Source organism: Papaver somniferum, chromosome 8 (assembly GCF_003573695.1).
Source record: "Papaver somniferum cultivar HN1 chromosome 8, ASM357369v1, whole genome shotgun sequence".
Taxonomy (NCBI): Eukaryota; Viridiplantae; Streptophyta; class Magnoliopsida; order Ranunculales; family Papaveraceae; genus Papaver; species Papaver somniferum.
This window is the reverse complement of record NC_039365.1, coordinates 8,161,561-8,225,029: the sequence shown is the minus strand read 5'-3', so window position 1 is coordinate 8,225,029 and position 63,469 is coordinate 8,161,561. Positions and strand designations below refer to the sequence as shown.

The window sequence follows — 63,469 nt, the reverse complement described above, 5'->3', positions numbered from 1 at the left end:
TTAACAAACCGCGTGACTCCCTCAAATCAGGTATTTTCTTTTAATCGTTAGTGTAAATTATTTTTTTTCTTTTATTCAGGTTCATGTTTATGTTTTTATTTAGGTATTTAATACCAATAGAAAGTGTAATTGCAATCATTTCTTTTTACCCTTAGTTTGGAGATGTAATTAGGGGGATTTTATTAAAAAGACTGTAAATGGACATTGGACATTGATTTTTTTTTTCCCTTATGAATATTTTTTTTAATCATATGATTGATTTAATTTTGATGATTGATTTAATTTTGATGATTGACGATTGATTTAATTTTATGATGAAATCATGATGAACAATTTATTTTATTTTGGTAATGCTTTATTTGCTTATATTTGTTTCTTAGATTAAATAACATTTCACAATTTTAGGAAATTGTGATTGGTCAAATAATATTTTGTGGATCCAAAAGATTTCTCTGAAATTTTATTGGCTCAAATTTAGAATGGTGGGGCCAGAGTTAACCAGAAGCTCCGATTAACCACGTCGCTTAAAAAAATTCTGTTTTTATATAAAAAATAAAGATATTAAAATCTTATCTCAATCGCGAATGAGCATTCGAAGGTAAGTAAACAATGAGATGGTGGTGGTTGAAAATTTAATTCTTTTGGAAACTACTCATCCATGAGATGGTCGTTTTTTCTTTATGGGTCGGCCAATACTATACAACCTCAAAATCTTACTAGATGCTAGTTACTGCTCATATATACCATATCAAACTGAAACCATATGTTAAACAAAATGATGACATACCATCAAAATTGAACGAAACATAAACGTAGAGAAAAATGCACAAACTGAAACCATATCAAACTGAAAACATATGTATCACAAAATAGTGAACCAAGTGCATAAGCTAGCTATAAAAGATAAGTACCTGGCTTCAGCTAACTTCGTCTTCCTTCAAGATCGTCCTCCTAGTGAAACTAGGCTCTCTACATAATTCTCTGCATTAACCACTCATGTAATATTACCCAGATGCACCTTTCTAACCCTTTTGTTTTTCGGGTTAATTAAAACAAAACTACCTGCAGTTTTGATCAGAATCTCACCATCTTTAAGAGACCATATCAGCTTCGGATGACGATACTTGGTAACTGTTGATTCGGTGACAGTGATTTTCTTATTCCAAGATTCTCTCACGCCATATTTCTGCATCACCCATGTAAGGAAACGGTGGGTTTCCTAAATTGGGTCAACTTCCATATATAATATGGGTTGCCTAATGGACCATGGTTTCCTAGTATGAGTTGGTTTCCTAAACAAAGGAGGCTAATACTTAGTGTTTTAGTCATGGAATCCTCAATGTAAATCTCATAGAGATGTGAGGGATTCATCCCACCTATTGAGGTGGTTATGTGAGAGACCTAATGGTGGAAGGAGTACATCATTATGGTGTTTATGGGATACTTATCGATGTTGGAAGATATGTTGTTATGGAGTATTCGTATGGAGATGTTGGTAAGACATATTATTAAGGAGAAGATCATCTTGGTGGTGCTGGATTAGATTATTGGTGTTGAGCTAAAGGCGTCCATGATAATGTATATCAGGGTGTGCAGAGAAGATCGTCTCGTTGTGGTAGATAATGTGGTAAACATTATCTCGTATGGGTGAAGACACTACTTTGGATATTATAGGGTGCTTGTGAGAGTTCTTGTGTTCGGTCACGTTGTGGTGAGTAGAGGGATTGATTTAGTCAATCATCTGTGTAATTCTCAGTGGTGATTCTATAATGAATAAAGAGGTCGTAGCCGTTTGGTGGATGTAGACAATATCACACACATTTTGTATATTGTTGAACCACGTTAAATCCATGAGTACTTTACCTCTTGTTTTTCTTTGTTTATGGATTGCATCTATGTGGTTCTATTTATCTTCTTCTTATCCTAGATCATAGTAAGGTTCATGGAGCAATCCGAGAGATCAAGTGTTTCTTGTTAGCTAATATGTTTCCACAAGATTAGCACGTAGATGGCTCTGAACCCCAACAATTGGTATCAGAGCATTAGGCTAGATACCAATTTCCCCAACAATTGGTATCAGAGCTATAGGTTGCGTAGAAGATTTGAAGAGAGAAGTATTGAGTTTTTTGGATCGGTAGAAAATTTTGAAGACAAAGGATTTGGGTTTCATCAAGTATGTGAGGATTTGATGTTACAGCTTCCGAAGATGCAGAGTTTGATGTTATCAAGTATGTGTATGATTTGATTTCATCAGTTTTGGGAACAAAGCAAAGTAAAGTGTACTTCTGAAGGAATGAGATTTGTGGTCAAGATGTATAGTCTTGATATTTGTGGTTCTCTACATTGGAGATTTGATATGGACACTTATTGGAGCGTAAACCCTATGCATGACTTCAAGTAAGTTTATTCTCTATACTTCATACCATATTCTTGTGAACTGTTTGAGAGACCTACGTATATTGGTTTTCAATTAATCAGTGTTTGCTTGGAAAGACACAAGAAGGCAAGAATATTGTAGTTGGGATAGAAATATTGATTTGTATGTTTGTGGAAGTAAAGACGGAATATAAGCATGTCAAAATCTCATTATTGTTCCAAACCAAGGAAACAATAATTTGGTTATCAATCTTCATCAATTGGATTATGTTGCTGCTTGTATTTAACCTGAAGTTGAAGAATGTGAACATGGATTCATATTCATTCTGCCTTAGTTGTTTGTTGCAATAAGGATTTGGGGAAATCTTGTAGTAGGTTTCGTTTTGGATGTGTTGATCATTGGCAAGACATTGATCATTGGATGAGATGTGATATTGTTTGTGGTGGAGCTATGGATTCTTATTATTGTATAAAAAGCAGTTTGTCGACACAGTTTGTTAGGGTTCGTTTACCTATGTTGAAGTTTGACATTATGTTGGGTTGAACAATGTTTTCTGGAGTTTCTCTCGTACTGTTTCCGATGGAGAAGCTAGATAGTTTGTGATCTTTTGATTCTTGTCGATGCCGTTCAATCGAAGAGTTGTTTTTGTTATACACCATTTGAAGTCGATCGGAGATAGTTGAAGTGCAAGACCGTTGTGAGAAACAGGTTGGTCTATTTGTGTTGCGGATACGTTCTTATTTTGGTAAACACCCATTGTGAGGAATTAAAAATGTATCGCTTGGACACTTCAAGAGTTTAAAGAGTAAAGATACAATACTACAATGTGTATGGTTGTGTGGCTAAGGAAGCTAGCACATACTACTTGGAGAAAACACGGTGCATGAATTTGAGTGGGCTACAATTTCGGCGTGTTTTTCCATCAACCTTTATTATCCATTGGCTATTTGATTTCCTGATGATCTGTGTGCGACTTTCTGTTGGAGAGAGCAATATTATAGCAATGATAACATTTGGGGGGTTTGCTCATCTGCTATAGTTATTGAAATTTATTTCAATAGTGACAGAGCCTGTAGAGATGAAGGTAGAAATTTCTATTGAGAAATTTGGTTCAGGAAATGTATAGTTTCCGTCAGGTTATTTTCTCTACGAAGCATGAGAAGATAAACACAACAACGTCTTGAATTTATTGGAGCTTGAGCAAGTTATCGAAGGTTTCAGATTATGGTTGGGTGTGATTGGGTCTTTGTGTGAGGTCGGATTATCAGATTTCGAACGTTGGTGTACGTTTTTGGAGCAAGATTGGGAAAGGGATATGCACAAGAGAGAATGTGTGACATTATATACTGTTACAAGGGTAACATTAAATTCTTCGAGGATGGTCACAGTTCTATCCGAGTCCGATTGTGTTGTGGTTTGACTGTCATGAAGTCGAAACTACTTGCTTGCTTAAGAAATTGATAAACGACTATCTTGACAAATTATGCATGTAAAGGGGACATTGTTGTCAAAGCCCGTTGAAGTTGCTGAGGTGATGTAGAAAATGATGGTGTGTCAGTTGTTGAAGTCTCTGTGAAGCTGGACACGTGTTTGGTATGTATGCAATGGTTGGAGATATTATGAGCTTTTTTAAAGGAGTAAAACTGAATTGGGGAAATATGATCGTAGAATCATGATCCAATCAGAATAGGCTTGTAAAGCAAGATTCATAGAGATGAGCTCGAGATTGGCACGCAGTGGCAATGATCCGTGGATTGGTTGTATTTGGTGCGCAGTTAGGTCATGCTCAATATGCTTTGGTACATACAAGATGGTTAGTTTCTTGGAAGATAACATAAAGGTTGGTATGTTACAAACTAACACAAAGTATCTCGTTAACTCTCTTTGGTGGACATGCTCGTGGAAAGGAGCAAGTATGTGATCAGTTGTTTAAATAAGCAATTGACTCGGCTGGATTTTAGAGACGAAGATGAAGACTATGGTTCTGCTAAGGTAATTCTTAGGCAGACGCATGGAGGCTACTGTGGTAGTTTCATTTGCTTATCGAGTAGTTATGGATGCCAGCCCTAACGGATGTGGTGCGCAACTTGGAGTTAGTGGCTCAGAATAGTGGAACATTAACTTAGGTGTAGCAAGACAGGCCGAAATGGAGCTGCGCTCATGGTGGAGCAAGTTTCAAGAGGTAGCGAAGGCTCAAAAGGCGCATAATGACTGTAACTAAGTTCGATTGGTAGCATATGGGCAACGATCGTGTATGGTATGATTGAGTTGTCATGCAATACACTATAATGATGTCAATCAATGTGGAGTCGTGAACATAAAGGAGTAAGGTGTTTCTCAAGATGTTGCATAACGGATGATCATATGATGATTGTTGGTTTGATGGTCAGGATTTTTCACCGTGGTGGAGATTTGTACAATCACCGGTAGGTTTAATTGTTAAGTATGAGTTGGTGACGTTCAAGTTTGGTTTGCTCTCTTCTGGAGGAGGTTCTATGGAACAAGTTTGGGTGAACTACATTTCGGTTTGATTCCTATTGAGGATATGTAGGAAACCAGTGATGGTGCAATCGATGTTCAGAATATAGAGGGATAACAGTTGATCGTCTCATGCATGAATGCATGATCCGAGATGGAGAATTGTAAGGAAACGGTGGGTTTCCTAAATTGGGTCAACTTCCATATATAATATGGGTTTTCTAATGGACCATGGTTTCCTAGTATGAGTTGGTTTTCTAAACCAAGGAGGCTAATACTTGGGAACCAAGTTTGTGACTCCTATATAAGGAGGTCTAAGCTAAGTGTTTTAGTCATGGAATCCTCAATGTAAATCTCATAGAGATGTGAGGGATTCATCCCACCTATTGAGGTGGTTACGTGAGAGACCTAATGGTGGAAGGAGTACATCATTATGGTGTTTATGGGATACTTATCGATGTTGGAAGATATGTCCTTACGGAGTATTCGTATGGAGATATTGGTAATACATCTTGTTGAGGAGAAGATCATCTTGGTGGTACTGGATTAGATTATTGGTGTTCAGCTAAAGGCGTCCATGATAATCTATATCAGGGTGTGCAGAGAAGATCGTCTCGTTGTGGTAGATAATGTGGTAAACATTATCTCCTATGGGTGAAGACGCTATTTTGGATCTTATAGGGTGCTTGTGAGAGTTCTTGTATTCGGTCACTTTGTGGTGAGTCGATGGATTGATTTAGTCAATCATATGTCTAATCCTCAGTGGTGATTCTATAATGAATAAAGAGGTCGTAGCCGTTTGATGGATGTAGACAATATTACACACATTGTGTATATTGTAGAACCACGTTATATCCGTGAGTAATTTACTTCTTCTTGCTTTGTTTATGGATTGCATCTATGTGGTTCTCTTTCTCTTCTTTTTATCCTAGATCATGGTAAGGCTCATGGAGCAATCCGAAAGATCAAGTGTTTCTTGTTAGCTAATATGTTTCCACAAGATTATCCGTTATATCAGCACGGATATAACGGATAACTGAAATTAAGCAAAGGCAGTCTTCCAACAGTCCCAAATTATTATATGCTTCAGAAGCTAACAGAGTAGCCTCTTCAGGAAGTGGCACTTCAACAAGTCTCTCATTGCAAATATTGAAAGCTACCATATGGTAGGTACTTCGGGTGGTGCTATTGGCGGTACCCAACCAATGAAGAACCCCGTTGACAAACATGCCATGAGTATTTTCCAGATGTCGATAACACGGGTACTGAAGATTAGTTTCAATAGTTTTCCACGAATCTAATCCTAGTGTATATACAAGAATTTCAGTAGTACAACGAGATTTGTAATCGTCCATAACCAGCTTGTAGTCATCAATTTCACAATCATAGCCAAACCCATATCTAGTGATGGCAAAGGAAAGATTACGTGGCAGTGTTACTACTTTCTTATATTCTCTAGTTGTTGGATTCCAAATTACACAAAAGTTTTCATGTTTATAATTATTGCTTATACAGTTATACTGATGCCTAAGCAAATCAAACCATTACAAGAGCAGATAAAACTAACGTATTTGTCTCCCTTAATTTCGAATGGGTAATCCATTCCCATAGCTGCTCCAGTATTACATACAGGTTCATCACCCGATGAAGATGCTAGCGAATCATAATTTACCGAGTATATTGAAGAATTGCTATCACAATTAGTAAACATGAGAACACCATGTCTAAAAGGTTTAAGTGATTCTTAACAAATATAGGGTTAGAGATCAGGGAACACCATACCTTGCTTACGCACTTACAAGTTCCTACGGATTTCACTGATAACTTCAGGAAAATATATACCTGAATCGCTTCTGGAAGGCTTGACAATGAAGACATTACAGTTGAAACGGAGAACCACAAAAAAAACTCTTGTGTTTATAACTTGGAATACAAGCATGCAAGATTAATAGATTAAATAAAGGTTTGCCTTGCACAGCAAGGGAATAATATAAACTACGAATAAGTTACCATGATTAGGCTTCCCTATTAATTAAAAGGGAGTCTTGAGCCACATAGGAGTACGTTTTAATCAAAAATCAGCTCCCACCTTTTCATTTGGGGATAACATGTTCTGATTTTGTTCCAACGTTCTGCATGACGAGCAACCAAAAAGCCTCAGCAAGTTTACACGTACAATTTTATTTTTTGAAAAGTACATGTACAGTAACATTTTTTTTGTTTGTTTGAACGAATATTAATTGTTGTGGGTTTCTACCTATATTTACAAGTACGTAAAAAATATCACGCATTTTGTCTTCTAAATGAAACCTTGATTTATTAGCTTCTAATGTGGTCTAACTAAATCACCAAAGATGTCTCTCGATCTTACAACAACTTGCCAAAGGCTTATATGCATCACTTTTTTTTTTTGCATTTCCCTTTTTACGAAGGCCATTGTACATGTACACGCTGTTTAACCATTAATCCAATAAATTTAGAATCATTCACAAGAATGCGAAGAACTGGGCATACAAGAAAAGAATACGCAATATCATATCGCTCTATTTGGTCTGTTTTCTCCTGGTTGTTTTGTTTCCTTAGGGGTGTGCAAAGCAATTACAAGCACACAAGCTAGAAATTACCCAATAAACTGATACTACTGATACTAAAGAGTTCACGAGAATTTTGAGTGACAACATAATAACACCCTGTCCTCCAGCGATTCCATCTTACAGAACCAAAAGAAATTTTGGCAGCTCCCAACTTCACCCAAGTAATCACAAGACGCAGTAGATAAACCGCCGTGCTTCCAGCATTTGATAACACTATGGGCCGTGTAAAAAAAAAAGAAAAACAAAACAAAAAAAAGGATAACGCTATAGAAACAATTTGAAAGAAGCTGTCTTGTTATGTGGCTAAGAGATCGATTAAGTCAGAACCTAACCCAATAGAGCACTAGTCTAACAGATGGTCAGTCAGTCTGGATAGCGCAAAATAAGTGCTATCCTGATTCTTTAGCCAAACTGCACTTGATCAACAATGAGGGGTGCACAGAGGTTAATGCTACTGCATGTTCGACTTCAAATGAATTTCTTCTAGAAGTTGCCTCTGCAAAGCCGTTGGGTGCAAAACAACTGCAAATTCCCGCGAACCGCCAGGAAGTTTCTTTTGCAATATGGTTCTCCTTCTTTAGGTAAAACAAGGCCATATTTCTCTTGATTGTTCACCACTTTCAAGGGCCTTTAATTTTTTCTTTCGAGTCTGATTTCTTTTGCTGGAGATCTTGTCAGCTAAGTTTTGTTCTTACCAACCGAATTGTTGAAAAGCTCATCAATGTTGTTCCGAAATGGAGTGCCTGATAGAATTACCGGCTTATCCGTTTTCACATTCTTCAGACACTTACTGCTTGTGGTCTAACTAAATTACTAAGCTGCCTGTCCCTCGACCGTACAACTATTTCGACTCAAATGTTCTAACGGAAAAGCAACCTGCAAGAGGCTTTTATCCATGTACTCTTTTATTCATCCAATAAATTTTAGAATCATTTAACTGGAATTAAATCCAACAACCCGACAAACTTTATTTGAGTTTGATAGTTTTCATTGCGTACATACTAGATAAGAATGAGAAAAAATGCACAAAGAAAATGTATCAAACCCGTATATATCAGGCATTGATTCTGATAGCTAACTAGGAAACATATGTAAGTTGTAACCTTCATTTTACTTCGTCTTCCTTTGAAAAGTTCCTTTCGGTGAAACTAGGCTCTCCACATAATTCTGTACAACAATAAGAAACTCACTAATATCATGCAGACGCACCATTCTAACTCTTTTATTCTTTGGGTTAAATAAAACAAAACGGTTTGAAATTTGGATCAGAATCTCACTGTCTTTGTGAGACCATATTAGCTCTGGATAATAATATTTCGTAATTACTGTATGGGAAATAGTGATTTTCTTAGTCCAAGATTCTCTCACGCCATAATTCTGCATCACCCATACATCAGTACGGATATCAACGTTATTATCAACTAAGCAAAGGCAGTGTTCCCAGAGTCCCATTGATTTAGTTGCTTCGGGAGCTAATGGAGTAATTCCTTCAGGAAGTGGCACATGAATAAGTTCCTCATTGCTAATACTGAAAGCTATTATAACATCAGAAGAAGTATTTCGGGTGACGGTACTCGTAGTGCCAAACCAATGAAGAACCCCATTCAAAAGCACTCCGCCCTGTCCAGGATTACACGAGTAATAAAGATCAATTTCAATAGTTTTCCATGAATCTGGTCCTAATGTATAGACAAGAATCTCAGTGCAGCCAGATTTCTTATCTATTCTTACCAGCTTGTAGTCATCAATTCTACAATCATAGCCAAACCCATACTTATCGTAGGCCAACATATGATCATGTTGAGGTGTTACTTGCTTATATTCCCTCGTTGCTGGATTCCAAATTATAAACATGTTATCATCCTTAGTTTTATATCATAAGTGATAACTAAGCAAACCAAGCCATTACAAGAGCCACAAAAGAAAACATGTCTGTGTCGTCCCTTACATTCCAATGGCCATGGGTAATCCATTCGCGTAGCTGCTCCAATATTACATATAGGGTCACCTGATGAAGATGCTACCGAATTATAATCGACAGAGTACATCGGAAGATTCCCTTTAAACACGCTCTCGTACTTATGATGAAGAAACACATGATCAATAAACATGAGACGAGGGTTTTTAGATTGAATGCTTAAATTCAAGTGATCCTTAACGAATATAGGGCTAGTTGTTAAGATTTGGGTAATTCTCTTTCTTCCTTTCATTCATGCATTGCCATAGCTTTTATACAAGACCATACTTGGTGTACAAGTTATTAACCCTAGACACCAACTTGAGCCCTTAATTATCGGTCTCAAGATAGCTACCTACTTGGACCAAACTTCTCCCTAAACTTCCCAACACAGTCTCGGAAATACTTGGGACTCAAGACACATTCTTGAGTCCTACACCACTACGACACTTACCATATATATATCGTATTTCCTAATACCCCTCTCAAGACGGAGCATGCAGGTCACAAATGCCCATCTTGGATAAAAGTCTTTGAAACTGTGCTTTTCCCAATGATTTGGTGAAGATATCCGCCAACTGCACCTCCGTAGGTGTGTAGGAAGGTGATAGAATTTTCTGTACTATAGCATCCCTGACAAGATGACAGTCTACCTCAATATGCTTGGTACGTTCATGAAAAACTGGATTCTGAGCAATATATAATGCAGACTGACTATCACAGAGAAGACTCATTCCGTGTGGATGATGAACTCCCAAATCTCTAAGTAATTGTTTCAACCATTTCAATTCACATGTAGCTGCAGCCATTGACCTGTATTATGCTTCTGCTGAGCTACGTGAAACAGTTTGTTGCTTCTTTGTCTTCCATGACACCGGAGAATCTCCAAGAAGTACAAACCATCCTGTCAAAGATCGTCTAGTCAAAGGACAACTAGCCCAATCTGAATCACACCAGCCTTTTAAACTCAGGCTACTATCAGAGCGCAACAGAATTCCTTGCCCAGGGTTCTTCTTTAAATACCTCACCACACGAAGTGCTGCTTCCCAGTAATCTATTCTCGGTTGTTGCATAAACTGTGACAACGTATGAACCGAATAAGTAAGATCAGGTCTGGTTACTGAAAAATAAATCAGCCTACCAATTAGTCTTCTATATTTCTCCACGTCTTTGAACAACTCTCCTGTCGCCAAAGCAAGTCTATGATTAGTCTCCATTGGAAACTCTGCAGGTTTTGCTCCCAATAAACCCGTTTTCATGATAATATCCAATGCATATTTTCGCTGGCATACATAAAAACCTTGTTTACTGCGAGTTATCTCCAAACCCAGAAAATATTTTAACTTTCCCAAGTCTTTCATCATGAAACATTGTCCCAAGTAGGTTTTAAATATATTAATCTCCTCCAGATTATTTCCTGCAACAATTAAATCATCTACATACACCAAAACATTAAGCTGCATCTTTCCCTTGATCATAGTGAAAAGAGAATAATCTGAATATGATTGTGGGAACCCATAATTTTTCAAGGCTGTTGATAGTTTTGCAAACCAACAACGTCGAGCCTGTTTCAAACCATATAATGATTTATTCATTCTACATACCAGATTAGAATTACCTTTGGTAAATCCCGGTGGTATCTTCATATACACTTCTTCCTCCAAGTCTCCATGAAGGAAAGCGTTATGTACATCCATCTGATGTACTTCCCAGTTTTTAACTGCTGCAACAGACAGAAAAGTACGTACCGTTGTCATCTTTGCTACTGGTGCAAATGTCTCTTTGTAATCCAACCCCTCAACTTGATGATTTCCAAAGATCACCAATCTTGCTTTTAGCCGTACCAACTCCCCATTTGCATCATACTTCTCTTTGTAAATCCATTTACTCCCAAGTGCTTTCTTCCCCGGTGGAAATTCTTGCAATTCCCACGTACCTTGTTCTTCCAGTGCTCGTATTTCTTCTTCCATGGATTTCCGCCACCCTGGGTGCTTCATAGCTTCCTTAAAATTCCGAGGCTCAGACCCAGCTGTTAATGCTGCTAGATATTTCTTATGAACTGCAGAAAACCTATCACAACTAACATAATATGTCAAAGGATAAGGCGTACCTGAGGATGGTGATTGTGTTGAGTGAGGATGAGATGGACTATTTTCTCGAATGGTTTGTGTCACAAAGCCTTTTAGCCTACTAGAAGGAATCTTCTGACGCATTCCCTTGCCCAACTCTTCTGCAGCTGTAATATCATTGCTAGGATTGACATCCTCTACAGTTTGTTCCAGTGTGTCGCCTTCATTAACATCAACACTGCCGCAATCATCACTGTTCTCAGTCCCTGTCAAGACACTAGGCATATCGGTCTCAGTGTCTGCAGTGGACTCGGTCTCAGCTGGATCATCAACAGAAGTCTCAGAACCTCCAAAATTCGACTGATCCTTCTCAGTCGATGGATCTGACCCCAACTGTACTGTCTCAGTCAAATCTCCCTTCAAATCAGTCCTATACGGAAACTGATATTCATAAAACTTCACGTCTCTTGACACTAGAAACCTTCTTGTATCTAAATCATACACTTGCCATGCCTTCTTACCAAAAGGATAGCCAAGAAATACACATCTTCTTCCTCTACTCGCAAACTTATCTCCGTTACTACCTTGATCATGTACATAGCACAAGCATCCAAATACCTTCAACTGATTATATGGAGGCTGCTTTCCAAATAATATTTCATATGGAGTTTTATTGTTTAGAATAGGTGTAGGCATACGATTAATTAAATATGCAGCAGTTAAGGCGCATTCTCCCAAAAAATATATTGGAAAATTGGCTTGAAATCTCAAAGCTCTTGCCACATTCATTATATGTTGATGCTTTCTCTCAACTCTCCCATTCTGTTGAGGTGTACCAACACATGATGTCTCAAACACTATCCCATTAGTCCTAAAATATCCACGCAATGCATTAAACTCGGTTCCATTATAACTTCTAACAATTTTGATTTCTTTACTAAATTGACGTTTCACAAGAGCAATAAAGTTAAGAAATGTCTGTGCAACTTCTGTTTTATTTTGAATCAAATATATCCACACACCTCTTGAAAAATCATCTACTATTGTCAAAAAATATTTAGCTCCACAAGATGACTGAGTCTTATAAGGACCCCATAAATCTATATGAACCAACTCAAAAATATAATTGGATTTAGTCAGACTACTAGCAAAACTACTCCTATGATGTTTCGCTCGTGGACAAATATCACAGCATCATTATTCTTCTTTAAAAAATTACTCTCACCTGGTAACCTTTGTAACACTTTTTCTGATGGATGTCCCATTCGTCGATGCCATAACTCATACGTATATCCACTGACAGCCATTACTTCAACTTGAGGCACACCACAGAAAATATATAGTCCACCTTATCGTTCACCCACTCCAATCACCTTCCTCGTCGACCGATCCTATATAAGACATAAGTTGTTAGTACATTGAACACTACATACCAACTCATCAATAAGCTGTGTGACTGAAATTAAGTTACAAGTTATTTGAGGGACATAAAGCACGTTTTCTAGTCTTAAACCACCAGGCAGAATAACGGTTCCTATTTTCTCAGAATGTGCATATTTCCCATCTGGGAGACCAACTGAACATGCCTTAATATCTCTCACATCTATCATGTCATCCCTTTTACACGTGACATGGTTTGTATCCCCTGTGTCTACAATCCAAACCGTTTTCTTACCTTGGAGCTGAGACGTGGATTCTCTTGTATTTAAAAACTCAAGCACCTGTTAAAGCTGTGTTGCTGTTACTCCCGTCAAACCTGAGACATCTGATGAGCACGCACCACCTGCATACTTCAATTCTGATATATTCAGATTGTGTGCTCTAACCTGATTGCCATTTCCTTGTCCTCTACCTCCTCTGCAATTGGCAAAACCAGCTCGGCCTCTACCACCTGCTCTGCCTCCTCTACCATTTCCTCTTCCGCCTCTAGGTTTGTCTCCCCACCATTCTGGGTATCCAATGATCTGAAAACACCCTTCATCTGAGTGTCCTTCTCTGCTACAGTGCTTGCAAAACTTGGCAGGATCATATGTATTGTTGAAATGACGTTGATTAGACTGAACCCTGAAAGCCATCACATTCTCTTGCACTTCCGTTGACATAGCTACATCACCTATCCTCAGACGCTCCGAATTCACCATTGTCTGGTATGCTACGTCTATTGATGGCAATGGATCTCTTGCCAACAAATGCTCACGCAGTGAGCTATACACATAATCTAATCCAATAAAAAAATAATGTAGGAAGTCCTCTTCTCTTAACGTACTAACCTGGCTTGCTATATTACAAGCGCACTTACCACACTTACACTGAGGTACCTTCACATATGTCACCAACTCATCCCATATCTTGTTTAATCTTCCAAAGTAGACAGCTACACCTTCCTTATTATTTTGTTTGCACTCACTCAGAGACGCTTTAAGCTGACAGATCCTTGTTCCGCTTACAACACAGAATCTTCTCTTCAAGTGTGTCCACATCAAGTTTGCATTATCATAGTTACCCAAACTTGATCTGATTGATGGCTCTAACGTGTTCCTGATCCAAGAAACAAGCATTGACTGGACCGCAATCCATTCTTATAGCTGGTCACAATCTTCAGGTTCTGTGATAGTCCCATCAACAAAACCGAACTTCCTCTTGGCAATCAAAGATCTTCTTATGGCTCTAGCCCATTCATCATAGTTAGTTCCTTTTAGAACAATCAGTGTGATGATAATTCCTGGGCCATCACTCGACCCTAGATGATATATTGGGTTCCTCTTTTGCATGTCATACTCTGTACTTTTTCCTTTGGTTGATGATTCCGTCTCACCACCCATCTTGTATAGCTTTACGATTTAGGTTTTCTTTTTTTTTTCTTTTTTTTTTTTTCGGTTTCTCAACTGGCTCTTGATGCCATGTTAAGATTTGGGTAATTCTCTTTCTTCCTTACAATCATGCATTTTCATAGCTTTTATACAAGACCATACTTGGTGTACAAGTTATTAACCCTAGACACCAACTTGAGCCCTTAATTATCGGTCTCAAGATAGCTACCTACTTGGACCAAACTTCTCCCTAAACTTCCCAACACAGTCTCGGAAATATTTGGGACTCAAGACACATTCTTGAGTCCTACACCACTACGACACTTACCATATATATATCGTATTTCCTAATACTAGTGATTAGAGAAAACCATACCTTTCACACGCACTTACAAGTTAAGATGGATGACACTGGTAACCTCAAAAGAATAAGTACCTGAATCTCTTCCGGAAGGCTCGACAATGACAACTTTATGCTTCTTCTTTTTTCTACACGAATTAGGGTTTTCATTATTATTAACCAGTCGCTTAATACTTATATATACGACGTTTGAAATACAGGTTTAGACACCGGGCCGGTGACTGTATAATAGATCTGACAACAGCAACAAATAATACTATTAGTTCTGCAGCAGAAGCTTATATATAGCTTTAATCGAATAAGGAAACACAACTTTACAAAGAAACACAACTAAATAAGGAAACCACTATTGGTAAGAAACAGAAATACCAAGTTATAGAAATTAGAAAGAGTATGGTTTAGACAGTAGTACTGGTGCCCTAAGAACATGCAGCCGGCCAACTTTTTCCGGCTGCAAGTACTAGTTAAAAGTATATAAGACCACTTCCTAAGGCCCTTTTAAATTTGGGACCACTGAACTTCGTATTTAGCTTCTTCTTCATTTTGAGAATTTTGCACATATAAGAATGCACAATAAAACATCTTCCATCTTGTCTTTCACGGCCAAAAAGAACTTGATAACCACTTTCTCCATGATGGTAACATTGCGTGTCTTACAGTGTTCTGTAGTTAGTTCACATTCAACCAGATAAATTTTGCTCTCAAGGTATCCACAGTTCCACACACTCGTATAACTATATACCATGACTTCTTTAGCAAAGTTATAATTCGTAGTTTAGGGCTTTTTATCAACAATGTCATTTTCAAAGTGCTTTCCTCTTTATTATAAACTAAAATTGCTAAAGTAGTATATTTTGCGAAATATCCATTACATTATAAGTTCAGTGTTTCATACTCGACTATTATCGTTGGCTTAAACACCCCACTAGACAGTGACCAAAAAACACTTTTAAAAGGGCATACACTTTTGCACAATTCAAAAAAGATTAATGAAAATTTATATACATGAGATGGGAGGTCGCATTCAGTCTATTTTTCATTGATTCTGCACCAGGGGGGTAATGGAATGTCAGAGTTTTGACTGCTTTTGTTGTTGCTTTTTTCTTCTGCTATTATTTCATATGGGTGTTCAAACTGTATTTAACCTTGCACTTTCAGTTGCATTAATTAAACCCTTTATATATTAACTTCAATCTAGTACTAAACTACATCTATAAACTTAATGGACAATAGGTACATTATTAGTTTGACTGATCTTGATATATAGCTAAGAATCTAGATTGTCGACATACAAGAGAATTCCCAGACCCTCCATGGATGGCTCAAGTTGGTGTTTCATGTGCAACTAGAGGTAAACAGCAGAGACAAGGGACTGATATGATTTGGGACTCCTGAAGATTGGTTAGTAGTCAAACTCACCGCACATATGGGCACTCTTGATTATTCTTAAACTAATCATCAATTTAAATTAGTTAAATATGAATTAGTGGAAAAGCATAATACTCCTAGTGCTCCTTTTTACTAGTGACTATTAGGCGTATGCCGCCTATAAAACGGCAAGCACACGGTATTCTTTAGTAAAAGGCGAAAAAATAGTTCGATTTGTGCTTACCGCACGGCTACGTGTCAAGCTATAGCCAGGTAGCCATTACTTGAAATTTGTTTTCTAATTTGTAATGATTTATAACCATTAATTAATCAATGCTTCACTACTGACGGATTTTAATATAATTAGATACAACCCGGCAAAAGTGGTAATTCTTTGCCAAATTCATGTGTAGGTCCAGGTAATTAGTGTTGGGGTTTTGTTCCATATACAAAATCATATGGCGGAAAACAGACTTTAGGTAACAATTTTGCAGCAGAAAACAGTGATCTAATGCTGTCAAAACCGTGGTTAAAGGGCAGTTTCGGGTTTGGAATGTCTACAAGGTTCACTTGGATTAGGAAACTTGTATGACGGTTTGGTAGAGTGTTTTCCAAGTTATGTGGTTTCCTAGTTTAGGATTTCCTAATTAAAGTGTGAGTCTATTTTTAGGAGTTATAAGAATTGGGGAGCAAGGATTTGTCTAGTATATCAGAGGGATTATATTGTGAGTAGAAATCCATTCTCTTGGAGAATCCTCTCTTTATGAGAGTGTTCGGTTCACAACCGTTGTGTCCTGCAATGATTGGTGATGCGGAAAAATCTATGTGAGAAGAGAGACTTTTAGTGAGAAAGGGTGTGGGAGAAATCTAGGGTTCATGTGGAAGAAGCTAGAAATCATGATGTTCTTCGTGTTCTTGTCTAAAGTCGAGGTAACCATGGTGGTGGAAGTTTATGGAAGAAGAAGAACAAAGGAAGAGGTAAACTCTTCGTAATATGTCTTGTTGTTTCTAACGTTTAGCGCCAGTGGGTTATATAACTAGTTGATTATAACTTGTTATGATAATGAAGATTCTCGGGGTGGTTTTGGCCGCGGATGTAGCCTACAAAGGGAAGGTGAACCACGTAATCTTTGTGTTGTGTTTGATTGTCTATTATCATATTGAGTATATATTCGTGCTAGTATTATCTGATCATGCTAATCTAAAGATGTAAGTAAAGGATTCGAGCTAGTTATCTAAATTAGGATGTCTCATGGAATTAACTTCTATGGAAACATGCCGGTTCGAGATGAACGTAACCTCGGTTTCCCGACAATTAGGTCAAGTTCCTCTATTTTCCCATTATTAACTAGAATTAAAAGTGCTCTTGGGTTAATAGCACGTATGGATACACATCCATAAGTAACTTTTTGATTTCTGTAAATCAAAAAGAAAGAAGTCAGTTTGGGTGTAGAATTTCAGAACGACTTCTAGAAACAGAGAAGTCGACATTTTGTGAAGCAAAATGAAAAAGTGGAGGTCTAACAACCACACCCAATAATTCGTTTGGAAATATGTATGGACTAACTCCAATTTACTCTCAAGAGAATCAACTAGACAGTCAGACTCAATCTTAAGAAAAGTATATCAAAGAGTTATATCTCAATTTCTCAATTCAATCCGCAATCAAAAAAATAGGAATTTGCGAGCCCGATTGAATATAAGAAATATGTTGGACGGTATTAAAACTTATATCCAAGTGCCAATCAATTTAATCAACAACCCAAGGGTCGGATTCACAATTGATTGAACTTACGTACAACCTGTGATATTTCAATTATATAAACAAATATAATGAGGAAAAGAAATAACACAGACACCAGAAATTTTGTTAACGAGGAAACTGCATATGCAGAAAAACCCCGGGACCTAGACCAAAATAAACGCACACTGATTATAAGCTGTTACACCAATTTCCTACTACCTATTCGGACTAAATGTAATACCTCCTTTAGCTGTATTCAAGCACTTATAGAACTCCTAGCAGAACACCAATTCTTATTAGGAATTCTTCTCGTAAATCTTCTAGCAGAACCCAAGGCTCTCTTTAGAAGATACAAAAATATGGTTGATATTTTTGGATCTTTTGTTTTCACAAAATACCGAATCAATTTGCCTTTATATGTAAATCAAGGTTTTGAAAATTTTGTGTTTTTTTTGAGAAAAACAATTATTAGGTAAAAGTAATATCAAAACAAACTTATAGATTAGGTTTTAACTTACAATCAGTATGCATACACACAAGGAGTTCGTGAACCTGATTTTCGTAAGTGAACTTGGGCGATTCCAAAGATCAAATTCCAAGTTAAGAAAACCCTAATAATTCAACAACAAGAACAACTAGAATAAATCTAGAGATATCTTGTTTAAAAATTCTTAAGCATTTTTACGAGATACCTTAATCGAAGTTTTTCTTTCTAGCTTCCGATTTCGACTAACAAGTGTTGGTATACGATCGGAAACTGAAATCTATCAAAACCTAGGGTTTATGATCAACAATCTTAAATGGTTTTATATCAGAAGAGAAAACCGTAGAATTTACAAGAGGTGAAAAACCTAGATTACAAGTTGTATAATCAATCAAGAAGATTAAATCCAACTCGGCTTTGTGATCCCAAATACAAAGACTTGTATCTCACTCTTGTTCACGAAGAACATAAGACATGGAAAACAAACTTATGAATCTTACACAAATTTTCCAAAGGGGATGAAAACGTGTAGCACTCATGAACCCTTTATTTATGGTGAAAGGAAGCTTGAAAGCTAAGCATAGTTATTTTCCTTTTTCAAGACTCTCCTAATTTTGGGAAGCTTTCCTAAGTTACAACTTTTTCCGAAATAATTAAATAAATAATTAATTAGCAAATATTGTATTTATGTGAATAAATCACATTTTAACTTAGGCAGCAGGAATTAAAAGTTATTACAAACACTTTAATATGGTAATCAAATATGTTTGGATTAATAGCCATCTTTCCTAGATAAGGAAACATCACCAACTTGACCAAAAATGCATTTTAGTCACGTAATTGGGCCCAAGTCCGTGAACCGTAACAAACAGTCTATGGATTGTTTCATACTAACGAACTGTAACAATTACAACAACACTTGTAATTGTTATTTTAATAAATCACTCATAACTTCATCGTTATAACTCGGAATTTAATGATTCTTGGCTCGTTTAATTTGTAAGATCATTCACTATAACATGAGATCCTCTATAGGGATAAAGGTTATCGTCACCAAAGTCATGAATCAAATAACCTCAAGTATATATACATAAATGTTACATTTATCGTCATAAGAATTGTTCCATAGAGTGAGCATTTATCTCGATAGATTAGAAAGGTAGAATTGAACAAGAATCTAAATGAAATCAATCACATACCTTTGTTGATGAAGTACTTGTTGATGTCTTCTTATAGTCTTCAATCTTCATCCTTTAAGGATAGCTTCGATTCTTCTTAGACCAAATCTAGTCTGAAACTATCTTTAGTATGCTAAATCAAGAATGCATTTAGACAACTAAAATTGAAAACTAACTTGACATAACAATGCTAGTGGGTTAAACCGAGCAATGCTCTAACAATCTCTCCCTTTGTCAATTTTAGTGACAAAACCATTTTACATATGGATTGTACTTGTTAAAAGCATTACAACTCCAAAAATCCGACATGCTTGATTTCCTTAGTTCTTCAACTCTACGTGTGTTCATCTTGTACTTGTTGAAGATCCATCATAGTATTATTACATAGCATCAAAGTTTCATTGTATCACAACTTTGACAATAATATTACGGTGATATATGTATCACCCCCCTTAGTCAATACTCCATATCAACATGAAAACCACTCCCTCTTACATAATGATCCGTAAACTATATGTATTTGTAGTGTGAACTACACATTAATTCTCTCTCTTTTTGTCAATATAAATTGGCAAAGGTACGAAAACTAGTGGGATCCTCATGAAATTTCCACGGAGACACTTCTTGACCAAAAGGATTGAAACATATCAACTTTTTTTAGACGATATCACAGAGTCGAAACTTATTGACTCCATCAAGGAGTTTATTAAGATACAAGTTGACCCCTACATGTTCCACAACCGCTTCTCCCCTCAAAGATATAGCAATTAAGCACAAGTTCAAAAGAACTCTCCCCCATAAAATGTCATTCCCGAAAGAACAACAAGAGTGACCTTTCTCCAGGGAGAAGGATTTATATATTAGATTTTAGAAATCCTACAAGAAGATACGATTTAAGAACCAATCATTGAAAGTCTCTCATGAGATTGTGTTACTAAAAAGTTTAGAACAATCTCATGGTAACAATACACAATATGTAATCATGAAGATCAAGTATTGTGATCATCTTATCTAAGATACAAACTTGTATAAAAAAGAATTGATATGCTTATAGAAGGAAGAATAACCTTTTCCACAAGGATTTACACCAATAATGGTTATCATAAGTGTATACAAAAGTTTCTTTGACAATAAAAACCAAAATCCAATGATTTTGATTATTTCATCTACCCTGTTATGTTTAAGAATTATAATCACAAATCAAGTTAGGTAATTAAGAACCATAGTGTGGTATTTAGCCATATTCATCTTAACCATAACTAGTTCAAATGACTCAAATGAAACTAGTTAGAGAGTTGTTCAATTGCTTATATCTCATATAAGTATAAAAGATACAATCGAAACAAAAAAGATTTGATTCACTCGAATCAATTCATGAACTTTATAGCCACGGTTTGCAAGTACGCATTCCTTAGTTTATATAAGTTTAAATTCACGAATAATCGGTTTTAGAAACTAACCCACTTAAGTACGCATAATGGTACGCGTACTTAAGTACCCGGAATAAGTTTGTTTTCAGTTTACAAACTCCAGCAGAAATTCACGGGATGTGAACCTCCGGCAGTGCGCGTACTAGTACGCGGACTTTAGTTTCGGTTATCCTGAGCAGTAAAGTACGCATACTTTGGTTCAAACATATTGGAGTTACACACATATGAGTTGTCTTACAATGTTTATATCCAACCATAGTTATGTGTTCTAAACTCTCATTTCAATCATTGAAACATTCTTAGAGAACGTTATATAGTTGTCGTTCACAAACTATTTTTCGTCAAAGCGATTTTCAAGTGATTGAAACTAATATGACTTTCGTCACTAGTAAGATGAATTTGTCCAAAGCGAAAGCTTACCAACATATATTTCGAGAAATATGTAAGTGAGTTAAACTCAGCTCGAAACAATAAATTGTTCCACATATTCAAAAATTACACAACATAATATGTGCGCCCCAATTCTTTTGCAATCCTCGCCGCATTTATAAGGGCTTCTTGGTGAGGATGCACTTCCAACACAATCAGGTTGTGTTGAGGTGAACAAAATCTTGCTCACCACAGGTATTCGAAACAAAATCATGCATGGATTCTAGGAATTTAACAACTTCCTTGAAACTTTCAATAATTGTTCCATACCTTTTAAAGATGTTATCCCTTTTCTAACTCTTGTTTGGGAGATCATTCTTAATAGTAGTCGTTGATTTATTGATCTTCTTTGGTACCCAGTTCTGAGTATCTTTTGGAGCAACGTATTTCTTTTTCTCCCCAATATAATTATGAAACTTCTTTGAGGGAATACTGAAAAACTGGAATTATTAGACTCAGTTTTTTTCCAGTTTGGAACATCAGATCTTGTCATCTTAACAGAATCAGATCTGGTTTTCTTTCGTTTAAGATATCTGCAATTCTATTCAAGTGACCTGGTTTTCCATAATAAAAGAAATGTTTAGTAGAATGGAATAAGTTATGTTTAGTATTACCTGAATGTGTATGTTCTTGCTTTGGAGTTTGACATAATTTCCTCTTTTCGTCATCGGCAGTTGGTAAAGATACTTCACTTTTTTCAACCGTGGAAGGTTTTGGTTTAGAAGAATCTTTAGCTCTAAAAAATTTTACCTATTTGAAAATACCAGGAGCGTTTATTCCTTCATATCCCAATACTCGTGTATCACAATGAATTCTACATGCTCCCAATATCGAGGTTAATTTTTCTGAGATGCTATTTCTAGATAAACTCTCTTTCAAGTTCGAGTTTTCTTCTTACATCCTTTTGACCTTTTCGAGCGAAATAACTAGATCATTCTAGGATGATTCAAATTGAACTTTGAGATCTTCTCATTCTGAATCAAATAACAAGGTCATCTCAATGTTCTCCAAGTTATCTAGCTTTGATTGAAGAATAACTTCCCGATCTCGACTTCCGACAATTTCTTCTTTAAGATTTCGTAATTCGTTGAGATAACTTCTTGCACCGATAGAATAAAGTTGGTCTTGCAAGTCTTTATTCCCACTACGAAGTCTGTCATATTTAACTTTCTCACTGAAAATGGTGCTTTCAGCTTCCGAGAGTTTCTGATGACATTCCTTATGAAGATTATTAGCAACTGGATCTACATGGAACACTTCTTTTTCAGAATCAGAATCAGTATCCGAAAGAATTTTTCCAGAAGCTAATGCAACCTCGCCTGCGTACTCTTGGTGATCATAATATTCGATCCATCATCAAGAGTAGGCAAAGCTGCTACATATGCCGATTGTCTATGACTCCAGCTAGAACATACTGAAGAAAGGTGCCCGAAACCACGACAGTTATATCATTGTACATCATCATTAGGAGATGTTGTAACTTCACAAAAACTCTTTTTCCTGTCTCTCAAGAGTTTTCTAAATTGTCGTGGAATAAAATCCTTAGTATCCGGCGAACCAGATTTATCCTTAGAGGATTCAGAATTATTTGCAGCTTTAAGAGAAATCACCTCTTTTCTAGAAGCGTGTTCATTATCAAAGATCTTTAACTTTCCAACAAGAGTATTTATGGAGAGTGTAGAAAGATCGTTTGCTTCTCCAATGACATGTTTCTTAGACTCGGATCTTGATGGTAGAGACCTGAGAATTTTGAACACAATAACTTTCTCTGGAATAATTCTTCCTGATGAATACGAGGTGTTAATTATTTCAGAAAGTTTTTGGTTAAACTCATCAAAGGTTTCATCATCAGACATGCGAAGGTTTTCACAGTCAGATGCTACGTTTTGAAGCCTCGCTTTTTTCTCTGCGGAATTCCCTTCAAATACGGTTTCTAAGATATCCCAAGCATCTTTAGACTTATTACACGTAGTCACGTGGTGCTGAAGATCTGGGGTAATGGAATGGATGATAGCATTTAATTCGTCAGAATTTTTCTTTGCATCAAGAATCTCAAGATTATCATAATCACCAATATCCTCTGCAACAGTTACACCGTCTACTGTAACTAATGGAGGATTATAGCCATTAACAATACGAACCCATGATTGAAAATCTCGCGCTTGAATAAAAGCACGCATATCAATTTTCCACCGTAAATAGTTCGTGCCATCGAAGGATGGCGGTACGTTTATAGAGATAACACTTATGTCCATTGAATTAGATTGCTACAAGCACATACTTATGAGGTCTTAGCGTGTTTACCTGCTGTGATACCAATTTAAAAAGTGAGGGTCTAACAACTACACCCAATAATTGTTTTGGAAATATGTATGGACTAACTCCAATATACTCTCAAGAGAATCAACTAGACAGTCAGACTCAATCTTAAGAAAAGTATATCAAAGAGTTATATCTCAATTTCTCAATTCAATCCGCAATCAAACAAACAGGAATTTGCGATCCCGGTTGAATATAAGAAATAACTTGGACGGTATCAAAAACCAATATCCAAGTGTCAATAAATTTAATCAACAACCCAAGGGTCGGATTCAACAACTGATTGAACTTACGTACAACCTGTGATATTTCAATTATATAAACAAATATAATGCGGAAAGAAATAACACAGAGGCCAGAAATTTTTTTAATGAGGAAACCGCAAATGCAGAAAAACCACGGGACCTAGTCCAGAATAAACACATGTTACACCAATTTCCTACTACCTATTCGGACTAGATGTAATACCTCTTTCAGCTGTATTCAATCACTTATAGAACTCCTAGCAGAACACCGATTCTCATTAGCAATTCTTCTCGTAATCTCTCTTTAGAAGATACAACAACACGATTGATATTTTCGATCTTTTGTTTTCACAAATTACCGAATCGATTTCACTTTAGATGCACATCAAATTTTTGGAAATCTTGTGTTTGTTTTGAGAAAAACAATTACCAGGTAAAAGTAATATCAAAACAAACTTGTAGATTAGGGTTTTAATTTACAATCAGCATGCGTACACACAAGGAGTCCGTGAACCTGATTTTCGTAAGTGACCTTGGGCGATTCCAAAGATCAATTTCCAAGAACAACTAGAATAAATCTGGAAATATCTTGTTTAAAAATTCTTAAGGATTTTTACGAGATACCTTAATCGAAGTTTTTCTTTCTAGCTTCCGATTTCGACTAACAAGTGTTGGTATACGATCGGAAACTGAAATCTATCAAAACCTAGGGTTTATGATCAACAACTCTTGAATAGTTTTATATCAGAAGAGAAAACCGTAGAATAAACAAGAGGTGAAAAACCTAGATTACAAGTTGTATGATCAATCACGAAGATTAAGTCCAAATCGGCTTTGTGATCCCCAATACAAATACTTTTATCTCACTCTTGTTCACGAAGAAAAAAAGACATGGAAAACAACCTTATGAAGCTTACACAAATTTTCCAAAGGGGATGAAACGTGTAGCACTCATGAACCCTTTATTTATAGTGAAAGGTAGCTTGAAAGTTAAGCATAACTATTTTTCTTTTTCAAGACTCTCTTAATTTTGGGAGTCTTTCCTAAGCTACAACTCTTGCCAAAATAATTAAATAAATAATTATTTATCAAATATTATATTTATGTGAATAAACATTTTAACTTAGGCAGGAATTAAAAGTTATCACAAACACTTTAATATGGTAATCAAATATGTTTGGATTAATAGCCATCTTGCCTAAATAAGGAAACATCACCAACTTGACCAAAAATGCGTTTTAGTCACGTAATTGGGCCCAAGTCCGTGAACCGTAACAAACAATGCATGGATTGTTTCCTACTAACGAACTGTAACAATTATTACAACACTTATAATTGTTACTTTAATAAATCACTCATAACTTCATCGTTATAACTCGGAATTGAGTGATTCTTGGCTCGTTGAATTCGTAATCTCATTCATTATAACATGAGATCCTTTATAGGAATAAAGGTTATTGTCACAAAAATCATGAATCAAATAACCTCAAGTATATATACATAAATGTACATTTACCGTCATAAGAATTGTTCCATAGAGTGAGCATTTATCTCGATAGATTAGAAAGGTAGAATTGAACAAGAATACAAATGAAATCAATCATATACCTTTGTTGATGAAGTACTTATTGATGTCTTCTTGTAGTCTTCAATCTTCATCCTTTAAGGATAGCTTCGATTCTTCTTAGACCTAATCTAGTCCAAACTATCTTTAGTATTCTAAATCAAGAATGCATTTTGGCAACTAAAATTGACAACTAACTTGACATAACAATGCTAGTGGGTTCAACCGAGCAATGCTCTAACACAAAATATTTGAACTTGTGATTTCTGACTTCTGGAGAAGCAGAAGTCAGAAACAGAATTGTATCTGAACGCGCTATAATACTTGTGACCCAGAGCTACTATTCCTGGTTTATAACTTTGCAATTCAATTAGAAGTCTGTCTATTAAACTCTAAAATGTAAAGAAAGAAACTCTTTAAAAAACAGTAGGTCTCACACGAAAACGATGTCAACCAGTAATCACCCAAAGCTACATCAGCTTAGACCACTGGTTTGATTATAGATCCACATAAATGAACTGCAAATAGTATGTGATGCAATCCATTCTCTTAAAATTGTCCGTTCATCTTTATTTGTGCTGACAAAGTTTTTTTCCTTCTTTAAACTCTCTTTAAATTATAATCTTGGCTGCACCACTGTCGAGAGGGCCTTTGAGGTCGGATTCATTTGGATTGACTACAAGGCTAATTCAGGATGTTTTCAAGTTTCACATCAATGAGTCAAAAAGTCTCTTGTACAGGGTTGTACTGCTTTTACGATGGAATATATGTTATCGTCGATTCCTCTATATATCCTCTTCAAGTTTTCATGCTCAAACTCAACTAATATGACCCTAGTTCACAGTGCCGAGTACACTCTATGAAAACTTTTAGATGAGTCTCTCTACGAATGAAAACTTTAAAAGGATATCCCAACTTTGGTGGTAATGGAATGTCAGAGTTTTGACTGCTTTTGTTTATGCTGTTTTCTTCTTTTGATTTGGTTTTGCAACTAGAAATTAAGCCTTAATAAATCTTGCACTTCCTTGGTTAATTTCAAACTAGTGTAGTAAATTACCTCTATAAACTTAATAGACAATTTATTGCCAGAAAACCCCGAGTTAAATGGACACTAGATCTTCTTTATGAGAACCAAAGTGTGAGTAAACATACTTTAGGAACCTGTCTTATTGAGTGACTTCGTCTCTTGCACTTTAGCCCTCCCCCTTTTCTAGAGCATAAAAACAATCATAGCAACAACTGCAAATAGGTATAGCCAAAACGTTAATTACAAGCTTAGTTATTTTATGATGTTTTTTTATGATTACCGTACCTTTTGTCATCGGATTCATCGTTATGGAACTGTATGACCTTATTTTTTAATGAATTTAATCAAAAGCTAATCCCACTTGATAATCGCACAACCATTCGTGCACTAATATAATAGTGTTGTCAACTAACAAAAACAAAAGAATATAGCATCGTTTGCAAAGAATGAATAAACAAACACTTTTTAGAACAACTCTAAGAAATCGAACCGCAATACCAATCGCCGATAATATTGTGCATGAAAATAGTACTAGGAGTGAACATACCAGATCAACACCAACATGGTGGTTGGTTATATAATTATAAGAGAATTTTTTGCGAAGAATAATGCATTTTTTTCGGTGACTTAAGAGAATCTTTTTCAGTACGGATTCTACAGCATAATTTTTTGTATGTCACGTTTATTCCTTTAACACCGGATTAGTGTCTACTTTCGGGACTTCATTGTCTAGTACAATGAAGTTCATTACTCCCGTTTTTTTTTCATGTGTGAGTGGCCAAAAATTCGTTTCTCACTTGTAGGAGTTGGTCATTGTTCATGAAATTTTGACAACCTTTTCCACCGTATGGATAGGGATGGGAGGTGGGACTCCACTAAAAGCATCTCCAACAGTGGGTGCTAAAAATCTTACGTGAAATTTTTATTTAGATCCTTATTTATGAGGTCATATGTATATGGCAAAAATAACAATGATTTTCTCATGGACTATCTCCAACAGTGGGGGTCTTATTTTGAGGATTTGTTTTTTCTGGATAATGATAAAATTGATTCATTTTTTCCTATCGGTTAAGAAAAAATTATTTAAAAGTAATAATTTAAAATATGGTTAAAAGGATGACGTGGAGGTCATTCAGAATATCTAAATAAGACTTTCTCCAAGATCTTCATATTTATTTTGACACCCTTCCTACTTAATAGGACCCACTCTTGGAGATGAATTTAATGTAAATGAGGGTTTGAAATCTTATGTGTCATAAAAAAAGATAAAATCTCCAACCTCTATTGGAGATGGTAATACAATATTGGGTCTAAGTTGGTTGGACCAACTTCGAGAGCGGGTCCGGTGCAAAGAGTCTGTTCAGTAGGGCGGGACCATACCCATCCTTCTCCCATAAAGCAAAAAGAAAGAAAGATAAAAAAGAAAAGCAACGGTCATATGAAAGCTTAACTATAACCAGACAACATTTATTGGGTGAATGTCATTATTAATTAAGTTATACGGAAAATAGGTCATTTGTCCAAATATTTTTAAAGCACGGTTCAAATGGACGAGTAAAAAATAGTTTGGGTGAAATGGCCAAAAAATAAAAAGTAAGGATGAAACTGTTTTAAAAAATAGCAAGGATGAAACTGGATACATCCTGTGTAAATTAAAAATAAGAAAAAATATTTGAAAGTGGGCATGATGAAACTGATTACATCCTTCCTATTTTTACATTTTTGTCCATTTAAACATTATCAAAATCTAACTGTCCATTTCACCCAAGAATTATTGATTTTGGTCTTTTTAACCAATTTTGTGTAAATTATATGGGTGTCTTCGAAGACTTGTTTAGAATCGATTAAACAAGTTTTAGGAATCGGATTTTAGCCTTTATATGTACCTAGGGGTAGGTTTGGGCAATCGAGGAAACATAGGTCATGGTTGGAGCAGTCAAACCCAATATAAATGGGAACTTTTAAATGTTCTTAAGCTAATCATCATTTAATATTAATTAACTACTTAATTAGTGCCGATTCCTTGTGGCTATTTACAGTCAAGCTACACCTAAGCCGCTACTGCAATTATTTCCTTGATCACATGATACTTTTTTTTTATTTGATGGAAGAGAGAATTTTATTAGAGTAAGAAGAATTTACAGTAGTCTACAAAAGGTAGATATGAGAAACAACAACTATAAAAAAAAAAACAAGAAAAAAACTAGCAAAAAACAGTCTCCCAATTGCTAACGGATTAAGAGAAATTGCAATGCACTCTCTTCCCAAAAGCATTAGCCCAACTTAGCACCAGAGTTTTGGCATCTATAGCTAAGTCCATATCGGTCTTGAAACTATAATTAGGTTCAAAGGTGCTGCAATTCCGCTCTCTCCACAAAACCCAAACCAGAGCAGCAGGAATTAGATCCCAAACAACTTTAGCAGCAAAAATTGAATTAACAGGCCATATATGTAATACCCGGTATTTTTAATTACCGTTTCATGTCGGGTTATACCCAAATTAGCTAACCAGGTGGTTTGAGTTGTAGATGATTAGTTTATATATTTTGAAATCCATAGACCATATGGGTTGCATTAGTTTATATATTTTGAAATCCTTCTCCTGTCACTTAGAAAAATGTTGGGTGGAAATAGTCACATAATTATAATTTTGGATTAGTAAATAAAAGGAAAATAAAATTAGGAAAATTGAAGAGGTAACTAAATAAATAATATAATAAACATTTTTGTTAATAGAAAAATGAAAGGACAAATAAAATAATTAAGGGAAAAAAATAGTATAGTAATTAGTATTAAGTTTATTATAAATAGGGAGGAATATAGATTAAAAACAAAGGTTAGAAACCAAAAGTAGAGAGAAAGAGAAGAAGATGAAGCATGGTTTTAGAGGAGAATTTTGTGGACAATCTAGAGGATATTGTAGGTAATAAAAGGTAGAATGTGAAACTCTTTTCTTTTTTGGTGTTTTCTTTGGATGTTTATTTTGTATGATTTTGTATTGTTGGATTTTATTAATTTAAACACACAAATATATATCTCCTATTGATGATCAGGCTTTTTAAATTGTTAGATAACATGATTAGGTACCCATGGTTAAAATTTTGAGAACAATACACCACAAATTCACTGTTGAATCTGTCTTTGAATTTGGATGATAGTTTCTGAAATTTTGGACAGTTTCGCTTTCCTGTGTTTTTGATATTCTTAGAAAGTCTTAATGATGGTAAAACGATTTGAGTCCTTAGAAAAAGTTGTATATTTGTGATTTATCTATCAGTATGATTTGGATTCAGTCAATTTGATATTTATATGAATTTATCATGAATTGTTTGGTAATGACATGTAATCTTCCCAGTTTTTAGGATATCCTTTTAAATTCGATAACTTTTGTTTGAACCGTTGGTTTTCTGTGCAATTTGGATATGTGGTTGTTTATGGATCTATGTATGTTATCTAGAAGTTTCAGGAAGATCGGATGAATAAATCACCCAAATATGTATGATGCAAAATGGATGCAGTTAGCTTGTTTGTAGAAATGCTTGAAAGAAAATTATGTTCATATGCCATGATTGCTTGTGTTGTGCGTAAAAACGATTTTCAAAATTAAATAAGTTCATGTTTTTCCGTTAGATGGAATATCGTTTCATGCTAACGGCGGGTAATGATCCCCGAGAGTTAAATGGGTAATGATCCCCATGGGAACTTGTGTTTCCCGACCATCGATGGCGGCTGTCCATGCCGATAAACGATAGGTGGTGTATAAACCAAGGTTTCGTACTGTGAATGAAATGGGTAATGATCCCCAAGAGCAAATGGGTATGATCCCCATATGAACTTTTGTTCCTGACTGTCTATGGCGGCTGTCTGTGCCGATAAACGATAGGTGGGTGTACGGACCAAGGTTTTCGTACCGTGAACTCAAGGTTTGTTGGTGAGATGTGCGAAATATAATTCAATAAATTGTTGAACTCAAGTGTGAATTTAAATGGATTAATTATTAATTGATGTGTTACATCATAAATGTATGATTAGAGGACTCATGGTATATTGGTGACAATATTAAATTGTGAATGATATGTTGGAATTTATTTGATTAAATTATTGAGAATAATATTGGTATTGTGAACTCTTGGTTGAACAATTGAGTTGTATTATTTTTTGAAACAATATTAATGTAGTAAAGTCTTATTTTGGGATCCTAATTAGATGATCTGTTATAAATACTATTTATGTTGAATCTATGGTTACGGAAATGAATTAAACGATTAATTGAAAATAACATTTGTGTGGTAATCTTGATAGTTGAATATATGTATCATTGATCGCTCGAAATCATGTTCTATACCCATGTTGTATGTTACTTGACTCATTGATATTGTTATGCATATCCGAGATTGGTAATCCATTCTACTGAGCTGAAATCTCACCCCAATTGACATCCTTGCAGGTTTATTAGAGTCGCGCAGCGGAAGGGATTGAGTATCTTAGAGATTTGAATCTTTTCATTGTATTGATTGAAATGTAATTTGAAATAATAAGGTTGCTAGAAATGTTGTTACAAATGATTAGTAAATTCATATGTTTAAATTCATATTAGAAAGGCTAAATTATATTTGTTGTAATAAAAAAGAAAGATTAACTAAGAGAAATATATATGTGTAAGTCTCTTTCCGGACCGTAACGCTTCAAGTTCGGATCTCCATATGGGTTTGAACCTGATCCGTAACTCGGGGTGTTACAATATATGTGCAAAGGACAACATAGTTTCAGGTAAGACCCAAGATTAGTTCTTATCAGGGGTGATTGCGGATCAAATACTGCGAGCTATCTTACAATGAAGCAGGATGTGATCTTGAAATTCAGAGCTGGCTCCACACAGAATACAAGAGCTATATAAATTCATACCTTTGTATTGGAGCATTTCCAAAGAATTGATCTTACCATGCGCAGTACACCAAACTAAAAAACAAATTTTAGGAGGAACTTCAGGCTTCCAAGTAAACTTTTGAGGAAAATCATGCACCCCATCATCTGAGATCAAAAGAGCATACAATGATTTTACTGAGAATAACCCTGTAGAAGTAAGTGTCCATCTTCTGGTGTTTGGCAAAGTGTCTCTTGTAGGTGGGTTTGAGACAACGATGGAGAGCATAATAGCAAGCTGATTTGTTTCTTCATTAGATAGAACTCTCTTGAAATCAAAATGCCAGGAACCTTCAACAGTAACATGATCTGTTACACTACCAAATTGCAGTCTGTCTATCTTGTAAATACAGGAAAAAGAAGAGGCTAAAGCAAGTATTTCCTATCCAGTTATCATGCCAGAATGAAAGCTGATTACCAGAGTGAAGCCAAAGAGTTGAATTTGCAGAAATCAAATAACTAAGATAGTTCTCCAGCATAAGACACCATATGGAGTATGAACTTGCCCTGGAACCCAAAAGGAGAAGTCACAGCCATATTTCTCCACAATAAGCTTGTACCAAAGATGAGACTTTTCAATGCCAAACCTCCAACACCATTTAGCAAGTAAAGCATCATTCATCTTCCTTAAACTGATAAATACGCATAATTTTTAATCAAATATTTGGAAATTTCTTATGTCACTGTGGTACAATGGTTATTTTTGTGGATATTAGCGATCTGAGTTCAAAAATATTAAACTTTGTATCAGTAAGAAGATAAGCAATATTTGTTAACTGAATTGTTAGTATATCATATTCAGGGTGGTAAAAAGATAAATGGTATATATTTCAAAAAAATAAGTAAAAATAATGAATAAGGCATTGCCTGCTCTTATGTGTTCTCATGTAGTAGATCGAAAAAAATATTCACAACAAATATCACCTTATTACATTCTTTTTTCTCTTTGTTATCTAAGATTTGTTTTACTTTAGTTTTAAGTTCCAGGTCTCCTAAGTTCGAAGGTAAGGGTTTAATCTATCTGACCTTAAGTTTAATTGATTTTATTATCTTCTTTTGATTGCAAATCTAATTTTGGATTTTTGCGGGTTAGCAGTGTAGTTTTCTTGGGTTAGGGGTTTGCAATGTTGGAACGTGATTCTCTATGAGAAATAACTACGAAAAGTTGAACTTTAGCCACGAAATCAAGAATACATTAAACAACGTGAATTTCAAGATTATAAACAAGTTTGTCAACTTGAATTGTTACAAAACTCCAGTATCGACCTGTCCGACCATGACCTATTACCATCGATTCAAGAAATCTATGCTATTTTCATTTTAGTTCATGTTACTCAGATTACTTATATTTACCTTACCTTGTTTTGCAATTTGTTAAAAATAAGTCGTGGTTGGAACTTATGATCCTATTTATGCTATTTGATATCGATGAAAATGAGATTTGTTTGGTCTCAAACAAAGCAAATTAGTCAGGTGATGCGGTAATAACGTTTGTATAATCGGTAAGAGGTTCGTTCAAGAATCGGGGTAGATATTTAAGTTTTAATGATTGTCTTTTAATCAACTCTGTAAGGATCCAGATATCGAATTGGCTTATATTTTAATTAATTTATAAGGTTTGCTTCTTTTATGGAAAAAAATTGCGAACAAGAGATAAAATTTCATGGATTTGTGAGGAAAAATATGATTAGCTCAAGGCAATTAGAGGCCATTAGTATGATAAGAAAAAAAAAAACTAGAGATCATTATTTATCTGCCAAAAAAGTATGACATTATACTCTTGCGGCCAACTCCTTGTTTTGATTTCATGTAAGTTGTTTTTTTCTCTCTAATAAGTAAAGCTTTACTCATGTTTTTGAATTTCGATTGTCATTTTCTGTCAAATTCTTCTGTATACCGAAGAAAATACACTGGCTGATTATTTATTTATTTAATTTTAATTTTTTGAAGTATGAGTTGATTTTTGAAGGAATCACATTTTCGGTTGTAAGGAAAATAAAGAGAAAGATAAATGGTAATATTTTAATTTTTTAGTGCTAAGTGATGGTAAGTTTTACTAAATTATAGAAAGACTATTTTACCCATTATTAAAAGAAATAAAAAAAATACGAATAAAATAAACAAATATGACTCAAGGAGGGTTCGCAGAATTCATCGTCTCCAAACAATTTTGTGGCAGAACTCAACGACAAAATTAAATTTAATGGTAGATTTTGTCGTATCTAATTATCCAATGAATTATCCTTTTACCTTTCGTACCAAAATGTGACGGTAGATTTTGTCGTATCTAAATACCTAATCAATTATTTTTCCACTTTTCGTTATAAGCAGTTAAATTCTTGTTTTAATCTTTTGTATCTGTTCTTTAAAAACATTGCGGATAAAATATAGAGAAAAATCTTTCTGATCCCCGGTCAATTACCTTGACACGTTTTATAATATATACAGAGATTTTTATTTTGCTGTTTCCTGTCTGTTCTCCGGAAACAATACATTATATTCATGAAATTTATCATAATGTCAATTTACTAGAATATTTGTACCTTCACATAATATAATAATTTGACTAATGACATTATTACTGGAGGCAAAATAATGAGTAAAGTCCCTTTCCACCAAACAAATAAGAATAAAATGGATATCTATTATTCTTAAATGCCAGAACAAAATCATCTCAAATATATTTATCCTCCACTAAACTATATTTAGGTGCATAATTCCCTTCTTATTCTTGTTTTATTTCCCCGTACATGTGAAGAATAGAACGCGAAAAGAATAAAAAAAACTATTTCCAAGATGAGAAGCTTTTGTATTCATCCTCAGCAAATATTTACATTAAAACAAAAAACATAACCGGAATTGTAATTACTTGCTAAGGTCTTATTGTGCGATTAACTACTACTCCATTGCATAGTCATCCGAAGCTGACCATCCGTGCTCAACCCTACGACACTTGCACAAGAGATTGCATGAACAGTGACACTTATCTAAAATCCTAAATTTATAATCCAACTTGTGATTTACGTTGCAAATAGCAAACATTTTGCATAGATTCTACGGATTCTACCAGTATGACCGAAGCATCTGTGGAGAAAAGCTAGCACTTAAAGTAGGATTCCATGGAACAGTACTATAATTAGTACCAATCCCATTAAAATACTGGTATTGCTGCTCATTGAAGCTTTGAGAATGCTGAATATATTTCTGTTGATCATAACCACTATAACGTACCCCTCCGCGACTTTCTTGAAACGTATTAGTTTCATACATCTGCTCCTGTAAATTCTTCATTAGTTAGATCATGCATTTTAACTATTTGACATTAAAGTTAATGGAACCAAATTAATTTAAAGAAGATTATACCCAGAAATCTTCATCTTCTTTTGGAATCTCAAAAGAAGGTTCATCGTGTCGAGCGAATCTGCCACGTATTCTTGGACGACTGTCGGCTAAAGTTTTTCGACATGCATACTGCAGAGAAAAAATATACACAAAATTTTCTTAAATTTAATCATTAGAAAGTTGTTTTTTGAGTAATTTTGTCGATTTTGTGCATTTACCTTGATTGTTTTGTTGAAGTTTCTTTGAGTACGTTTGTTTCTGTATCTATCAATCTTGTGTTTTTTCTCTTCAGCGGTGTAAGGTTTTGCTTTGAAGTTAGCTTCATCCACTAATGAACAATTCTCAGTAGCAGATAATGGACTTGATGAATACCCATTACTTGAGTGTACTCTCTGAGAATTTAAATGGAAACAAAATACAGAATCAGAATCTTGTCGCATTTGGAGAAACGAACAAAACACAGAGGTAGAAACAGAAGATATAAACAGAGAGTTAGTGACCTGTAAATCACCAGTGCTAGAGACTTTTCTGATCATGGGTTCATAAAATGCAGGAAAATAAGGTGTTTGCATTAAAGGGTTAAACCCTGGTTGGAAGAAATCGTTTGGTGTTTGATCAAGAGAATGACTACTGAAACTCCTCTGCATCATCATTTTCTCATCAGAATTGATGAAACTAGTGGTATCAAGATGAGGAGGACCAGCAGTAGTAAAACGATCTTCTAACTTGATTCCAGTCAGCGAATTATCATTTAATCCTGATATAAACCCATTTTCAGAATAAAAACCAGAGTTGTTATCAGGTAATGATGAAAGGAATTGAGAATGAGTTTCATTTTGAAGTGACAGATTGTTAAGTTCATGACTTGGTGGACACAATTCATCAAATGGGTTCATCGGAATCGAATCATTACTCTGATTCTCATTTGATGAGACTGAATTGGTATTGAGAATATCAAGATCAGGTACTGGTGAACTCTCAAATGGAAAAACTGGTTCATCAATCCAAAACTGCAGATCGAAATCATCACAGTTCAAGAACTCATCGTCAAAAGACATTTTAAAGAAAACACTGTGATTGGAATGAAGCTGAACAATGTTGACAATGAAGAAGAAGAGAATTTTGATTTTGATTTCTACTTCTTAATTTCTTGAACATATGAATTTAATAGAGTTTGTTTTTCTCACACTCACTCCACTTTTCTCACACTACTGTGAGTGTTTGCAATTTGGCTTAGCTGAAATTGTGACGTGGGACTGATTTGTTAGTGTTGAGTTGCCAAACAAGAAAAACTAACTGACAAAATCAAACTAATTTTGAGTAGTAATCCTCTTGGAGGATCAAAGTAAAAAGCAAGAAACATATTTTTTTTTTACAAGGGGTTGAAGGAGGCTTGTATTTATACATGTGAAAAAAAAGATACTTCAATGGCAATATAAAAATTTTGGTCGCCCACTTCCACAAAAATAGGGTGTATAGAATGGGGTCCTTTCTTTACAATGCAAAGTGCAAAGTAAGTGGTCAAGTCAACTATGAATCAAATTAGTGTTGGTAAATTTGATCAATGAATGGTTGTTTATTTTATGAATTTTGATGGGAAAAAGCCAAAAAGGTGAGATTTGTTACTAGTTGCCTAGTTGATTTTGCAGTACTCACAGGTAGTAGGTAGCTAGGTGCTTACAATTCGCTCAGTTGATACTTTCTTTGGCTGTTTGGCGATAATTCTACTGCTACGGCGGGATTAAATCCCTTTGAGAAAATGGAGGGACCCACCGAGCCTATCCCTGCTAGCTCCAATGGGTCCCAGGAGCTGTCAGACGCGGTATTTCTCACGATGCCCTGGGGCGGTAGTTGTAGCATCACTCGCTGTTTGGCTATTTTCATATGACAAATAGTGAATTTGAAAGTATTTCCTCCCGCTGTCCATTATTTTTATTATTATTTTATTTTTTGGGTCAAAGACCAACATTTATATTGAAGTTTGAATCTCAAAGAGGATCTATCTACAAGTCCATATGTTAAGGAAAAGAAATAGAAAAATTGCTCCACTCCGATGCTGACGAGTTTCGATATCAAGTCGTTGATGTCATCACTCAACGATTTTATCATTGTGCACCACAATACTTACATGGTTATTTTTATTTATTAATTGATTTAAACAAATTGAATATATGAATATTGTAGGGGTAAAATATCGCACACATAGGTACTATGCGAAGCGGTCATATTATAAAGGGACGAACTCACTCGCACGTAGCATATCCCAGTGACGGAACTGATGACGTCACAAAGTCACGAGTAAAGTGTGAAGTTGTGCGAAGTTAAAGAACACGTGCGAGAAGATCCAATATAAGCGTGCGAGAACATCGCATGTCAGATCCGAAAATATGGGTTTTATTAGCTGTTCTCCACTATGTAAACTCCTATATATATGACTAACCACCACTGTATTGGAGAGAGATCTTTTTGGAGAGTTGTGATAGAACTTTAGGAGAGAAAAAGTTATTTTCTTCCCAAGTTAGGGTTTTATCTTATTCTTTGTATTGATTTCTAAATTTAATAAAATTCTTCTAAGTGTTCTTCATTATGATTTCATAGTTAGATTCACGTATTATCAAAGGGGTGTAGTTGTGGGATTTCCTGCAACTACATTTTGGCGTCCAGAAACAGGGAGGAGAAGAGATTACACCTGCTTGTGAAATTTTTTAAAATGGTTTAAAAGAATTTCTAAATAATCTTGTCTTTAAGAAAAGCTTGTGATATTTTTCGCTGAGTTTCAATTTTTAGGTTCAATTCATAAATACGAAGTTTTCATCTAGGAAGAAAAATTTTGTTTTCATAAGTTTGTGAAGAAAGTATTGTTTCAGGAAAAAAGATGGTGAGACAAGTATCCACAGGAGAAAACGCAACATCAATCAGGAGAAGTAGGAAGATTGCAGGAAGAATGAGAGGTGAAATCGCAGAATCTTCGCGTATGGGAGCAAGGAACAATCATCCTAGGAAAGTTATATCTCAGATCCAACAAGTACCAGAGGAAAACGACCACAGGAACTATGAGGAAGTGAGTGTTCACACCACAGATACAGATATCACCGAAGAAAACGAAGAAAGGACACACGATGAAGGAACGGTAGGAGTAACGGAGGAGAACATGACCATTGGAGAGATCGGGCAACGGTTAGCAGACGAAAGAAGAAGAGAAGAGGAGATGCGTGCGAACTTGACGCAAAAAAATGATGAGCTGAGAGAAGAAAACCATAGGTTGAGCAAAGGTCACAAACCAGATCCAAAAATACACGTGCGAGTTCAGGATCAAGAACAAGTAGGAGCACATCCAGGCGAAGCATATCTGACGGTAGAGACAATAGACGAGAACAATTTTTAGATAACAACTTGGTGGAAAATTTTCAGGTAGGTGATAATTTACAGAAGGAGCGCGAACTCAATCGCGTAGAAGATAGATATGTACAGGTGGGTGAGAATGAAACAAGGCGATGACGTCGCAGAGAAGGTAGACCGGAGCGAAATGAAGAATATAATTGCATGCAGGATGAATCAGAACAAGAGAATGACGCAGAACAAGCAAGGATGATACTTCATGGGAGAGAAATGCTGAGATGACAGAGAGAGAGGGATAATGCTGCACAGGAGCACGCGAGGAATGAGAGAGAAAGACGCAGAAGAAGAAGGGAAGATGCAGAGCAACAAGAACTAGAGGAATCCATTCGTCAAAACATACACAAAAACATTCCCTAATAATGAAATCATGAGAGAAATAACAGAACTAAGAAAGTTAATGGAAAGAGGAAAAGATGGAGGAAGAAGACAACTGGAGGAGGCAAAAGAAGAAGCAGCAAAGACGCCTTTCGCACGACAGATACAACTAGTGGCAGTACCAACAAAATGCACATTACCTACGTTCCCTAATATTTTTGATGGATCTACATGTGCAATTCAACATATCAAGGCATATAGCTTGGCTCTACTGCAATGGGAGGATAATGATGCGGTGATGTGCAAGTATTTTCCAGCAATCCTGACAGGAGAAGCTTTGAAATGGTTTGATGGATTTCCAGTAGGTTCAATAAGTTCATTCCAGCACTTGCATAGTCTATTCTTGGGACAGTATATCAGCAACAACATGCTAAGGCCTGGGATCGAGAATTTTATTCATCTTGCGAAGGAGAACGAATGAAAGCCTGCGAACTCTAACCACAAGATGGAGGACTATGTGTAGCGAGATGGCATCAAGAGTGGATGAAAGAAACTTCATCAATGCACTATTTCCAACTGATTTACTGTATACGCATATATTCAAGATGAAGGACAGAATATCCATGGCAGAGTTGCGCGAGTTCCAAGAAGAATACATTGCTCTTGAAGAAAAACAAAGAGATATGGAGTCTTACCCAGTGGAAGTTGCAAGTGAAAAAGTAGGAAACGCGAGTCTATTACCAAGAATGACGAACGCTGTTGCGAGCACCTCGCAGGGGAGCAAAGAGAAAGTAATCGCAAAAGATCACCAAAAGCAGGTAGCGATGAGTAGAAGGGATCAAGAAATGTATGAGCGAGAATACAAAGAGAGGTAATACAACAATCATGGGGGAAATAATAAAATCGCACGATTCGACAATCAGGAAGAAGGATAAGGAGGAAACAAAAGATATTACAATCAAGGAACATGTGGGAGCAGTAGAACCTATGAGGAAGTTAGGATGCTGCCTCTTAACACAACAGTGGAAAAGGTTTGGGAAGCTGTTATATTAATGGAGGAAATCACACCACCATCAAATCTATGGCAAGAACCACCATCAGGAAGAAGAAGTAAAGAATTCTGTGTTTATCATCGTTTCCACGTCCACACAACAAATAACTATAATAATATACAAAGAATCATATTAAGAATGATCGGTCAAGGAAATCTTAACCACTTCCTAGCTGCACCACCTCCACCACCACCACCAACAATAGGGGGAGAGTCGTCAGATGCGGACAAAGGAAAAAACACCTTTCTGTTCAAAGTGGGAGCGAATTCCAAGAACCTATATTGTAATTAAATAATACATTCATTCAAAAGTATAGAAGACTTCCACGACAATGTGTTCACGACAATGTGTTGAGTCGCGTGTATGCAAGGGATGCTGAAGGAAAAGAAATACTCAACCTAGCATAGATACCAAAACTCAAGGAGTGGCAGAAGCATCCAATCATATTTAGCGCAGAGGAAGTACCTGGAGGAGGCGAACTTCATGAGAGTCAATTGGTGGTTAATTTGGAGATAATACCAAAAGAAAAAATATATAAGGGAGAAGATGTAGAGGATGACACATGGGGGATAAATAGGATATTAATTGATTCCGGGAGCTCAGTAGACATTTTGTTTTACCATGCATACAAGACAATGGGAGGAAAAGATGAAGACCAGATTACTTCAACTCATAAGATCTATTGTTTCAATAGATCAACCAACAAACCCAAAGGAGAAGTTATTATGATAATTCCTCTTAAAACAATAACCACATAAATAACTTTTTGTATTGTGGATGTAAAATCTCTCTACAACGCACGAATAGGGAGACCATGGTTACACAACATTTTAGGTGTGGCCTCTACATATCACCAATGCATTAAATTTCTATTACCTCAGGGAGTGAGAATTATCAGAGGTAGTACAGCAGAGGTGAAGACATGCAATATATTGATGTGGAAAAGAGTGAATGACGTGCGAACAAAAGAAGAAATTGGAAGAATGAAATAGAAGAGAGCAAGCGAGGGGAAAGACTGATGGTGGACTTTATAACCAAAGAGGAAGAATTAAATAGCCATTGTGAAGGTGAAGCACCGTCAAAAGATAGAAGTATCTTAATTAGGGAAAAGAGCGAAGAAACGGACAATACATTTCAGATTTCTATGGAGGCGATCACATTATCAAGTGAACATGAACCTATTAAGCGAACAAATAAAGGATAATTTCAGCCAGGAAGCTTGGTTCTGAGAGAATTACCACCCTACCAAAAAAAAGGAAATAAAAAGAGAAAGGAAACATGGGATGGACCATATGAAGTGAAAAAGAATGTTGGAAATGGTATGTATGAGTTGATGGAGAAGAATGAGGGAAATATGGAGAAAATGCATGACCAGCTTCATAACAAAAAATATCTAAAGAAATACTACAACTAAAGAGCGCGGCAGCAAAAGGTCCGAAGACATTAATCACTATGCGAAATCATTAAAGAAGAAAAGGAGAAAGTAGAAAATAGGTTATTATCAAGATATTATTATGTGTGCGAATAAAGAAAAGAAGAAATCAGCATTGTATGAGAGGATGACATGAAAAGAAATGATTCTACTTTTTCATATCGAATCCTTTGTGAATACAAGTACGAAAAAGAGGCAATAATAAGACCTCAGAATAAGACCTCACTAGAGGGAAACAAAATTTAAGACCTCTAACTAGGGAGTCTAGGCATCAAATTGTGGCGTGCACCCTAGTTCGCACTTGTGCAAGAGGCAATATAAATAAGCCCTAACGCGCGTCATGCATGGCTCAAGTGAAATCCATACCAACCCTGGAACCTGAGTCATGGATATTGGGGGCGAAATAAAAGCCTATCCGGTAGAGACTACTTAGTCGAAAGACTAAGGTACTAAGTTCTCTATCATGGAGTGTAGAAACTCGATCAGGGCGTCGCGGTACACGGTTGAGTTAAGAGTGTCGGGGGCGTCTGGAGCGTACCTCGCCACTCTTGACAAGTCCTGCTATAATACACTCGGTCCTCAAGAAACCCCACTTAGGGTGCGGTCTCGAAAGAGGCCGCGAAAACAACTGGTTGTTGCATCACCGGATGGGAGGATCCCACCCTAACCCGGTAGGGGTACGCTTCCTTGAAGGGGAAATCATGGGGAATATAAGGGCGACACCCTCCATTAGGGAGCTGAATTGTGTCAAAAGACGTCAATATCATGGGACTATTCCTCAACCAAGAGAATAGACCTGTCGTATTTGGCGCATAAAAACATCCTGCAGAGGAAACAATACGAAAGATGATAAGGCGAGATCAATGGGTCATTGCGCGAAAGCGTAAAGACCTCATGCGATTTCGTCGCATGACCAAAATGAATATCCCGGGGAAACAATAAGTCCTATTAATAGAGGAGGCTGATTAATACCTCTACTTAGAGAGGCTCAATAAGACCTCATGAACAAACAAAAAAGACCGCACTAACATTATTTTTGAAGATTGGGATAAAGCAGATACAAAGGTATAATTAAAAAAATAAAATAACCGTGAATAATTATGAGCAAATTTCTTGCAGAGGCAAAAGGAAAAAAGAGAATTACTAGGATATTGTATATAATCAAAGGTTTAACAGAGGCAGTCATACTCACGCGAATAACAGAGGCAAGAATGGAGAATATAAACAAAACGAGAATATGTTATTCGCGTTAGCATGATAGCCTTAAGTCAAACATTATAGACGTAGATAATTAACATTAATATGATAAACTCATACACATGTACTGTTATATTCGCGCCTATAAGTTATTTCTGGACTAACATAAATTATTAGAAAGAAAAGTGTCTTGCTTTTGGTAAATAGCCAGGAAGAGAATGAATAAGCGTAAATGAAGGAAGAAAGACGACATCTATTAAAATTTTATGAATAATCAGTATATACAAAGGAGAAGATATAGTACAAAGAGTAGGAAAAGGTAAAGAAAAAGAGGACGACTAATTCTCGCCAGCGTTGTCTTCACTAACTTCAGAATCATGATCTTCCTCATTGGCATCTTCATATTCGGCATCACTATCAGAGATTTCGTAAGTTTATTCATTGTATGAAAGATCTTTAAACTCATAATCTGTCATGGGAATACGATGCTCAGTACAGAGCCTATCCACTTCTCTTTTAATAGCTTCATCACGTATGCGAATAGCATCTTTAATCAAATTGGAAACGGTGACTTTGAGCTTTTTCTTGAGTCTGCGGCACTTGGTATCACGAGATATAAATTTCACTTCCAATCTTTCAATTTCTTCAGAGAACTTTGCCTGTAGACTTTCAATATCCTTTAGATACTTCTTCTCCTTTTCGAGGAGTTCCTTCTCGGAATATGCAAAGATATAATGACAAGAGTCAAGATCGCACGTAAATAATTTAAGAGATAAAAACAGGGGCAAAGTGATTAACAAGGATAATGAGAAACCTTCTTTTTTGGAAAGGATGGTTTTAACCAGAGATACATGGTCAGATTCTAAACTAACATTTGTGGCCAACTCCATCTTAGTATTATTAAGGACTCTAGCAGCCCATTCAAACTCAGCATCATTCTCTATTAGAAGACGAGAGCGAAGTTCATCCTCACGAGTAAGAAGGGTATTCTTCTCACTTATGTCCCGATTCCTTTCTATCTGAATCTTGAGCTGAGCCTCATGAAAGTCCTTCAGAGCCTTCGAACCGTTAGCAGTTACCTGATCTTTCTCAGTAATAAGTTTATTAAGTTTCACCTTCTAAAATTCTAATTCTCTCTTTGTCCTCACGAGCGCGACATTGAAAAGTACTATTACAAGTCAGCATTATCCTATTATCACAAATGAGGGATTCATACTTCGACCTCAATTCCTCCAAACTAAGATCCACTAAACCACGAATAGGTAAATTATCCAAAGAAGCGTTAAGGCGCTCTAGAATGGCATCATTATCGTCAGGAAGACTAGCCGCCTCTTCGGTCAGATTATAAATCTCTGCAAGTAAAAGTAGTTGAATGAAGGTATAGATAAAATAATAAGGTGTGAGGGAGCGAAAAGAAATGCACCTGTTAACTGAATATTCCTTTGGAGAAGATCATCTTCCTCTTGTGTCTTATGCGAAAGCTCCCCGTCAACCTCCAGACACTCAGCTTCTAAGGAACGAACTTTTCTATGCAAGTCAGTGGCAACCGCATGAGAAGCTCGCGCATTTTGTAACGATAAAAGGACACAAGAATTTAAACAATTAATTTGCTAAGAAGAAATACCAACTTGAACTCATCCAAATTTACAAAAGAAATAGGAAACATACCAAAGATCCCGTGGCGAAAAGAAAGTATGGAGATATAGCTGAGGCAGATCCTCGCAGAGATTCATGACTTAAAGAGGGAGCATCGCATATGGTAGAAACCACCTTGCAAGTACGGGTTAAATCATCATCATCTATAGCCGAAAAGGAGTCTCTGAAGACACTAGATAATTGATCCATAGAGGAAGTCGAGGCAGAACTGACAAGAGAGAATAACTCGTCTTCCAGGGAGCGAGTATTAAGAGGAGTTGGAGAAGATGTAGTAAAAGAAATCTTTCTTTTCTTTTTATGGTTTGCTTCCTTGTTACTATTTTTTGAAGAAGACTTAAAGGAAACAGTTTTTCCCTTAGCCTTCGCTTGGGAAAAAACTCCTTCCTCGCCCACAATAGAATCTTCATTGTCAACATCACTGATATCTAACGCGTCCACCTTCGCACACAGATAAAGATAAGAAATAGAGGCAACAATATTGTTAAATTTGAATGAAAATATTTCTTACTTCATTAGTGATTGAACGTAGCGCTTCCAACGTGCCTTGTTTCCTATGAGCCTTGTAGTCTCTTTTCAGCTTGACAATCTGAAGTCAGGAAAATTGGTGAAACGAAGAAAAGGAAAATAAATAAAGTAAAATTGGTAAGCAAGCGAAGTTTAGAATGGTATACCACAGTCTCTCTCAGACCAATTGAACTCCCAAGGGGAGCAAGCAGAAAAACCCTCAGGAAGAGGATTTATCGATTTATTATCACCAAAGCTAGTAATATATGGACCTTAAAGGATGACAGGGTAAACGTCCCAGCGATTGTCGTTATATTTGCGTGCGGTGCGATTAGTTGGATCATGAAAATCAACATCTCACATAATCCTTTCATTCTCTGCGATGCCATCTTTTCTCCCTAGACGAATGTCCAAGCGAGATGATCCACTCTTCATAATAATAATATCATAATGAGCGAAGAAGCTCTCAACCGTATAATCGGAAGGGTTAATTTCCATGTCAGCATACTCTTCATTCCAGTATTCTTTGGGGTAAAGATACCCTAATCCAGCCGCACGACGTGCGAACTCCATCATAATCCTAATGGCATCACCACTCAATTGATAATTCGCACACTTAAAAATTTCATGAGATAAGATTTGATAAAACAGAGGAATTCGCGGGTTAAAGAGAGGAATGGGAAGGCCAGCGAGCAATTTCCCAACTGAGATGATGATTTTATGGTCATTCCATTGGTCAGACACAAACCAATTAGGGTTAACTAAGTTGCTCTATTGTATATTTTTGGAACTGAAGTCGCTAGTTGAATTTTGTTAAATTATTTGATGCTAATCAATTATAATCATACATGTTGCATGCTAAGCTTTGGAATCTGGCCTATTTCTTGAATATGTACAAAAATAGGTCTGTTCTGGAACCTTGTTTTCGAATCTAAACATTTTTTTCTTACAAATCTAAGCCTAATAAACGGTTTCCATCCACTTTCATTATCTCGGTCAATTTATCGTGTTGACCCGTAAATTTATCGTCAAATTCTCTAGTGGATGTGCAAAGATCACTAGAATGTCCTTCCCGTACGTGTGTCAGTTACATAGTAAGTATCTCCCACATGTGGACGATCTGAATGCCTGACCTAAGATAGATGAAATCTCGATATGAATTAAATGGCTAGGATGAGAGTTCATTGTAATTATCGACACACGTGGCATAGCGTGAGAAACTGCATCTAATAACATAAGAGAAAGAGAGGGAGGTTGAAATTGAAATTCATATTCTCCTTCTTCTCTATTGTTCTTCAGAGAGGGTTTGTGTTAGAGCATTACTCTATCGAAATTTCATGCGTTTCTATCTCAAGCATGTTTGTCAATGTTAGTGATCAAAACTATAAGTCTTGATTTCTAGTCTACTATAGATAAGGTCTTGGACTAGGATAGAAAGTGTAGTTGAGCTCAAGAAGTCCATGGCAATCATCATACAAGACGAAGGACTACTAAAGGAAATGGTGAATCTTCATCGACTAAAAGGTATGTGGAGACTTGAACTTATCTATCACTCAAAAGTCTATTTATCTCCTAATCTTGAGACAAAAGTCGTTTTGCTATATAGACTTAGATTATACACATTTGGTATTGCGAGACGAGTTTATCTCGTCAATCTATTTTTAGAAATATGTGTTGGTAAAGATTTCGCTTTATCCAAGTTCATATTTGCCTAGTGACGAAAGTCATGTTATGTTTCAATCACTTTGAAAATTGCTCTAACGAAAAATGGTTTGTGAATAACAACTATATAACGTCCTCTGAGAATGTTTCAATGATTGAAATGAGAGTTTAGACTATATAACCATTGGAGAATATAAGCTTTATTGTGGAAACATATATATGTATAAGTCCTTATTCCTTGAACCAAATTTTGTGATCTTTTTTTTATCAAGAGTACCGGAATAGTGGTGTGATCTAAGTCCGCGAACCCATTCTGCGAACTGGCAAAGTTCTCAAACCCTAGCATTTCTGCTGGAGTTTGTGAACTCCATCCGGGGACTTAAGTCCGCGAACCCAGTCCGAAAACTTGAGAAGGTTATGTCTAAAAACGATATTTGTGAACTTATCTTTATAAACTAAAGAATTCAATTGCAATCCGTGGCTATATAGTTCATGAACCGATTCAAGTGAATCAAATCGTTTTTGCTTTAATTGTGTCTTGTATAGTTACATAGGATTTCCTTGCAATTGAACAACTCTCTAACTAGTTCATTTGAGTCATTTGAACTAGTTATGGTGAAGAAGAATATGGTTGATATAAAAATGATCATATGGCTAACCTTTTGGTTAACTACTGTTGAACCAACTAATGTACAAGTTTGGGTATGGTTGCACAAGCCTAGAAACGTGCATTTCATTTGTGTATAACAAGCTATGTTTTCGATCTAATGGTTGATAAATATTATCTTGAATCTAATAAGGTTTTCATCTAACGGTGAATATTGAATGCTTTGTTACCAAGCTAACATTGATTGCAAACCCTGATTAGAAAGACTATATAAGGGAGAACTCTAGCAACTTGGAAACCTAATACCCACACATGCTGTGTGATACTAGTTGTGCTAAGTTGAGTTGATTCTCCTTTAACCGTTGGTTTCTTCTTCTAAACCAGGTTAACGACTTAAAGACTTCATTGGGATTGTGAAGCCAGACCGATACTACTTTCTTGTAGTTGTGTAATATAATCTTGTTGTTTCTATCGTACGAGTACAATTGTAATAATTGGCTTGAGATTTTTATCTCCGATAGGGAAGATAAAAAAATTAATCACAAACACTTCGTCTCATCGTTTGTGATTCCACAATATCTTTTTTCGCTGCGTCGATTAAGATTATTGTGAGGTAATTGATATTACTAGGCTGTTCTTCGGGAATATAAGTCCGGTTTATCAATTGGTTCATGTTCACCTTGATTTATCAAAATACGAAACAAAACTCGTAGGTATATTCGTGGGAGACGGATTTATCTATTATCATAGACTTTTTTGTGTGATACAAATTTGTTTATTAAAGTCTTCGACTTTGGGTCGTAGCAACTCTTAGTTGTGGGTGAGATCAGCTACGGGAATCAAGTGCGTAGTATCCTGCTGGGATCATAGGCGTAAGGAGCATAATTGTACCTTGGATCAGTGTGAGATTGGTTGGGGTTCAACTACAGTCCAGACCGAAGTTAGTTTGGAGTAGGCTAGTGTCTGTAGCGGTTTAATACAGTGTATGTTCAATCTGGACTAGGTCCCGGGGTTTTTCTGCATTTGTGGTTTCCTCGTTAACAAAATTCTGGTGTTTGTGTTATTTCCTTTCCGCATTATATTTTGTTATATAATTGAAATATCACAGGTTGTGCGTTTTTCAATCAATTAGAATATCCGACCTTTTGGTTGTTGATTTAAATTGATTGACACTTGGATATTGGTCTTTGGTACCATCCAAGTTATCTCTCTAGTATTTGATAAAGACTCGCAGATTTCTATTTGCTTGAGTATATATCAAATCGAGAGATTGAAATATAAACTCTTTGATATACTTTATTCTAGATTGAGTCTGAATGTCTAGTTGATTCTGTAGAAAGTTTATTGGAGTAAGTCTTCTCAGATTGCCAAACGAATTGTTGGGTGTGGTTGTGAGACCCCCGCATTTTTAAATTGGGATGAAGAGTTTTGGTTTTTCTGGGATAATGCACAAGAAGATGTGAATGGTTAGATTACATTGCATTGGAAAGTCATACCAATAGATGAGAATGGTGAGACAGTTTTATCTCAAATTACTGCAGAGTCACAGCCTCATCCACCTCAGTCGACACCCAAAAACAATGTGACCCCATAGAAACCAGTCTCTAAGAATCCAAGCAAACCATTTGGTTGTAGTAATTCAACACCCAAGACTGTAACAAAGAGATTTAAAGATGGCAACACAGTAAGAAGAAGTCCAAGAATAGGATCAAGAAGAAGAATCCTACAAGAATGTTCATTGATTTAGGTGATGAAGACGAAGAAGATGTCTATGTTCCAAAATTTACTTAACACACACAAGCTAGTGTAGTTGAGAACAATCTTGACATAACTGAAGAATTGACTCAACACACAGAAGCTGGTGTAGTTGATCAAGTTAATGAGATACCTGTCTTTAAGAAACAATTCAATCATGACTTTTGGGTTCAAGGTGCAACGCACGCTAGTGTGGTAGAAGATTTGTTTATAATTGCCCAAGAGTACAAAAAAAGTGATGAGTGTCCTGCACTTGAATAATATTGAAGAAGATGAATGTAATCCTAATGATGACCTGACAATGTAAGAGGGTATGAAATTGAAGAGCAAGATGACAAGAATTATAAGCTTTTTCTGTAAAGAGATGAGAATGGGTATCTTTCATATGGTACTGCAAGTGAGAGAAGTGATGATGATGCTGCTCAATGTGATGCTGAAAGTGATTGTGGTGATCCAAACTTTGGTGCGATGGAGGTTGAGACTGACAATGAAGGTAAATTTTTGCTTTTGTCATTTTTTTAAGGAATATTTGTTGGGTTTGTTTTGTACTAATTCACTTGTCTTTGTGGATTTGTAGAGGACCATTATAGGGACTTGATGGATTCTTCATCTGATAAAGAAGAAGAAGGTAATGTTGTCTTTACTCTATTATTTTCTTTATTTTTTGTTTGTTTGTTATGTTTGTTCTGTACTTGGCATTACTCTTATTGATTCACTTGTTTTTTTCCATTTGTATCAGAAAAAGATGAACAAGTTGGGCTTGAAGTTGTAGTATCAAAACATTGCTCTGAGTCCAGTAGGCCTAAATGTAGCCTCATGATAACACAATGTTTGAGGAAGAATATGCAGAGAATTTTAAAGAAGAGGAAGCTGAAGAGATGTTTCATGAGGGTGTTACTTTTCTTCCATTGGATCCTTATATCCTGGTAAAGGGCAGAAAAATTGTTAACAAACATGAATGCAAGAAGCATTTGAGGGCCTACTACGTGAAGCATAAACAATAGGTTAAGTTAAGTGGTTCAAAAAACTTAAAGATTAGGGTGGAGTGAATTCATCATAAGAAGACCAATTGTCTTATGTTCATTTATGGAAGAGTTATGACATTCACTCGAAAAAGTTGGAATCTGGAGCACACATGTGATGGTGATGTTAAAGGGAAGAACATATATGCAAATCCAGCATTTTATTGGTACATGGAAAGGTTGAAGACTCTTGGCAATAAAACCAAAAACCCTGATCATGAGTCCTTGGAAAATGAGTTCAACAAGACAATGCAGGTGAAAATTAAGTACCATACAGCCTGGAGGGCAAGAAATATTATGTTGCAAAAGCTTTATGGTATCTATGAGGAGCAATACAAAAAAATTCCAACATTCTGTGAAATGGTGAAGGTAATATTGTTTTCTTTCTTTTTGTTTGTTATGTTTGTTACAAATTATATGGTTATGATTTGAGTTCTTTGTTTTTTTATGAAAAAATGCCTGGCAGTGTAGCTACTTTCTCATATAGAAGCACAAACAACACATTCTTGTGAATGACACTTTGCTTTAAGCCTGCTATAGATGGTTTCTTGGCTGGATGTAGAAATATCATTGGATTAGATGCTTGTCATTTGTATGGTAAGTATGATGGTGTGTTATTGTCTGTAACAGGTCTAGATAGTCCGAATGGGTTAGTCCCTCTTGGTATAATGGTGTGTAGGAATAAAAACTGTTAGAGCATTGCTCGGTCGAACTCGCATGCGTTTCTATCTCAAGCATGTTTGTCAATGATAGTGATCAAAACTATAAGTCTTGATTTCTAGTCTACTATAACTAATGTCTCGGACTAGGATAGGAAGTGTAGTTGAGCTCAAGAAATCCATGGCGATCATCATACAAGACGAAAGACTATTCAAGGAACTAGTGGAACTTCATCGACTAAGAGGTATGTGGAGACTTGAACTTATGTATCACTCAAAAGTCTATCTACTTTATCTCCTATATTTGAGACAAAAGTCGTCTTGCTATATATACTTTGATTATACACATTTGCTATTTCGAGCCAAATTTATCTCGCCTATCTATTTATTGAAATATGTGTTGGTAAGATTTCTCTTTAGCCAAGTTCATCTTTACCTTGTGACGAAAGTCATGAAAAGTTTCAATCACTTTGAAAATTGCTTACTTTGACGAAAAATAGTTTGTGAATAACAACTATATAATAACGTCCTCTAAGAATGTTTCAATGGTTGAAATGAGAGTTTAGATTATATAACCAATGGTGGATATAAGCATTGTTGTGGAAACACATATACGTATAAGTCATATTTCCTTGAACCAAAGTTTGCGAAATTTGTTGATCAAGAGAACCGGAGTAGTGGCGTGAGCTAAGTCCGCGAACCCAGTCCGCGAACTGGCGGAAGTTCTCGACCCGAGAAATTCTGCTGGAGTTTGTGAACTCCTTCCGGGAACTCAAGTCCGCGAACTAAGTCTGCGAACTTGAGTTGGTTATATCAAAAAACGATTTTTTGTGAACTTATACTTTTATAATAACTAAGGAATGCTAAATTCAAACCGTGGCTATAAAGTTCATGAACCGATTCGAGTGAATCAAATAGTTTTTTCATCGATTGTGTCTAGTGTAGTTATATAATATTTCCTTGCAATTGAACAACTCTCTAACTAGTTCATTTGAGTCATTTGAATTAGCTATGGTGAAGAAGAATATGGTTGATATGAAAGCGCTCATATGGCTAACTATTTGGTTAACTATTTTTGGACCAATAAATGTACATGTTTGGGTATGGTTACACAAACCTAAAATCGTGCATTTCATTTGTTTGTAACAAGCTCAGTTTTCTATCTAACGGTTGAAAGATATTAGCTTTAATCTAATCAGGTTTTCATCTAACGGTGAATATTGAATGCTTTGTTACTAAGCTAACATTGATTGCAAACCTTGATTTGAAAGACTATATAAGGGAGAACTCTAGCAACTGGGAAACCTAATCCTCACACCTCTTGTGTGATACTAGTTATATTATCTAGAGTCGATTCTCCTTTAACCTTTGGTTTCTTCTTAAAAACCAGGTGAACGACTTAAAGACTTCATTGGGATTGTGAAGCCAGAACGATACTACTTTCTCGTAGTTGTGTGATCTGATCTTGCTGATTCTATCGTATTGTGTACAATCGTAACGATTGGCTTGAGATTAATATCTCTGATAGGCAAGATATAAAAGTAGTCACAAACATCTTCGTCTCATCGTTTGTGATTTCACAATATCTTCTTTCGCCGCGTCGATTAAGATTATTGTGAGGTGATTGATAATACTAGGATGTTCTTCGGGAATATAAGTCTGGTTTATCAATTGGTTCATTTTCACCTTGATTTATCAAAAGACGGAACAAAAACTTGTAGGTTTATTAGTGGGAGACAGATTTATCTATTCTGTAGACTTTTCTATGTGATACATATTTGTTTATTAAAATATTCGACTTTGGGTCGTAACAACTCTTAGTTGTGGGTGAGATCAGCTAAGGGAATCAAGTGCGTAGTATCCTACTGGGATCAGAGACGTAAGGAGCGCAACTGTACCTTGGATCTGTGTTAGATTGATTGGGGTTCAACTACAGTCCAGACCGAAGTTAGTTTGTAGTAGGATAGTGTCTGTAGCGGCTTAATACAGTGTGTGTTCAATCTGGACTAGGTCCCTGGGTTTTTCTGCATTTGCAGTTTCCTCGTTAACAAAATTCTAGCGTCTGTGTTATTTCTATTCCGCATTATATTTTGTTATATAATTGAAATATCACAGGTTGTGCGTTTGAATCAATCAATTGGAAATCCGACCTTTGGTTGTTGATTGGAAATTGATTGATCCTTGAACATTGGTCTTTGGTACCGTTCAAGTGATTTCTCTTGTATTCAATAAAGACTCGCATATTTCTATTTGCTTGAGAAAGAATTGAATAAAGAAAGAGAGATATAACTCTTTGACATACTTTATTAAGATTGAGTCTTGGTGATTCTCTTGAAAGTATATTGGAGTTTTTCTATACAGATTGCTAAGAGAAATATTGGGTGTGGTTGTTAGACCCCCGCTTTTTCAATTGGTATCAGTGCAGGCAAACACGTTCAAGACCTTACAAGTCTGTGTTTGTAGCAATATGAATTTATGGATAAGAGCATCTCTGATGACGCAACATTAGTTCAGAGTCGCTCATGTAAGTTTCAAAATCCTGAAACTTCTGAGAAAAACTCTGACTCTTGTCCTTTGACTGAATCTGCATTCAACAGGGAAAAATACCTAGATGAACAGTTGGATGACCTTTCGGATGATAGTGATTCAGAAGAAGGACAAAGTATTGATGAGGAAGTCTCTCAATATATCAAGCTGTTTGACCGTGCTTTGAAAAAAATAAGTCAACAACTTGCTTGAGTAAATACATGGGTCCTCTTTGTCAAGAAAACAGAAAGTTGAGAAAACTCTTTAAAGGATATGATGGGGGGGGGGGGGTATAAACTCTTACAATCTATCGTTAAAGATCGTGAAGAAGATGTACGCACAAAAAGGTCTGAATGTGATAATATTCTTCGAAATCTCTTCATGTTGAAAGAAAGACTTGCAGAAGATGAAGCAAGATATGACTCTCAACAAAAATGTTTTAACGACAAAGAACTCAGTCTTCTCACCAAAGAAAAATCCTTGGAGACTGAACTTGCAGCTGCTCTTGATAAAGTAAAATCACTGGAAGAGGGTCTGAGTAGATGCAATTCTAGCTCTACAAAATTATCTTCTATGCTTGGAGAATGTAAAGAACATCCTGATACACGTGGTCTGGGCTATAAAGGAACAGATTCTCCAAAAACTAGTAAGATTAATTTCTTTAAAGCTATTGATAATTCTTCATGTGAAAAACCTTTGACATCTTGTAATGGTCCTAAAAAAAGGATTTTCCTCCTTCTAAATATACTCACACGAGAACGGTTAAGAATAATTCCTTCAACTGTTATTTCTGCGGGAATAAAGGACATTCTGCGCGAAGATGTCGTTTTCGTTTAAGGAATGAGAAACTTCACAACATCCTTGCATGGATGTCTAAAGAAATTATTAAACCAGTATCTCATATTGTTGGAGTAAAAGGCATTTTCGACAATCAAGAAAAATACAGTGATAAGTCTTTTCTTAATTGTGTTGTTGAACCGAAAAATGCCTACAATGGTAGAAGGAAGAACGACTGAAGAGTAACTGACTTCTTAAATAACTCTGAAAAGATAAAAAGGCATAGGAGGAAGAAAGAATGGTCGAGTTCCTCGTCTCTCCCTGAAAAAGGATGCGGATCCAAGACTCCTGCTCCAGATTTCATGCATATCAATAATCGAGTCTCAGAACTTAAAATCAGCATAAACAGACTCAAACGGAGCATCAAAAAAACGTGGAAAGCGATTGACTCAGGTACTCCTAGTTCCTCTCTTGATAAAACTTCCTCAAATAAGTCAAGTGATCTTTCTTTAGATCCTCTTGAAGGAGAAAAAGGAGAAGTCAATATTGATGAGAAAAATGCTCATCTAAATACAACATGACTACTGCACAATGTAGCATTCTTCTTGTAGTTTAAGAAGGATGCCCATAGTCTCAAGAAGCGTCTTGAGTGTGTTGTCAAGGTTGTATGTTTTCCTTCCTTCTTTTATTTTTGATATTAAAATATGTTGAGCTTCGCTCCAGTTCCTCTCCTGATTAGTAGTCTGATTATTTTCTTTAGAGAAAAGTTCCATGTTGTTGAGCATTTTCTCCAAGTAGTTGGTTCTCGACTATTATTCTTGACAGACGAATTTCAGTATTTGTTTAAATTGCCTCTTGAGCTCTGAGAAAGCAATTTAATTTTGTCCTCCATTCTCTTGGTCACAAGATAGACTTGTGACCACATGTGCACGAACACCTGACCCACACGGACGTATACAAGTCTTTCTAGGGTTTTCCATGAAACTTGTTTATACACACTCATGTGTCATCTCTTGATACATGGTTATGTAAGGTCAAAAGTTCTACCATTTTTGTGTGCATAATGAACGGAGGCAAGAAAGATGATGAAGTCAAGAAGGGAAAACTATTAAGTTTCACAAGAATCATGTTTTCATAACATGCTATCATGCCATTGATCATGAAAACAAAATACCGGTTCAGATGTCTGCACAACCGGTAGGAAATCTTCTTCGAAATTTTGAAGTAGTCCATGAAAAACTTGGAATTGCAACAAGAAATCTTGATTTCCTGAAAAACGAACTGAAGAAAGCAACTGAGGAGCTTTTCCACATTCAATCTCTAGTTTCTGACCGGGTTTAGCGTTTTTGGATCATGTTCTCTAAAGCCTAGTTTACCTAGTAAATCTTCTATTTTTCTTGTTTTTGTTTAGAAGAATAACTAGAGTTTGGAATAGCCATTATTGTGATTACACATAGCTATGTCCAACGTTTTCATCTTCATGTTTTTAGATTTATTGGTTTAATTCTAAAATTGTTTGGAAGATGATTTTTGCATTATTAATCTTTATGGTTTTATATATTGCAATTTTTTATGGGATATGTATGTTTGCGTCCGTGAACTGTAATTGTCCCATACCTTGTCAAAAGTTAAGTCCTTTATATGTCGATATGCATGTGTTGATAAAAGAAGGAATGGACTTTTGACAATTATAAAAGTTAACCCTATTATGTCAATTATTGATGGAAGCTAGGTTAAAATCTTTTGTTTGCAAGGATTATGTCTATTGTATGTCATTGTGAAAATGGTGATGGAAAATAGAATGAATCCTTGATTATTCCACAGTATTTGGTCGACCTCCGATCTACAATTTTTTTGCATATACTGTGTTGTTCCGTAAGGTGTCTTATGTTGAGCGCAATCAAATGACTTATTCACTTATGATAAGTGTTAGAGCATTGCTCGGTCGAACTCGCATGCGTTGTTATCTCAAGCATGTTTGTCAATGTTACTGATCAAAACTATAAGTCTTGATTTATAATCTAATATAGCTAAGGTCTCGAACTAGGATAGAAAGTGTAGTTGAGCTCAAGAACTCCATGGAAATCACCATACAAGACGAAGGACTACTCAAGGAACTGGTGGATCTTCATCGACTAAAATGTATGTGGAGACTTGAACTTATCTATCACTCAAAAGTCTATTTATCTCCTAATATTGAGACAAAAGTCGTTTTTCTATATAAACTTAGATTATACACATTTGGTATTTCGAGCCGAGTTTATCTCTCCTATATATTTTCGAAATATATGTTGGTAAAGCTTTCGCTTTAGCCAAGTTCATCTTTTCCTAGTGACGAAAGTCATGTTATATTTCAATCACTTTGAAAATTGCTCTGACGAAAAATGGTTTGTGAGTAATACATATATAACGTCCTCTGAGAATGTTCCAATGATTGAAATGAGAGTTTAGACTATATAACCATTGGAGGATATAATCATTGTTTTGGAAACACATATATGTATAAGTCCTTATTCCTTGAACCGAAGTTTGCGAACTTTGTTGATCAAGTCAACCGGAATAGTGCGTGAGCTAAGTCCGCGAACCCAGTCCGCGAACTGGCGAAGTTCTCAAACCCGAGAATTTCTGTTGGAGTCTGTGAACTCCATCCGGGAACTTAATTCCGCGAACCCAGTCCGCGAACTTGAGTAGGTTATGTCTAAAAACGATATTTGTGAACTTATCTTTATAAACTATGGAATGCAAATTGCAAACCATGGATATATAGTTCATAAATCGATTCAAGTGAATCAAATCATTTTTCCTTCAATTGTGTCTTGTGTAGTTACATAAGATTTCCTTGCAATTGAACAACTCTCTAACTAGTTCATTTGAGTCATTTGAACTAGTTATGGTGAAGAAGAATATGGTTGATATGAAAGTGATCATATGGCTAACCTTTTGGTTAACTACTGTTTAACCAACTAATGCACAAGTTTGGGTACGGTTACACAAGCCTAGAAACGTGCATTTCATATGTGTATAACAAGCTATGTTTTCGATCTAACGGTTGATAAATATTAGCTTAAATCTAATCAGGTTTTCATCTAACGGTGAATATTGAATGCTTTAAGGGAGAACTTTAGAAACTGGGAAACATAATCCCTACACATTCTGTCTGATACTAGTTGTGCTAAGCTAGAATCGATTTTCTTTTAACCGTTGGTTTATTCTTCTAAACCAGGTTAACGACTTAAATACTTCATTGAGGTTGTGAAACCAAACCGATACTACTTTCTTGTAGTTGTGTGATATGATCGTGCTGTTTCTATCGGACGAGTACAATTGTAATTATTGGCTTGAGATTGATATCTCCGATAGGCAAGATAAAAAGTAATCACAAACACTTCGTCTCATCGTTTGTGATTCACAATATCTTTTTTCGTTGCGTCGATTAAGACTATTGTGAGGTGATTGATAATACTAGGTTGTTCTCCAAGAATATAAGTCTGGTTTATCAATTGGTTCCTGTTCACCTTTATTTCTATCAAAAGACGGAACAAAACTCGTAGGTATATTCGTGGGAGTCCATGTGATACATATTTGTTTATCAAAGTCTTCGACTTTGGGTCGTAACAACTCTTAGTTGTGGGTGAGATCAGCTCAGGGAATCAAGTCTGTAGTATCCTGCTGGGATCAGAGACGTAAGGAGCGAAACTGTACCTTGGATCAGTGTGATATTGGTTGGGGTTCAACTACAGTCCAGACCGAAGTTAGTTTGGAGTAGGATAGTGTTTTTAGCGGCTTAATACAATGTGTGTTCAATCTGGACTAGGTCCCTGGGATTTTCTACATTTTAGGTTTCCTCGTAACAAAATTCTAGTGTCTGTGTTATTTCTTTTCCGCATTATATTTTGTTACATAATTGAAATATCACAGGTTGTACGTTGTTCAATCAATTAGAATATCCGACCTTTTGGTTGTTGATTTAAATTGATTGACACTTGGATATTGGTCTTTGATACCATCCAAGTTATCTCTCTAGTATTTGATAAAGACTCGCAGATTTCTATTTGCTTGAGTATATATCAAATCGAGAGATTGAGATATAAACTCTTTGATATACTTTTTATCTAGATTGAGTCTGCCTGTCTAGTTGATTCTCTAGAAGGTATATTGGAGTTTGTCCATATAGATTGTGAAGCGAAATATTGGATGTGGTTGTTAGACCCTCACTTTTTCAATTGGTATCAGAGCAGTCAAACACGTTTAAAAGACCTTACAAGTCTGTGTTTGTGGCAATCTGAGTCTGAGGACATAATCTCTGACATATAAGTATACCAAGATGTCTTCTAAAGCTTTTAACTATTCCAAATGTCTTGGGAATACCTCAAAGGATTAATCCTTAGTTGATTCTTCCGAATCCCGAGGTGAGAAGATTGTTCCATCTTGTGTTGACAAATCTCTCTCCGATGAGCCATTGGCCACTATGGCAAAAGTTGAAATGGAGCTCACCAGAATCTCAAAAAACTCTGCTGAAATTATTGATTTTTAGGATCATGATCAGCTTATTGATGAATTTGAAAAGACTCTTGATCGAGAACGTGATCTCTATAGCATCATTGAGTCCTTCTCTAAGAATATTGAAAAACTTCTCCAAGAAACTACTCTACAATGTGAAAAGATTAGTGTTCTTGAGGATATTGTTAAGAAAGACTCAATTAGAGAAAAATGTTTGTTCGAGACTCATTCATCATATCTTTGCAGACTTCGTGTCGAGAAAGAGAAACTAGAATCATCTCTCAATCTAGCCCATGAACAGTGCAGATCCTTGGAAAAGGAAAACGTTGTCTTAAGGAGAAGTTCTTCTGTACAAACTAATTCTCATGAATTACAGCAAATGAAGAAATTCCCTCTAGTAGAAGATCGTGTCAAGAAAAGTTTACATAACTTGCAATATTCTCATATGGCTATGAAGTTCAAACAGGTGCCGATTATTTCTTCTCCTCCACGAACCTATACATTCTATGGGAAAAAGAATCACTATGTTATCCATTGTTTTGCCAAAAGGAAACAAATTTCTAAACTTCATAATTTGCTTCTTGATAGACACATTTTTGTGTCTAATTTGTCCTCAATGCCTGTATTGTTGGAACTCTATTTTTGTACTAATATTGTGTTTTTATGTTTGTTTAGGTGTTTTTGGAGAAAATACCCTTGTATGGAAAGAGTTGCTCAAAAAGTGATGATTTACACCCCGGAGAAAAGTACTAAAGGCACCCCAGAAATGTCCTGGAGGCGCCCCAGAAATGTACCGGAAACGTCCCAGAAATGTCCCGGAGGAAACCAGAAAAATTACTATTTCAACCCAAGAATTACTATTTCAGCCCAAATTCCTAAGGGGACACCACTGTTCACTAAGGGGACACCTTTTCACGATTTGAATTTGAAAATGGCGGGAGAAATCAATCACGCCTGCATGAAATTTCTACTCGATTCTTGGACGTGTTTTTGGAAGATTCGATCGCTGGAAATTATTGGGCTAAGCCTGTTAAGGCTAAACAGGCCGAATGCAAGTGATTTTAGCGATCAAGTTGGGCTGAAATGACCGGGAGAGAAGATCAAAGTCCAAACAGGGGAGCTGTTTTCACGGGAGAATATTTTGGAAAATATTGGATTCTGTTGGAGGATATACGTGCGTTATCTCATGGGATTCGAATATACCTAAGCTAGGAAAGATTGAGAGAGTGTCAGAAGCCAAGAGAATATTTGGTAAACACGATTTCGATTAAACAGGAAAAAAATCAAAAATATTATTCTCGCGTCTGCAAAGAATTGAAGAGAAGATTATATGGAGTTATGATGGAAGATATCGATGTTGTTGGGTATAAATAGCTCACTGAGGTCAAGGAGAAAGGGTGTCGAGAGTTGGGAGGAGAGGAGAGAAGGCTGCAGAGGGAGAATCACCATTTTTCTCTGCTGCTGCTGCTGCCATTGATGAAGAGGAAGAACACGAAGAACATACGGCCATAGACAGTCATTCCCCAACAGTGACAACGACCGGTCTCTGTGGGTCGTAGTCAGCTACGCAGACAACAACAACACTCTTTTATCGTTCTTTGTAACGGTGTTCTGTAACACTTATAAGCGTTGCAGTTTACCGATTTTCACCCTTTTCTCCATTTTCTCTTCATTGTAAACACCAATTGAGCTTAATAAAATATTTTGAGAGGTATTTTACTATGATGAGCTAAACCCAAGCACTGGGACGACGGAGAAATCCTTAATTCATCCATGTGGTAATTTAATTAATTCTTTTATTTACTTTTTGCACTAATTTTAATTGAATTAAGATTTTAAATTAATTACTTGTGATTTTATTTGATGGAGTATGCTTGGTCCTAGGGATTTTTGATGTGCCATGCTCATAAAATACAACTAATATTTTATAAAATTTATCTTGGCAATAAACTAGAGTTAATATTTGTTTTGTTTTTGAACTATAATTGTTAGAATTAATTTCTGAACCACTTGAAAATGAAAAAAACGGCCGTATCTTTAGTCCCAGTACTCTTGCCCATATTGTTAATATTTTTTGTATATATTTTTATTTTTAAATCTTTACAAGTCCGAGCAACGAACTTTTACTACCACTTTCAAAACTATAACAAAATGGCGCCGCCGACGCGGACTTGTATATAGATTGATTTATTTTTTTTAGGTTTATTATTTTTTTTTTAGAATTGTTTGTTCCTTTTTACGTTTCTTTTTGTCTTTATTTTGCAGGTTCAAAGTGAAAACTAAGGACTTGGAGAGGAAAAATCTTAAAGCGAAAAGAGAAGAAAAAAAGGACAATTTTAGGATTTAATTTTTAATTTGTAATTTTTTTAGAGTGTGTGAGGAAAACTGTAATTTTTTTTTTATTTATTTTGGACTTTGGACTTTAAACAATTGGACTTTGTTTTCTTTTAACCCTACGGAAGGGTATTATTATTAAAAAAAAAAAATTATTATATAAACTGTGTGCAGGGAAGGACGACGATTACTATATCGTCTCGGCCCCTCGGGTTCGCACACGGCATAGGAGTCGTGGCCCGAGTCGAAGACAACGGTTCATCGCCCCTCTGGTACGGGAGGTAAGTCCAATCGAAACACCCGTGAATCTCCTGCAAGCGGGTTACTGTCTGCCTTAAGGTGATAATTGTTTGAGGACGAACCGGACTGTCTTTATTTTCCTAGTAAAGGGCAAGGCCTGGCCTAAACAAGATAAGGGTTCGGATTTCATCACCGTTCCCTTCTTTCCCGCCTTAGGAAAACGAAACCTAACGCGAACCCAAGATTAAAATTTGGAATAGAACGAGACCGATAGGGTAACGAGATTAATAGGAAACTCGTTCGAAAAATATTGGTTGCTCTTTAAGCACACTCCAAAGTTCATGATGGTTTCTGTGAGTTGAATGCGTGACTGCGCCGCCTTGTTATAGCGGTGAGGCCTTGGGTATCAAAGCTCCCCTGAGCTTCGCTCGCCTCAATTCAACTTACTTTAACTCGGATTGATTCCAGAGGGGTTTGCTCAAATTGCAACGAATTCCCTTTCGAAAGATAGAAGCTGGTCTAGAAACAATCTAAGTGGAGCCATCATGCTTTTTGTTTGATAGAAATCTTTAGGTTTGCTTTGGTGGAGTCGAGTCGGCCTTGTTTGTCATTGTATAGAATCCCTATGTAGTTTATATTTCTTCGGTGATGAATCCTTTTGAGGAGACTCCACCTGCGATGACGTTGCGAGAATATATGTCTAGAAATTCTCGTTATCAAGAGACGTCTTCGGAAATGACTCTTGGTGAATATATGCGTGGGCAGCGATATATGGATACTCCAACTTTTATTGAGGAATCACCTCTAACGATCTATGAGAAATATTATAAACATAGACCATGTAGTTGGGAACAAAGCTTGAGAATTCGTGCATATCAAAAATTATATTGTGATGATGATGAGGAGGAGGATGGTGATGATGATTATAATGATATTTCTAGTTCAAATCCAAATAATTTTAATAATTATTTACCTATTCAAAAGGACGAGGATTTGACTAGAATTACCCCCGTTTTAGACGATGATTACGAAACTGATGATGGTTTAGAGGAACCAGTTTATCTTGAGAGTACTGTTTTCGAGTCAAACGATTTAGAAACAATAGTCTTAGAAGAACTCGTAGAGATTAACGGGGATGAACCTGACTTAGAAAAATCAATCGCCCACTTTCAGGAATCTGATGACCTAGAAATTAGGGAGATTATGACCAGTCTACCTAGAGACGCCGAAAACTCTAAGTTTGGGGTGATTATCATTCTCCATGTTCTTTAACTCTTAAAAATATCCCTCACTTGGGACTTGACATCAATGCCTCACCCATCTTACGAGACTATCTTCGTACTCGTTTTCCATAACCTAATGATATCCAACAAGAGTCTCAACTGTTAGAAACCCATCCTCTGGTTGATGTGGTTAACCCAGTCAATAATACCAAGATTGATTTTGTTTTCCCACCAAATAGTTTTCTTCCAAATGTGGGAACATATAGATTTCAAATGTGTTGAATATTAAGTTGTGAGACTAAACCTAAATGCTTTAGGAAATTAGAATCGACACATTTGCTTAAGGATGACCACTACTCTCATTGTGGTCAATTATGTAAGTCATATCTGATTGACTTAGAGGATCCGCAATTATTTAGGTTATTACTTCGTGATTCTAAGTTCGTATTTGAGTTTTTCCAGACTCTAGGACCTAGTAATTTAGATCCAATCTATGAGGAAATGCATCCAAGAAAAATATTTTATTTAGACCCTTTCATAGAACCTGAACCACAATTAGATATAAATATCTTAATCAGGAAACTAGGTAAGGGCACGCTAGTCTTGTTCATTTTCTTGGTTCACTGCAATTTCCTGTTGTCATCTCTTTTTGGTTTTAAAGACCCGCAGTTATTCCGGCTACTGTTATACGGTTCGAGTTGACTAAACCTTTTCTAAGTCTGGCTGAAGACTTTAAACTTAGCACTTTTTGGGAGGTAACCCAATATCATGCAACACGGTAATATCCTTCCTTAACTCTTTTGCTTCAAATAGTAACCGTTTCTCCTTGTTCATGCTTTTAATTTCATCTTTAGAACATTGAGGACAATGTTAGATTTAAGTTTGGGGGTATGGGAAAATCTTTTAGTTGCAATAAATAAACTCCAGAGCCTAGAAATTTACGCCTATTAAGGATAGCACTAACCAATCTAAGTGGATGGAAACATTTTTGTTTTAGGAGTTGAGGAACCAATCTGACTAGATGGAAACATCTATAGAGTCTATTCATAAAAGCACAGAGCTCAGATGTTAGAAATAACATGATAGTTTCGCCATATCTCGTCGAGTCCTTTTCACTTTCTATTTTCAGTTTTCTTTTATTTCAACTGATTTGGTGGGGCACACGATTCAAGTTGTTACCACTGCTAGGGTGAATTAGAGTGACTGAGATTACTAAAAAAAAAAAAAAGACTGGACCAGTTAGACCAATCGGAATAAGTATTAACACTTGGATAGCAATATGCGTGTGTTCTCCCTGTTTCCTTCGCCTAAGCAAGCGTGGAATGCAGGACCCGTGGGAACTATCGTGTAATCTGCTGACAAGAAGCATGCGCTTGGATCAAAAATATCTATTCATGCCGTTAAAATAAAAATAAAAAATGGTTATTGTTATGTGTAGTCAACTGTTGGTTCCCTTGTATTTGCTAGTTTGTTGATCTAGATTTAAGTTATTGACCACTGGTTCCCTTGTATATGCCAGTTGTGTTGATATTAGTCAGACCGGTATCTCAGTCCATTAAGATAGGTTCATTCTGGCAGTGGCATTCAGACAGATATGGGAAACATCGTTCACTTTTCAACCATCTACATTTTTCTTTTTCCATCTTCTTAATCTTTTCATGTGATTAGTCTGACTCCGAGTATGATGTCCATCGTGAAACTTAATAGAGCTCTGTCACTTATATGAATTTTAGTATGCTTGAGTGAAAACTCGTGTACAGTAATTGGAATTTCGCATCAGGGAATTCCTCCTATAATTAATAAGTATGCCAACCAAGGAGGTTCTTTAGTGCTTTCCAAGATTTTGCGTAGATAGTTAGGGTCTGGAGTATTGGTTTTTGTGGGTACACCTCTGATAAACCCACGCGAGA

The 63,469-nt window shown here is 36.1% G+C and overlaps 1 protein-coding gene and 1 non-coding gene across 2 annotated transcripts; both read right to left on the bottom strand.

The window, feature by feature from the left end:
- Nucleotides 1-16,150: 16,150 nt before the first annotated feature.
- On the bottom strand, nucleotides 16,151-16,268 carry LOC113307019. Its single transcript, XR_003338988.1, has one exon. It is a non-coding gene; the product is annotated as a U5 spliceosomal RNA (small nuclear RNA).
- A 17,932-nt stretch (nucleotides 16,269-34,200) lies between these two features.
- Nucleotides 34,201-35,954, bottom strand: LOC113301717. Its single transcript, XM_026550512.1, has 4 exons — nucleotides 35,200-35,954; nucleotides 34,918-35,091; nucleotides 34,721-34,828; nucleotides 34,201-34,633 (listed from the first exon to the last, which is right to left on the bottom strand). The coding sequence occupies exons 1-4, from the start codon at nucleotides 35,755-35,757 to the stop codon at nucleotides 34,421-34,423; spliced, it is 1,053 nt and encodes a 350-aa protein (XP_026406297.1). The 5' UTR covers nucleotides 35,758-35,954; the 3' UTR covers nucleotides 34,201-34,420.
- Between the last annotated feature and the right edge of the window lie 27,515 nt (nucleotides 35,955-63,469).

Bases quoted from the DNA above. Each gene is read 5' to 3' on its own strand.
- LOC113301717 (XM_026550512.1), bottom strand. From the start codon at position 35,757: ATGTCTTTTGACGATGAGTTCTTGAACTGTGATGATTTCGATCTGCAG. The intron at 35,092-35,199 runs GTCACTAACTCT...TTAAATTCTCAG, and splicing joins CTAGCACTGGTGATTTACAG to AGAGTACACTCAAGTAATGG. The intron at 34,634-34,720 runs GTATAATCTTCT...AAGAATTTACAG, and splicing joins AAGAAGATGAAGATTTCTGG to GAGCAGATGTATGAAACTAA.